At 48.4% G+C, this 72,089-nt stretch overlaps 1 protein-coding gene across 1 annotated transcript; it reads right to left on the bottom strand.

Annotated features, from left to right (window-relative positions):
- Positions 1-28,145: 28,145 nt before the first annotated feature.
- On the bottom strand, positions 28,146-48,318 carry LOC144827437 (transcription factor IIIA-like). Its single transcript, XM_078685748.1, has 2 exons — positions 47,855-48,318; positions 28,146-28,864 (listed from the first exon to the last, which is right to left on the bottom strand). Exons 1-2 carry the CDS (start codon positions 48,316-48,318, stop codon positions 28,261-28,263), a joined length of 1,068 nt encoding a protein of 355 aa, XP_078541874.1. The 3' UTR covers positions 28,146-28,260.
- Between the last annotated feature and the right edge of the window lie 23,771 nt (positions 48,319-72,089).

Below are 72,089 nucleotides of genomic sequence, written 5' to 3'. Positions count from 1 at the left end.
TGCTGGTCTGAACAGAAGCCAATCTTCCAATCCTGCGTGGATTGCATTTGCCAAGGTTTGTTGGGTCCAGTCCGGATACCGACACCGCCAACAGCTAGATCCGTCATGGGACAGCTTGACTCCAGCTCCTGGTCGTCGTCAACGCCTCCTGGACCTCGTGGCTGCAGAGACAAGCTTCACCTCTTCAAATGATTGCATCTCAACATCGCCTGGTTCCTTCCTGGTCACAGGCTAGTGACCCAGACTCTGTCCCCTCTGCTTTCAGGTTCTTCACTGCTCCGATCCACCCGTGGATCCATCCGGATACTTTCCTCCTAGTCGCTTGCAGCACTTTCTTGCAGCTCTCCATAGGATTCAGCGACGAAACCCGACACGAAAGAACACCTATGCACTTGGCTTCCCTGGGTCAGGTAACTCGAGTACTCCGCTGCTCCCGTGGGTAATAACTATCCAAGTGTCCTAGTTTAACAGGGCTTTCCCGTAGTCCACCCGGAAGTGTCCGAAATCTACTACTTTGTAACTTTGACATTCGCATTGAAACTCTATGGTAACTCGCATGTGTGTTTAGACACTGCACACACATCCTGTGGGACTCCTACTTCCTAACCTTTGGTTGTTCCGTGTAGCCCCAGCGATTTCCTAGGCCCTAGGCCTATTCACCTTTCCTGAAGTGGTTTTTATACCACTTACTTAGTATATGGTTCGTGAGGCCCCTAGGGCAGAATTGTATTTGTGCAACTTATAGTATGCTTATTGAGTGACTTGTGCTGTATCTCGAACTCTGACCTCATAAAGAGTGCAGAGGGGTTGTGTTAGTAATAAATACATATATATTTGATATATACCTTGTGTGGTGTCCTTTCATTTGATATTCAAGGGACTATTATTGGTAAAACAGCTGGCTTCACATGCGCTCTGAAGTTTTAGCCTAAGACTGCTTTGTCCATGCTACCACTAGGATAGCTGGTCTATAAGGTTGACTTTACAACCATCACCATAAGGGTTGTTTGGGGGCGTGGGTAAGCACGCAATGGAGACGGACGCACTAGGGTAGGGCTGCGGCCCGAGCTCCCCTTCTTCAGGCCATTACTCCGCTAAATGTATCCGTCAACAGCTATAACTTTAGGCGAGGCGGTAACAAGCTGTCGACTACCGCTCTGTTGTTTTTGGGGCCGAACAGGAGCTTCTGACCGCACCGAGGGCTTCCAGTGCGACACAGCCGCACATGCAACTACCTGCCCGGCGAGCCCATCTACGTGAGGTGTGTACGTGAGGCTGGTGTCTGTACGCTGGGCCCGAGGCGCGGCCTGGTGAACGGAGGGATCGAGCCTGCCTGGAGGTGCCGAATCCAGCGGGGGCGATTGCCACTGCGACCCGGAGGTGCACTGGAGTTGGGCCGCGCACCCGGCTGTCGCCTGCCCTGGGGGCCCCGTGATCTTGAACTGTTGTGCCCCGGGACGAGGTGCCCGCCCGGAGCAGCCGGCAATAATCGCCGCGCCGGTGTGACCATCTGCGCGAGGCCGAGGCTTGTGACTGCACGCTAGGCCCCGAGGCCTGGTGCGTGGAGTGTCCGCGCCTGACTGAAGGCGCTAAGTCCGGCGAGGGCGATTGCAGCGGCGGCCCGGAGGTGCACTGGAGTTGGGCCACGCACCCAGCTATCGCCTATCCTGGAGGCCTCGCGATCCTGAAGAGTTGTGCCCCAGAACGAGGTGCCCGCCCGAAGCGACAAGTGATAATCACCGCGGGGCAGGGCCACCAGTTAGTGCAGATTCCGACGAGAAGCAGCGGGGGCGCTGTCCGTGTGGGGCCTGTGCAGCGATGCCACCGGCTGCACACCCCACGGCTGCCCCGGGGAACTGACTCTGACTTGTTGAGGATGCCCGTGGTGCTGCAGTTGATGATCACTGTCTGGAACTGAGTGGTACACCGACCGGCCCTGGGAAAAGGCACGGAAATCCTCCCTTCCTGATTCCCCATTGGCCGGATGCGAGCTGCTGAGGAGAAACGCGACTGCCATTCCAGGTGAAGCACATCCCCTGCAACCCCCCCACACCCGTGCACCTGTCTTCCCGCACTACCTGTGTTGCCAGCTGCGGACCTTCTGACCGCTTGACGTCGCTGTAATAGGTGCTAGCTCTCCACCCACCGCGCTGCTCATGTCTGGGGGTACTAGGGCACGGACGCACAGGTGGCGCGCAATCAAAGGGGAAAATGGACAAATTCGCAAAAACTGCAGATGGCGACCAAACGGCGGCTAAACTTGATACAATGCTACCAGCTATGGAAAGATTGGAGGAATCAGTCCAACTCACCCGCACCTCTCTGGAGACCAAAATAGACAGCGTCGCAATTGATCTCACACACCTGCGTGCCGACCATAAGAAATTGGCGGAATATACCACTACTTTGGAGGGCGGCGTGGCGGATCTTGCGCCCCGGGTCACTCTAGCTGATAAACAGGTACAAGACCTGCTCAACAGGGTCGAATTCTTAGAAGACCGTGCTGAGGATGGGGAAGAGCGGGCACGGAGAAATAACGTGAGAATCGTAGGTGTGCCGAAACAATAGGAGGGGAAGGAGCCTGCGACACACGTGGAGACCTGGCTGAAGACTCTGCTACCAGATGGCGCGTTATCACCTCACTTTGTCGTGGAGCGAGCACACCGCGTGCCGAATAGGCCGCTCCCTACGGGATCTAATCCTAGACCATTGCTCCTTCGGATATTGAACTATCGCGATCACGACTCCATCTTGGGTGAAACCAGGCAGCTTCAAGACGTCCGCATCGACAATGCCAAGATAATGTTCTTCCCTGATTATACGATCCAAGTTCAGTGCCAGAGACACTCCTTCCTTACCGTAAAGCAGCGCCTACGCCAACTGGACCTCAAGTACTCCCTCCTCTTCCCTACTAGATTGAGAGTGGTAGCACAGGATAAAACACATTTCTTTGCCAGCCCTGAGGAGGTTGAGGCATGGTTGGACAGTGGAATAGCCGCGACGCCCCAGCAGACATCGGGGCCTTCAACATTACAGCGCTTTCGTGGAACACGACGACGACGCAGGAACAAATCGTCGCCGGCCCGCCGGGCACGAGCAGCGACGGATATCAGCCCACCTGCGGAACTTATTCATAATGAGCAACAAGATGCCCTCCGAATGGTAGCGGAACTTAGCAGCTCCCCAACCACAGACACCGCTCCAGATGCCAGCCCACGAGACCTGCCAAGCAACGATGAGGCTATCTATGGGGTGACTGATTCCCAGATGTTCACGGAACAACCGGATGTAACCCCGCAAACGGCGGATCTGCTTCATTGACTGGATAATACGCTGCTTGAAACTGAACACCTGATTTGCGGTGCCTTTGTCGCATCGCCTTTCCGGGTTCCGGTTGGGCCACAGCCTTGACAACACCCAGAGCACGGATACCTTCGGGACACTTGACCATTGGCGCGAGGCGCAGTGAGTACTGAATTTATGGTGATTGGCCTTTGGGGAGAAACTGTATTGGCGGAGACTTTCTGGTGAACCTATCTGCCATGGCTCGGCTGATGTCATCCTTTCTGGGTAGGGAACGACAGGGCCTGCTTGGCCTTCCAGATGGAACCTCAGTCCAAGCGAGGTGTGCCCGGCGAGCCGTGCAATTTCTAGCTGGAACGATTTATATCAGCTGTGACTGGTTCAAGCTGCCTGGGGAAGGAGAAGCTTCCTCTGCATATCCAGCCGCTATACCAACATAGCCGTGTCCAGTGCACAGCAACCCCCCTGGATTTAAAAGTTAACTATCTCATTAGAGAGTTTGGAGCATGTTCAGCAGTCGACCTTTTGGCATTATTCGCCTGTTATGTTTGTCATGGCTTTTTGCACTGTTTGGGTTGCATTTTTTTTATTATGTTGCGCAACTCTTGCAAGTACTTATTGATGTGTCTTTGGCAATTCTCTGGGAGGGCGATGGGAGTGTAAGATTGGCAGCCTACTGTGGGGTTGTGGCAGGGTGCGGGCAGGGGGATTACCTAAGGTAACAATGTCAGCGATACAAATATGTACGTGGAATGTGCGACGCATGCATACACCGACACGCAGGTACCAAATTTACTCCTACCTTAAGCAACATCATGTTCATATCGCACTCCTACAGGAGACGCACCTAAATGGTGCGGAAGTACAAATGCTACGCCGTAGGTGGCGAGGGCCGCTCTATGCTACGGGATACTCGTCCTACGCCCGTGGGACGCTGTTATGGGTAAGGCCCGGGACCCCTTTTACAGTCTCACACTCCCGCATAGACCCGGAGGGTAGATTTGTGATTGCTCACGGTAAGCTGGATGGACAGCCTGTGGTCTTGGCTTCATTGTATGCCCCTAACACGGATCAGGGGGGTTTCTTTGCGCAGCTATCTGTGGACTTGGCGCCTTGGCATGGGGTCCCCTGGGTGTTGGGAGGCGACTATAATTGTATTCTTGACATTGCATTGGACCGTTCTTTTCCGCCCCTGTCTGGCACTCCTGTGCAAGGGGCCATGAAAGCCTTCATAAGCTGGGCCTTACAATGGGATTTGCATGATGCTTGGCGGAGTCGCAACCCTAACACTAAGATATATTCCTATTATTCAGGCGCGCACACATTGCATGTCAGGTTAGACAGGTATATGTTGTCAAGTGAATTACTCCCCCATGCTACTGACACCTATTATATGGGCCGCACACCACTCTGATCACAACCCACATGTACTGGAGTTGGCGTGGGAACAACCACACCCGCCTATACGCACCTGGAGGCTTCAACCAGATCTGCTACTTGACGCTCCTTTTCGTAACTCACTATACGCACAAACTGCTCACTATTTTGAAGAGAATATTGGCACTGCATCCACCCCCCAAATTGAGTGGGATGCTTTTAAAGTCGTAATTAGGGGCCATTGTCTAGGCACACAGGTTAATATGCAGAAACAATTGGACGGGGAACTGACACACATTGAGGCCGACCTGCTTCGAAGGGAGCAGGAGGCGGTGGAGGGCGATGAAGAGTCTCTGCTAGAGGCACGAGCAGAACATGCACGTTTGCTGGAGAGGCTATGTCATCTTAATTATGCGGCCCACTCGGCACGCACGCATCATCTTGGAGACAAGCCCGGAAAACTGTTGGCCTGGCTGATCAAACAGGAGGACCGGGTGACACCTATGGCAGCGATACGCACTAGCCGAGGGGATGTGGTATACACACAAAGCAACATACACGCGGCTTTCGTAGACCATTACCGAACACTATATTGCTCTCGGCTACGGGTCCCCCTCGCTGATATAACTGCATACCTCTCTGATATAACGCTGCCAGGGCTGGACGACACACAGCGGGATGAATTGGAGGCCCCACTCACACCTGATGAGCTGCGTACGGTCATTTTTGCCCTATCTAACGGAAAGTCCCCAGGCCCGGACGGGCTACCTGCTGAGTTTTTTAAAGCCTACTCAGATATCTTGATCCCTGAACTACTAAAGATGTACGCGGCGGCTGTTTTGGACTCCTCCCTCCCCCCCACGCTGAATGAAGCCAACCGCATTTCCCTCCCGAAGCCTGGCAGGGACTGCACGTAATTGGGCTCGTACAGACCGCTGACCCTCCTGAACACCGACTACAAGATACTTGCCTCCACACTGGCTCAGCGATTGGCCCCCTTGGTGCCCGCCCTCGTGCATAGCGACCAAAATGATTTTGTGCCCACTCGCAGCACTTCCCATAATATCAGACGATTGTTCAGGGTGCAAAGTTATGCTACGCTACAGTGGCCCCGATAAGGGTGTCTAGATCTTGAAAAGGCTTTTGACTATGTGGAGTGGCCTTACCTTATGGCAGTATTGAGGAAATATGACCTTGGAGACGACTATGTTGATATGGTAGGCTTACTGTACCAGAAACCTACGGTGCGAGTACGCACCAGTAAATTGCTGTCAGACACCATCCGAGTCAAAAGAGGCACTAGGCAGGGATGTCCTCTGTCCCCGCTGCTTTTCTCGCTGGCGATGGAACCCCTTGCAGCACTACTGAGAGCACAGGGCGTAGAGTGGGGAATCCCCCTAGTGCAGTGGTTCCCAAACTTTTTTGACCTGTGGCTCCCTTGACCTAATTGGCAGTTGGCCGCGGCTCCCCACCATTTTTTTACCGGTCGTCCGGAGGGGGGGGGGGGGGGTTTGATGTAATCACGACCTCGGAAGTACTTACTGTTGGCTTCCTAAAGTAATTGGGATGCAATGAAGGTATTATAATCATATTTGTAACAAAATAAAAAGATAACGGTTGTTTAATAAGAATTCGTTAAGTGAGAAACGATACAACAAGATTTTACATCAATATCCGTGAAGGGTGGTACTGCTGCAGAATTAAGATTTTTTTTCACCCAGATGGTGAGGGCAAAAATGGAGAGCCCGAAAGAAACCCGTCTCAGCACCTGCTTTTCAGAACTGCCAGTGTGCACTGGCAGGACACGACCCACTTAAAGCCCTGCATTTGGCATTTTTTTCCCAGAGTTTTATTAAGCGCGAACTGGACCCGAAGGTATCAGAGCGCTTTACATTGATTAGCACTAGTTGCGATGGACACATTCCTTTTTGTTGAGCACTGGGGAGATTAAGTGATTTTCCCCTAGATTAGAATCACAGGATGTTGAGCATTCCAGCTGAGACTCAAACCTGGTTTGAGGTCTACCGGTTTAGCTGTAAGAGGCCACATCCTCTCCCCAGTTGAGAAATCACCGATGCTTAACCCACATGTGCCTGGATGAAGAACTTGATTATTCGGAGTTCACATCCACAGGTTGCTGGGGAAGTAACCAGGTTTGTAAATCTTTGCTCACATTTGCAGAAAGTGTTTACTTTACTAATTGTCCCACTTCTGCAAAAGCAGGTATTTGATTAATAATTTTACTGTGAAAAAGGCAGGCTCCATGGAGAGAGTAAAGCACAAATTGTAATTTTGAAGAAGAGGGACAATTAGTGAAGTAAACACTTTCCGTAATGCCAGCATAGATTTATTAAACAAGGTTACTTCCCCAGCAACTTGTGGATGTGCACTAAGAATAATCCAGGTGAGTTCTTCATTCAGGCACACATGGGTTTGGACTGGGTTGGGGAGTTGAACTTGTGGCCACAGTGAACTACATTTAAAAGACACATCACACAGGATCCGCAACAACTGAAGTAGTGAACAACTGCCCAGTGCAGCCCTCTCTACTCCCCCCCCTTCCAAATCCCCCTCGCGCCACCCTACTTCCAGCGCCTTCGCTCTAAAATCAAAGAGACACTTCAAACATGTTGTACTGCGCGTACATCTAGATGGCTTTTGGCACTGAGTAGAAAATAAAGTTTTTAAAAATATAAAAGTTTCTTGGTTCTTCATTTAAACGAACCGAAACGCTGCCTCAAAATTAGCATTTTCTCCTGTTGTATGTTTAGGAATAAAACTGAAATACAAAATTGTAGGGGGGTCTGTGTGGGTTAGTTTATTGACCATAGTACCTCACAACCCTAGACATATCAGTAAATACAAAAGGAGGCACATAGTCAGAGAAGGTGTGTGCTGTCATGAAATAAAGTTATGTGGAAGTGTAATTACACTAGGCTGAAAAATTCCCATCAGCCCACCATTGTGGCGGAAAAATCGTCATGTGGGATACGGATGGTCTATTCCAAATCTCACCCAACACATCTATTGATGGTGTAGAGACAGGAAAATCATAATAGCCTTCTAGCCACAGTGTATTTCAGAGTGGTGCTGATGAATGTGCAGTGCTCAGTGAAAAAATATGTGAAAAAAAGTATTAAAAATAACTACCAGAACAGAAAATATGTTTATTAGGCACTGTTCTAGTGTCATGATTAAAACAAGCGCTGTACAGTTTGAAAATATAACTATAATATGGCGCAGTTCAGTGTGGTCAACATGTTTCAGCTGTCAAGGATATTACCCAGCTTTCGTCAGGACCGTGGTGTCAAAAAAGAGGCAACTGCAAGAATATAAGATGGCAATTCAAATAATAAACAGTACTCCTACCAGGAACTTGGAGCCCCAATATTAGCTGGAGGAAACTTTAGATGAATCGTCCTTTTCCCAGCATTATGTGCGAAGTAACCTCACCTCACCCGGCACCCGCTCGGGAAAATGATGTCCCGCTCTGTCCCTCGGTACCTCTGGCCAGCGGCTTTGTCGACACTACCGCCGGAACCCGAAGACTTAGCTACGCAGAATCTGGACTTCCAGACTTCTCTGACTCCGACTCACATCCACGGCAAAGCTGAGACCCGTGGCGGACATGAGAGACGTGGGACCGGACATCCTGGACTACCTGCTTTTTGCTACCTGTGCAGCTTCTGAGGCATCCTCGAAGTTGTGCATTGGGGTTTGAGAAGCCCCAGACTTGAGCAGCATTTGCACTGAAGCACAGCCCTCCACACTCCACGAGTGCCGCGTGGGGCCTGTGCCTGAATTTCAGCTCTACGTGTCTTCGCGGTTGCTAGCCCGTTGGCTAGTGGCCCCTCTGAAGACTTCTTTTTGAAACACCCCTGCTTTCCTGGTTGCTGCGGGCTTGCTCCTGCTTCCCTGCAAAGGAGAAGCTCCCCAGACCTTGCTGGTCTGAACAGAAGCCAATCTTCCAATCCTGCGTGGATTGCATTTGCCAAGGTTTGTTGGGTCCAATCCGGATACCGACACCGCCAACAGCTAGATCCGTCGTGGGACAGCTCCACTACAGCTCCTGGTCATTGTCGACGCCTCCTGGACCTCGTGGCTGCGGAGACAAGCTTCACCTCTTCACCTGATTGCATCTCGACATCGCCTGGTTCCTTCCTGGTTCCTTCCTGGTCACTGGCTAGTGACCCAGACTCTGTCCCCTCTTCTTTCAGGTTCTTCACGGCTCCGATCCACCTTTGGATCCATCCGGGCACTTTCCTCCTGGTCGCTTGCAGCACTTTCTTGCAGCTCTCCATAGGATTCAGCGACGAAACCCGACGGGAAACATCCTTTACAACGAAACTTTTACCACGCAGTGCTGTTACAACGCAAGTATTACAACGAAAACCTTTACAACGCATTACACTTGGGGGTGCTCTAGGATAGGGAATAGTTTTAATTTACTATCCAACACCTTCCCTAGTGTCCACGGGGACTGGAGTTGCAATAGTAAATTAAACTATTCACTATCCAGCACCCCCAAGTGTAATGTGTTGTAAAGGTTTGCGTTGTAATACTTGCGTTGTAACAGCATGCGTGGTAAAAGCATGCGTTGTAACGTCATACATCCAAACCCGACACGAAAGAACACCTATGCACCCGGCTTCCCTGGGTGAGGTAACTCGAGTACTCCGGTACTCCCGTGGGTAATAACTATCCAAGTGTCCTAGTTGAACAGGGTTTTCCAGTAGTCCACCCGGAAGTGTCTTTTTTACGTTCCCATTGAAAATCTATGGTAACTTGTGTGTGTTTAGACACTGCACACTCATCCTGTGGGACTCCTACTTCCTAACCTTTGGTTGTTCAGTGTAGCCCCAGCGATTTCCTAGGCCTACTCACCTTTCCTGAAGTGGTTCTTATACCACTTACTTAGTATATGGGTCGTGAGGCCCCTAGGGCAGAATTGTATTTGTGCAACTTATAGTAGGCTTATTGAGTAACTTGTGCTGTATCTCGAACTCTGACCTCATAAAGAGTGCAGAGGGGTTGTGTTAGTAATAAATACATATATATTTGATATATACCTTGTGTGGTGTCCTTTCATTTGATATTCAAGGGACTATTATTGGTAAAACAGCTGGCTTCACATGCTCTCTGAAGTTTTAGCCTAAGACTGCTTTGTCCATGCTACCACTAGGATAGCTGGTCGATAAGGTTGACTTTACAACCATCACCAAAAGGGTTGTTTGGACTGGTGCAAGGTGCCCACTAGAATAGTGGACATCATATACCAGGCCAACTTCTCACACATGGCATGAAATCTGAAGGGTGAGCAGTGTTGCACTTGAAGCTCCAGAGACAGGCATTCATATGTACAGAAGGAGCTGTTAGGAAAAGCCGTAAGTTGAAGGGAGTTTCTGAAGATGATTGTAACACCTCCCCCAACTTTGTCTGTTCTGTCATTTCTAAAGATAAAATAGTCGGTGGGTAACAGAAGATCAGAGATAGTATGAGAAGTGTCGTTGAACCAGGTCTCAGTGAGAAAGAGAATGTCAAGATTGTGGAGAATAATGGTGTCAGAAATGTCATGATTGCGTTTAATTGCAGATCTGCAGTTGTGGAGCAAACAGCGCCAATCTGACAAGACTGTTTTGGTGACAGGAGCGTTTGGGCTTATAGGAGTGATAGAGATAATGTTCTTGTAAGAGTGTGCCAGAGAAGAATGAGGCTGATGATTAGTTCTGATAGAAGAGATGGTCGGAATAGTGCTCAGAGTAGACTTACTTGGAGAGGAAAGTGAAAGGCGGATGGCGTTAGAAGTCTTGTAACTAACCAGTAAGTTAGCGATGTCTGCAGAAGGCAGATTGTGATTAGCTTTTTTGGGGCGCGGGAGCAAGTTACTCCTCTGAAGTTTAGGAAGTGAGTATTTGCCAAGGGAATGGGGTTGTTTGGAAAGGTGGATATCTTAGTGCTTAAGATTGAGATGGTAACTTCAAGTTGAGAGATAGAGGAGATGAGAAATCCTAATTTGTTTTCAAGAGAGAGTAGGGCTGAGCACGAAATGTTAGGTGGCTCGATGGATATACGAGGGAGTGCAATTGGCGAGGGAGGGCAGGGAGAGGTGGGAGTGCAGGGGGATATTGGGGTGCAAGAGTAAAAGGTGGACACAGTTGGTGGTTGAGAGAGGTTGTTGGTGCATCTGAGGAGGAAAGAGAGTTATCTTTGCTGATGTTGAACAGAGGAGAAGAATTGGGATCAAATTTAGGAGGCGACAGGTGAGGAACGAGGAGGGAGGGTGGAATGCGGGAAGGGGAAAGAGGGGAGTCATGAAATGACAGGAGGTTTGGAGAGAAGAGAGAAGGGGATGGAGAGGTCCTGTATGTTAGGAGAGGTGAATGTATGGGGACAGGCACCAGGCAGAGTGGGGGCGATTGGGCTAGAGGGTAGTTAAAGAAAGAATATGGTTTTGCTGGGTCCGGTGGAGAAAAAAAGGAAGGGATTACCAAGGGGGGATAAAGGGTTGAGCAGCATATTTGGAGGAATGGGAGGATGAAGAGAGATGGAAGGCGTATGAGAAGAATTCAGGGTACACAGAGAGGGGGAGAGCGGGTAGGGAAGAAGAAAAGGGGGGAAAGTATGGAAAGTTAACTGGGAGATTAGGTTGTAGGAAAGTTGTGACCAGAAAGCGCAAAACATCCCACTTTTTAGTACTTTTTTGGCATTTCACTGACCAGTTGCAGCTTTATATGTTATTTAATTCAACCACTGGATACACATGTTTATCTACGGTTTAATATTAGTTATTGACATTACAATACATTCACAAAGTGGGATATGTTTCCAATCACAGAATGTTCCAAATACGCTTAAAAGTGGAATCACAAACCATTTGTCTCAGAACCATACCATTTCTATCATCAGCACTTCTCCTCCCTTTTCCCGCAAGATCAGGTTCAAACATGAAAGGCAAAATACTCTAGATTGCAAATGTTTTCCACATAATTATGGCTCTGCCATATTTGCAACATATTACATAATCTGCTGCATAATCTGACAATTTGAACAAAAACATTGTTTGTAGCTCAAACGGATCAAACGTTACAAAAAAATGTGACTTGTGTTGCTGCAAAGTGGAGGGTCCTTTGCAAAGGTTGACTGGTTATCTTTCTTACCGCTACATTTGTGTTAATCTGATACTAATGAGGCCAAATCTTTGCAGAGACTATTAGTATGTGTACACATTTATTTCAAAATAAAAAAACTTATCAGAAAATGTAAAACAATACACTGCAGCTTTTTTTGCTGCATAATTTAGTCAACACTGTGACATGTTTTCCTTCCTTTCATTGCTGCATAATTCCAGTGCCCCCAAAGCAGGCAGCACATGTTAAAATTGCTTGTGCATGAAGCAGAGAGACCATGAAGTGTGCAAACTTAGTTTGGAGTTCATGCAAATCCTGCATTGCCGATCCCTGGTGAGTTGCCCTACTACTGCTGAAACAAGGCCAATGGAGGTACCAGTTGGTGAGGTGGACTGGCCTCAAGGGTCATGTGACCTCAGTGACAGAGTCACTGACGCTCTAGGTTGTTTTACCTTGTAGGCCTGCCTACAAGGGTGGAAGTGAGCTTCAGTATGGATTATGGTGTACAGGTCTTCACTTGCCACCACTGGGGTCCACCTGCTGGTGCTAAGACATCAGGACTCTTAAGGTCTAGCAGGGCCTTCTAAAGTATAGCATGGGAATGTGCTTCCCCAGGAGAGTGGTCTGGTCAAGAAGGCTGAACCTGCTTCCCCAGTTCCAAATTTGGCAGCCCTGGCTATATGGGGCAGTGCTTAATTTGAGCCTGTGGTTCCCGGTGCTCAGCACAGGCACTTCCTCATCAACACCGGCTCTTTTTAGGAGCACCAGTTAAGGGCACATTCGTTTATGGTAGGCATGGTGAGATTACCACCCCTGCTGCCAGGCCATCCCGAAGCACACCCAAGGGCCTTTCACCTGCTGGAACTGCAGATACACCAGCATCCAGCCCGTCAAACCACCAACCAGAGAACCCAACCACCTCAGATGCATCCTCCTCAACACCCGCTCCGCTCGCAAGCACGCCATCGAACTTTGGGACCTCCTAGACTCTACCGCCCCCGACGTCGCATTTCTGACGGAGACCTGGCTGATCGCCATCTCAGCACCTGACATCGCCATAGGCATGGTGGCTGGTTGAGTGCGTTACCGGGTGTGTAAACGCATCCTTGTGACTGGGCACACCATTTGATTCGTCATAAACACAACAGACTCCTTTAAGTTTCAAAATTGACTTGCTTTTATTTTAGATTCAAATTTTTCATCATTGTTCACGTATTTTGGTTTTATGAACTCATTTTATCCATATTAATGCATATGATTGAGTTGATTCGAGACTGTTGTATTTCACACAGAACAAATGCTCCAATGCATTTCGGGCTGGAAAAGCCCTTTTTCAAGGAGCGCTGAAAACATAATGGTAAACGCCTTTAAAATGTAGAACTAACTCAAAAGCATGTATATTCAAACATTACATTTTGTTTTCCGTTGGTGTAAAACCCGCTAGTAAACATGCTGACCTGGTCACCTGATGGCGTGTAAAAAAAATATACCTTATAGACCATGGGGGCTGTTTTGAGTGTGACGGTTTTTAAGGACAGAGATAGTGGACTAAGTGAGAAATAAATCATGCGAGGGCATGTTAAAACACTTACGCCAGAGTTGCTGGTCTGTTTAGTGAAAACCTGGGCGGAAGAAAACAAATGGGAAGTATCATGAATGTTCGTTTCAAACCAGACGGTGAAACAGCATTCTAATACCCGTCGGGGCCCCGACTTACTTGTGGGATTATTGAAAGCGTACGGAACGCTTCAGGTTATGCTTCGTCAGCTGCTGTGGTGACAGGAATCTGATGCGGAGTTGCCGCGGAGTGAAAAATAAAGTTTCGACTGGCAGAGTGAAACAGAGCCATGTGACGAGTCATGTGGCTCGGTGTTAAACATAGTAGAAGGGCTAAGAGTGAAATAACATCCAGGTGGCCATATTGGAGTGGGGAGGTAAAAACCGATATTTATGTGATTATAGGATTATAGGAAATGACACCCAGGTGGGGTGGGGAGTGTTGGAAGTTATGAATGTGGTGGAAACCGATATTTGTAGGATACATGGCTGTGAAATGCCTAAGGTTAGCAAGAAGTGCATGAAACATACGTGGGAATTTATCCAAAAACAGTAATGACACTCAAGCTGATGCTGCCAAGGGGCAATGTGTGGAAAAGGTACCACGCAGGGTACTACAGAAAGGCACTTAGTTCAATTCGGTCATTCAGACCGTGAAGCTTCATCGCCTGAAGCCTGTAGATCCAGGCCGTTTCGCGTTGGAGGAGAACTTTGTTATTGTCTTTACCTTCTTTTTTGCAAATAGTCTCAAGTACCATGTATTTTAGTTGGGCCACGTTGTGGTTGAAGTCATTGAAATGAATTGCGACAATGGATTTCTGGTTCTTTGTTCGGATATTTGATTTGTGTTCGTTAAGACGAACTTAGATTTTTCTGGTAGTTTGTCCCACGTAGATCATGCCACATGGGCATTTGAGAAGGTAGATAAGATTGGAGGAGTCGCACGTGGCATCAACATTAAGTTTAATTTTGAAACCTCTCATCGGGTGATTAATGCTATTTCCAAGAATGACGTTGTTGCAGCTGTTGCAATTATGGCACGGGCGTGTGCCAGTGTGTGATACCTGTTCACTCGGTGGTTTGGATAATAGTTCTTTGAGATTTTCCGTCCTCGTGTAAGCAAAGATTGGAGGTTCTTTGAAAAGGTTCCCAAAGTCAGGCTCGGACGACAGAATGCGCCAATGTTTCAAGATGATACTTTTGAAGGTTTTGCTGGCAGTGGAGTATCTTGATACTAATACCGTTCTTTTGTTGTTTTTTTTAGTGGTGGATCCTCTGAGGGCTTCCTCTCGTGTGATGTTAGATACTTTGGTGATTGCCTCATTGAGGGTTTCTTGTGGATACCCTCTGCTTTGAAACCTTTTGGCCATTTGTGTCATTTGGCTGATGCACGCATCTGGATTTGATACGATTCGTTTTACTCTTAACATTTGACTGAATGGTAAATGTCTTTTCAGAGAATCCTGGTGGAAACTGGTGTGATGAAGGGTATTATTGCGGTCAGTTGCTTTCCGGAAAAGATCTGTTTCTAATCCTGTTTCTGTAAGTTTTACCATAACGTCAAGGAATGTGATTTCTTTGTCGTTGATGTTCCACGTTAGTATGATGCGGTTATCTTTGGTATTTAGTGCTTTTAAAGCCTTCTCTAGGGTATGTTGGGTGTTCTTCCAGATGAAGAAAAGATTGTCTATGTAACAAACATATAGTAGGAGGTTGTCGGTCCAGTTGGTATCGGTGTATATGTATTTTGACTCAAATTCGCCCATGTATAGATTCGCATAGGTCGGTGCTGCGCAATTGCCCATTGACATGCCGGACATTTGTAGGTACCACTGTTGATCATGTACAAAGTAGCTGTGATAGAGTGTATATATCATCAATTCCATGAGGAAGGTTTGAAGAGATTCCGTGATGTCACTGTTCAATAGGACGTTTTCAATTGCCTCAATGCCACCGCCATGGGGAATGGAGGTGTAGAGGCTTTTAACATCTGCGGTGCAGAGGATCAGTTGTTCATCGTTGGTGGTGATGATTTCAGAAAGTTTTTTTAGAAATTCTGTGGTGTCTTTAATGTAACTTTTGAGCTTGATTACGGATGGTTGTAGATATCGATCGAGGAATTTACCAATCGGCTCATGAAGGGACCCTCTTGTGGATACGATGGGTCGGAATGGGGGGTTCGTCAAGTTTTTGTGAATCTTCGGCAACATAGTAATCGTTGGGCTTCTCGGATGTTCAACTACCAAGTATTTTTTGGTGCGGTCATCGATGATGCCATCTTCATGTGCTTTGGTGACTAATTCTGTGAGTTCCGTTTTGTATTGAAGGGTGGGATTGCCTCCGAGGGGCATATATGTTTCAAGATCAGAGATATGTTCCTTGATTTTTTCCTCATACATGCTGGTATTAAGGATGACAAGGGCACCCCCTTTGTCAGCTTTAAGGCATTTTATGGTGCTGTTGCCTGCGATTTTCTTTAAGGTATCTTTGTCTTTCATAGTGATGTTTTGTCGTTTTTTTTTGTTGAGGTTCATTTTTGAGATGTCTTGTCTTACAAGGGTTTCAAAAGTGTCTATACTTTTGTGGCTGCATGGAGGCATGTAGGTGCTAGGCGGACGTAAGCCCCGCAATTGATCCGTTTTGGTGTCAGTGGCGGGTGGTATGATGTTTTCGAAAAAGTGTCTCAAACGTAATTTTCGAGTCAGCTTAAAAGTGCTGACTTCCAACTCCAGTAAGTTTGTGTTGCTTGTAGGAATGAATGATGTACCTCTTTGGAGGAGTTTAATTTCGTGGGTGGTGAGATGTGTGTCTGAAATGTTTATAACTAACGATTCCTCTTCCCCTTGACTTTCTTTTTGTTTGATGGTTGGGTGTCTTCTTGATCCTTTTCCTGCTCTTTTTCCCCTCCGGGGTCGTCTGTCTCGTCTGGTCCTGCCTCTAAAAAAGGCCCAGATGTCGTAGGAGTGTCATCTGTAGTGGTAGGTGTAGGTTTTTGCCTTGAGTCTCGTGATTCTCCTGGTCTGGTGGATTCTGTGGTCGTTTTTCTTGGAGGGCGGTTGGTGCTTTCACTGCCTGAGGATGATGTGTCGGTATTCTGATTAAAGGGTTTGTTCCGGCGACGCTGGGCGTACACGTCCGCCCAGGTGTAGACCTCCCCTAGCTTATAGTCTAGGGTGTCGCGGCGAAATTTGCGGATTTTTCGTTCGTTAATCTCCTTAGTGTGTTTGTCTAACTGTAGAGTTGTGTCTTCTAGAATTTTGGATAAATCCTCTGGAGTGATAGAGTCCTTAAGTTCCTGTTCTATGTCAGTGATTTTTTTTGTCAGTTCCAACAGAATGGTGGATAGCTCCTCCACGATCAAGAGAATTAAGTCGAGGCTGCATTTGTTTAAGATAGCGTTCCATTTTTCTTGGAACACCTGTGAATTCTTGCATAACGATGGTTTTAATGCAATCCGTAGTCCTCTGGGTATGCGCAGGGCCCTATGGTATTTAATGAGGGTAATTGCGTTGAGTTTTTGGTTAATCCTACGTTTTGAGAGGTAAAGAAGTTGTTTAACACATTGTTCCTTGGTGAGGCTTGAGGTTGTTTGAGTCAGGTCTTCATTAATGAGAGCGTAGATCCGTTCAGTCTCTTCTGATCCGAAGGCTAGTGTGCTTGCTCTAGCTTCGGTTGTTTTAGAGATTTCATCGTACTGCATGCTGCTAGGTTAGGTGAGGCAAGCTGCCTGCCAGGGGGGCGGAGTAGGTAATGTAGAAACTGTAAATAAGGGCAAGGCGCACTGCGCAAGTTGTATGAAGGTGTAGGTTTTCCTCAAATAATTAATATGTCGTTGTTTGAAAGTTTGATCATTTTTAGGGTGCTCCAACAAGTGGTGTGACCGTCCCAATACGCCGTAGATTGGTAGCTGGTTGAGTGCGTTACCGGGTGTGTAAACGCATCCTTGTGACTGGGCACACCATTTGGTTCGTCATAAACACGACAGACTCCTTTAAGTTTCAAAATTGACTTGCTTTTATTTTAGATTCAAATTTTTCATCATTGTTCACGTATTTTGGTTTTATGAACTCATTGTATCCATATTAATGCATATGATTGAGTTGATTCGAGACTGTTGTATTTCACACAGAACAAATGCTCCAATGCATTTCGGGCTGGAAAAGCCCTTTTTCAAGGAGCGCTGAAAACATAATGGTAAACGCCTTTAAAATGTAGAACTAACTCAAAAGCATGTATATTCAAACATTACATTTTGTTTTCCGTTGGTGTAAAACCCACTAGTAAACATGCTGACCTGGTCACCTGATGGCGTGTAAAAAAAATATACCTTATAGACCATGGGGGCTGTTTTGAGTGTGACGGTTTTTAAGGACAGAGATAGTGGACTAAGTGAGAGTTAAATCATGCGAGGGCATGTTAAAACACTTACGCCAGAGTTGCTGGTCTGTGTAGTGAAAACCTGGGCGGAAGAAAACAAATGGGAAGTATCATGAATGTTCGTTTCAAACCAGACGGTGAAACAGCATTCTAATACCCGTCGGGGCCCCGACTTACTTGTGGGATTATTGAAAGCGTACGGAACGCTTCAGGTTATGCTCCGTCAGCTGCTGTGGTGACAGGAATCTGATGCGGAGTTCCCGCGGAGTGAAAAATAAAGTTTCGACTGGCAGAGTGAAACAGAGCCATGTGATGAGTCATGTGGCTCGGTGTTAAACATAGTAGAAGGGCTAAGACTGAAATAACATCCAGGTGGCCATATTGGAGTGGGGAGGTAAAAACCGATATTTATGTGATTATAGGATTATAGGAAATGACACCCAGGTGGGGTGGGGAGTGTTGGAAGTTATGAATGTGGTGGAACTAAGTGCCTTTCTGTAGTACCCTGCGTGGTACCTTTTCCACACATTGCCCCTTGGCAGCATCAGCTTGAGTGTCATTACTGTTTTTGGATAAATTCCCACGTATGTTTCATGCACTTCTTGCTAACCTTAGGCATTTCACAGCCATGTATCCTACAAATATCGGTTTCCACCTCATTCATAACTTCCAACACTCCCCACCCCACCTGGGTGTCATTTCCTATAATCATATAATCACATAAATATCGGTTTTTACCTCCCCACTCCAATATGGCCACCTGGATGTTATTTCACTCTTAGCCCTTCTACTATGTTTAACACCGAGCCACATGACTCGTCACATGGCTCTGTTTCACTCTGCCAGTCGAAACTTTATTTTTCACTCCGCGGCAACTCCGCATCAGATTCCTGTCACCACAGCAGCTGACGGAGCATAACCTGAAGCGTTCCGTACGCTTTCAATAATCCCACAAGTAAGTCGGGGCCCCGACGGGTATTAGAATGCTGTTTCACCGTCTGGTTTGAAACGAACATTCATGATACTTCCCATTTGTTTTCTTCCGCCCAGGTTTTCACTAAACAGACCAGCAACTCTGGCGTAAGTGTTTTAACATGCCCTCGCATGATTTAACTCTCACTTAGTCCACTATCTCTGTCCTTAAAAACCGTCACACTCAAAACAGCCCCCATGGTCTATAAGGTATATTTATTTTACACGCCATCAGGTGACCAGGTCAGCATGTTTACTAGTGGGTTTTACACCAACGGAAAACAAAATGTAATGTTTGAATATGCATGCTTTTGAGTTAGTTCTACATTTTAAAGGCGTTTACCATTATGTTTTCAGCGCTCCTTGAAAAAGGGCTTTTCCAGCCCGAAATGCATTGGAGCATTTGTTCTGTGTGAAATACAACAGTCTCGAATCAACTCAATCATATGCATTAATATGGATAAAATGAGTTCATAAAACCAAAATACGTGAACAATGATGAAAAATTTGAATCTAAAATAAAAGCAAGTCAATTTTGAAACTTAAAGGAGTCTGTCGTGTTTATGACGAACCAAATGGTGTGCCCAGTCACAAGGATGCGTTTACACACCCGGTAACGCACTCAACCAGCCACCAATCTACGGCGTATTGGGACGGTCACGCCACTTGTTGGAGCACCCTAAAAATGATCAAACTTTCAAACAACTACATATTAATTATTTGAGCAAAACCTACACCTTCATACAACTTGCGCAGTGCGCCTTGCCCTTATTTACAGTTTCTACATCGCCATAGGCATACCACAGGGCTACAAGATCTCCCGCAGAGACCGCGCCAACGGAGTTGGAGGGGGAATCGCCATCGTCCACAAAGACACCCTCAAAGTCTCGACCAACACCGACGAAACCCTCACCACTGCCGAGCACATGCACTTCCAGATCCACAGCGACACCAACATGACCCTCAGAGGAACACTCGTCTACAGACCACCCGGACCACGGCCACAGTTCAGCGACACCATCGCCGACCTCGTCAGCACTCACGCCCTCGCCTCCACGGACTACATCCTCCTCGGGGACCTGAACTTCCACCTCGAGAACAACAACGACGCCAACTCCACTGCCCTGATCGACAATCTCGTCAACCTCGGACTCAAACAGCTCGTGACAACACCCACCCATGCCGCTGGACACACGCTGGACCCCATCTTCTCTGCAAGCCCCCACGTCTCCTTCAACCACACAACCGTACCCCACTGGACCGACCACAGATGCGTCCACTTCACCTTCAGGAAACCCACCACACACCACCGCACCCAACAGTTGCCACGCCGCTGCTGGGGCAAGGTCACCAAGGACCAACTGACCACCACCCTCGCCCTGAGACCACCCGCCGACCCCATCGACCCCGACACCACCGCTACCAACCTCAAACAGTGGATCAACGACTGCGCCAACACCCTCGCCCCTCTCAAGATCTCCTCAACCAACCACACCAACAAGAAAGCCGCCTGGTTCACCGAAGACCTCCGGACCTCCAAGCAGACCTGTCGGAAGCTGGCCGCCCTCACACCCCCCAGCCGCTCCTCCTTACCTGCTGCCAGACGCCGAAGCCGAGCCTACGCCCCAGCCGCCGCAGGGCCGCCCCAGCGCCCCAGCCGCCGAAGGGCCGCCAGCCGAGCCCCCAGCTTTTCCCGCCACAGTTTTTCCCGCCGTAGCAGCCCCGAACACGCCCCCCGCCTGCCGATTGGTCCCCGCGCTACCCGCCCCCCAGCGGACCCTCCCTCACCGCTCCGTTCTTATGACGCCCCCAGAGCGACCGCGCAGCGGACGCGCGCAGCGGGAGCACCGATTGAGCGCCGAAGGTGCGCCAAAGGTGCGCCCGTCCGCGCCTGGCCCGCGCCCAGCGCCAGGACCCCTGGCCCCCGCAGACCCCAGCCCACCCGCCGGACGTACGACGCCGCCACCCTCAACGCACTCAACGCCGGCCGAACCCCTGGATGCTACCGAGCCACCCCGAGACGCACCCACGGACCCTTCATCTGCCAGTCCTGCAAGTTCTCCTACATCCGGACCTGCACTGCACCAGCGTCCACCGAGCAGAACACCAGCAGCACCCACCTGAAGTGCATCCTGCTCAACACCCGCTCCGTCCACAGACACGCCGTCGAGCTCTGGAACCTGCTCGACACCACAGACCCAGACGTCGCCTTCCTCACGGAAACCTGGATGAACGCCTCCTCAGCGCCCGACATCGCCATCGCCATCCCGGACGGCTACAAGATCATCCGGAGAGACCGCGTCAACCAGACAGGAGGAGGCATCGCCATCATTCACAGGAACACCATCCGCATCACGACCAACACCGACGACACCATCGCACCCGCCGAACACCTGCACTTCCAGATCCACGTCAACTCCAAGACCTCCCTCAGAGGCACCCTCATCTACAGACCCCCGGGACCACGCACACAATTCAGCGAGGACATCGCCGACTTCATCAGCCCGCTCGCCCTCCCCTCAGCCGACTACATCCTCCTCGGGGACCTCAACTTCCACCTGGAGAACAACGACGACCGCAACCCCACCACCCTGCTGGAAAACCTCGCAAACCTGGGACTCAAGCAGCTGGTGACCACCCCCACCCACCTCGCCGGACACACACTCGACGCCGTCTTCTCATCCAGCAAAGACATCGCCTTCAGCCACGCCACAGGACTTCACTGAACGGACCACAGCTGCGTCCACATCACCTTCAGAAGAACGACGATCCACCACCACCAGCAACAGGTTGCCCGAAGAAGCTGGAACAAGATCACAGCCGACCAGCTCGCCGCTTCCCTGAGTCAGCACCCTCCCGCCAGCTCAGCGAACCCCAGCCAGGCCGCCGACAACCTCACGAAGTGGATCAGCAACTGCGCGGACGAACTCGCCCCTCTGAGGACCCTGCCCAGCAGACCCGGCAGCAAGAAAGCCCCATGGTTCACCGACAAACTCAAGAGCTCCAAGAAGAACTGCCGAGCCCTCGAGAAAGTCTGGAGAAGGGAACCAACACCGGACAACTGGACCACCCTCAAGCTTGCCACCCGGAAGCACCACCAACTGATCCGCGCCACCAAGAAAACTGCATTCAAGGACCGGCTGGACAACAACGCACACAACTGCAAGGAACTCTTCAACATCGTGAAAGAGCTCTCCAACCCCAATGCCGGAAACAACGACATCACCCCATCGCAAGACCTCTGCAACTCCCTCGCCTCCTACTTCCACAACAAGATCGCGGACATACACAACAGCTTCAGCATTCAACCATCGCACACAACGACCGCAGCAACGCCGCCCACCACCACCCTCCGCGCCTGGACTCCGATCAGCACCGATGACACCATCCGCATGATGAACTCCATCCACTCCGGATCTCCAACCGACCCCTGCCCTCACCACGTCTTCAACAAGGCCGACACCGTCATCGCACCCCACCTGCGGGACATCATCAACACCTCCTTCGACACCGCCACCTTCCCGGAGAGCTGGAAGCACGCCGAACTCAGCGCTCTACTAAAGAAACCAACAGCGGACCCCACCGAACTCAAGAATTACCGCCCCATCTCGCTCCTCCCGTTTCCAGCCAAAGTCATCGAGAAGACCGTCAACAAGCAGCTGGCCGCCTTCCTCGAGACGAATGGATCCCTCGACCCCTCACAGTCTGGCTTCCGAGCCAACCACAGCACCGAGACCGCCCTCATCGCTGCCACCGATGACATCCGAGCCATGATGGACAACGGAGAAACAGCGGCCCTCATCCTCCTAGACCTCTCCGCGGCATTCGACACTGTCTGCCACCGCACCCTAGTGCAGCGCCTCAGCAACGTCGGAATTAAGGGGAAGGCACTGGAAGGGATCGTCTCCTTCCTCGACGGAAGAACACAGAGAGTCCGTCTACCACCGTACAAGTCAGAGGCCACCGAAGTCATCTGCGGCGTCCCTCAAGGATCCTCGCTGAGCCCCACCCTCTTCACCGTCTACATGAGCCCCCTCGCGCCCATCGCACGCCAACACAACCTGAACATCATCTCCTACGCCGATGACACCCAGCTGATCCTCTCCCTGACCAACGACCCCGCCGCTGCCAGAGCCAACCTTCACGAAGGGATGAAAGATGTAGCCGAGTGGATGACGACCAGCCGACTGAAACTGAACTCGGACAAGACGGAAGTCCTCATCCTGGGCTCCTCGCCCTCCGCCTGGGACGACTCCTGGTGGCCCCCCGCCCTGGGCACCGCACCCACACCGACAGACCACGCACGCAACCTGGGCTTCATCCTGGACTCCTCCCTCTCCATGACCAGACAAGTCAACGCCGTCTCCTCGTCATGCTTCAACATCCTGCGCATGCTACGGAAGATCTTCCGGTGGATCCCCATCGAGACCAGGAAGACGGTCACCCAGGCCCTCGTCACCAGCCGACTGGACTACGGCAACGCCCTCTATGCCGGAACCACCGCCAAGCTCCAGAAGAGACTCCAGCGGATCCAGAACGCCTCAGCCAGACTCATCCTCGACATCCCCCGACGCAGCCACATCTCCGGACATCTGAGAGACCTGCACTGGCTCCCCGTCAACAAAAGGATCACCTTCCGTCTCCTCACCCACGCACACAAAGCCCTACACGATCAAGGCCCGAGCTACCTCAACAACCGCATCAACTTCTACGCTCCCAAACGCCACCTCCGATCAGCCAGTCACGCCCTCGCCGCCGTCCCCCGCATCCGAAGAACGACAACAGGAGGAAGGTCCTTCTCCCACCTGGCCGCCAAGACCTGGAACTCCCTCCCGACCGACCTGCGCCTGACCCAAGACCACCTCTCCTTCAGGAAGAAGCTCAAGACCTGGCTGTTCGAGCAGTAGCAGCACCCCCCCCCCCCCAAGCGCCTTGAGACCCTCCGGGTAGGTAGTGTGCTCTATAAATGTCCTTGATTGATTGATTGATTGAGAAGAAATGGCTCTGTGACCGATCACCAGACAGCCTCACAGCCCACAAGAACGCCACCCGCAGACACCACCAACTCATCAGGACCGCCAAAAGGACCTCCTTCAAGGACCGCCTAGACAACAATGTACACAACACCAAAGAGCTCTTCAGCATCGGGAAAGAACTCTTCAACTCCAGCTCCAACACCAACGACATTCCACCATCACAAGACCTGTGCGACTCCCTGGCCACCTTCTTTCACCGCAAGATCACCGACATCCACGACAGCTTCAACTGCGACACCCCCGCACCCAGTCAGCTGCCTTCTACACGGTCTGCCACCGCACCATATCAGTGCGCCTCCATGACGCCGGAATTCAAGAGAAGGCCCTGGCCTGGACGACATCCTTCCTCTCTGGCAGAACCCAGAGCGTCCGCCTCCCACCTTTCCGCTCAAAAACCACGGAGATCATCTGCGGCGTCCCACAGGAATCCTCCCTTAGCCCGACGCTGTTCAACATCTACATGGCACCTCTCCCCAACGTCGCACGACAGCACAACCTCAAAATCATCTCCTATGCCGACGACACCCAGCTGATCATATCCCTCACCGAAGACCCCCACACCGCCAAAGCCAACCTCCACAGAGGAATGAAGGCCATAGCCAACTGGATGAAGGACTGCAGACTGAAGCTGAATTCAGACAAGACGGACGTCCTCATCCTCGGACCCACCCCATCAGCCTGGGACGACTCCTGGTGGCCCGCATCGCTAGGCACAGCCCCGTAACCCACCGACCACGCACGCAACCTGGGGTTCATCCTCGACTCCACCCTCCCCATGACCAAGCAAGTCAACGCCGTCTCCGCGTCCTGCTTCAACACCCTCCGAATGCTCCGCAGGATCTTCAAATGGATCCCTCCCGACACGAGAAAAACCGTCACCCAGGCCCTCATCACCAGCAGACTCGACTATGGGAACACCCTCTACTCAGGAACAACAGCCAAGCTCCTGAGACGACTACAACGAATCTAGAACGCCTCGGCACAACTGATCTTTGATGTCCCCTGACACAGCCACATCACACCCCACCTGAGAGGACTACACTGGCTCCCCGTCAACAAGAGAATCACCTTCAAACTCCTCACGCACGCACACAAGGCGCTGCACAACACCGGCCCAACATACCTCAACAACCGACTCAGCTTCCACACCCCCACCCGCAACCTCCGCTCTGCTACCCTCGCCCTCGCCACAGTTCCTCGTATCCGGACAACCACTGCCGGCGGCAGATCCTTCTCCTACCTCGCCGCCAAGACCTGGAACGCTCTACCTACCAGCCTACGACAGACCCAGGACCTGCTGGCCTTCAGAAGACTTCTCAAGACCTGGCGCTTCGATCAGTAGCAGCCCCCCCCCCCCAGCGCCTTGAGACCCTCACGGGTATGTAGCGCGCATTACAAATGCATTGATTGATTGATTGATTGATTGATTGATTAAGTGATTTGTCCAGAATCACAGGATATTGAGCTGATGCCGAGACTGGAACGTGGTTCCCTAGCTCCTAAGTCAGCAGCTCTGGCTATTACGCCACATCCTCTCCCCAACATTCATGGTTCTGTTTTTGGAGGGCTAACAGGACAAATGGGCTGGTGCAAGCTGCCTCCTGACGAGAGCCCCAGCACCTATGTTTTTACAAATGAACCACTGCATAGTGCCACATCCTCTTCCCCCACTAAAGACCACACTGACCCACTGAGAGAAACTCGCACTGCCTTGAGCTATAACCCTATTGTGCCCCCCTATAAACACCTGGATGCAACTCAGTTCAAATTATGCACTAGACAAGAATATTATGCTGCCTGAAAGTAGTACATCCTGCTTAAAGCAAATACTCCTAGGGAATGCAAGATTAAGTAAAGCATGTGAAATGTAAGCAGGAACAACATGGTTACCATAACTCTTTTACACTCATTATTCAGAAATCAATGAGTGTTATTTCTTGAAAAGTTAAGGACATGACTATAGGGCATGGAAGGGATCTGTTTCAATGTCCTTTGCTTATATCCTTACAAAATGTAAGTTGTATGGTTTAAATAGACCGCATCCCTGAACACCATTAAACGTTTTCCACTCCACACATCAAACAGGTATTGCAGTACCTCCAGGAATGGTGTACTTCCTCACCCGGGGAAAACAAAGTTGTTCAAAGAAAGACGAGAAAACAAAAGTAGCGCTTCACTGGCAAACTCTGTTAAGTGGCGCAAATGTGTTTGGGTGTGAATAAAATCAATCTGGTCACTTTGCGCATACTCTTCCTTGTTTTATTTAGATATTTTTAAAAATTTGAACTTTTTTTCTCTCTGTCCCGAGGCTGCACTTTGGAATAGAAAAGTGTCAGAGAAAGACATTTCCAGCAAAAGTGTTTCTTTCTTTTTTGGATCCATTTCAAGAGTAACAGATAAAGAAGAGGAGAGGAAAGTCAGGGTAAGAGCCATTTCTTGAAGTCAAGGTTTTCATTCAGCGAATGAGGAGGAGCAAGACAGAGACAGAACGAGAGGGAAGAAAGAGAGAGAGGGGAGCAGCTGACAATGGCAGAGCAGGAGGTGTGGACACTGTCCTTGACTTCTCTGGGCAAGAAAGAAACAAGAGAGTCCTTTCCCTTCTCTGCCCAACCCACCATCTCCGAACGGCCACGAACAGCCTAGCCATATTATCTATAGGCTTGAGCATTACTGCCGTCTTGGGATGCAATTTTAAAATAAAAAAGTAGGGGGATGGATTCTATTAAATTAAAATAGTAGGGGCAAGCCCTGCCCTGCCAATCCCATCCACTTCGACCACTGATTGAGACAGTTAAAATGATTTACCTGAAGTGTAAGGCAGGGAGTTTTCCCGATCTGTGAAACAGGGTGAGGCGCAGACAGCTAAACTAGCCTTGTTGCCTGGGTGCATGCTGCCTAAAAGAAACATATATGTGCTAAACTGGTAAATCTGCAATGTAAAGGACACTTGGAAGCCTGTATTAGCTTTAACTGGTGGAATCATTTGACCTTCCTGATGACACTCATTTATTATTTTGTGAGGTGTTGTAAGGGAGCTACCAGCTAAGCTGTGATGTGTCTGCTTTTAAAATACAATTATACAAAAATTGCACTATGTACAGTCTGGGTATTACTAAAATCTATATTTTAGAAGCACTTTTTTTATCTTAAACATTTTTGCGCATTTTATAGCAGTTTATCTTATAGTGTGTGCAATGCAAGTTTAAAATAATGACTTACATGTTCACAGTGCTTTCTGTCACAGGCTGGGACTTTGTAGCACTAAACATACACAAGTCACTAATCACCACTGCACCAACCAGAATTCATTTCTGTGACTATCTGGTTCAGTGCATTATTAGAGGTTTCAAAATGTACGATAGTACATTTCCCACTGAACATAACTTGTATTTAATTTTCACTTAAGCTGTGCATAATTTCATATGTAGTTACCTAATGGCAAAAGACCGAAAAAAGTTACAGAAAACGTTGTTTTTTTAGCCATGTCTTTAACTACACCCCCACACTCACTCACGCCACCTCCATTGCATGGAGCATCACAGTCCCATACATTTTTGAATGCACTTCAACCACTGCTTGGGATACAGAAGCAGTCCCAAATAGGAGGCCACGCACATAGTCCTGCAGGGATTGTCTTGCAAGTTACTTCTAACTTCTCAGCACGCACAAGTCTCCTTTTTTCTTGAGTCTCCTACTTTGCTCCTTACTGGTGATGGATGATCGTGCCCTTTTGTTGGTGGCACAACCTAGTGATGACAGTATTGCGGAGTTTGTAACAAACAAGGAAACCCAAATGTATATAAGGGACCATGGGCACATATAAATGTATTATTAATTCCTTTCCACGCTTGTATGTATGTAAATTTTTCCTGTCATGGATATGTCACCACAATTAACTCTCCATTCTAATTTCAAACCAGGGCCTGTTTACTACTTGTTTGTGCCCATGCACTCCCTCACATGTATATAAGCATATGTCTGTTTTACACTTTACTTTTTATTCTTTGAGTCTCGTTTGTTATCTCTGTTATTATATTATATCGGTTTCCTCCAATCCATTATCGACACCACTTTTCAATATGGCCAATCGATCTTCCTTTATTCTTGGCGCTCAGCGCTGGTCCTTTCCTTTTCTGTTTTTATCCCTGCACGTCCCACGCATGCATCCTTATCAAAGACGCTGCACGCAGTACGTGTGTGTACCTTCTCAAGTGGCCACGGCCGAGCATCAACACGCTACACAGTAAGTTATGCCTTTACCGCCTGGGTATGCTCATAACCGAGTATTTATCTGGATACATGCCTTCACATTGCCTCTATACTTTTTTTTAATTTTAGATTGGCACATTGCTATTCCACCTAATACCAGCTTTTATTTGATTTTTGATCTTCTGTGACATTTAATGAAGAAACAAATGAGTAAAAGTGGTTTTCGTTGAAAACAAAAAAAATATAAGTAGACACTCCCCTAAGGAATTTAGAAAATTGGATCCAAATAAATAGGACCAGCATTAACTTAGCGTCAATGTTTCAACAGACAATGGTGCCTGGTTTTCCTCAATGAGTTTCTCAACTAGTTTGCCTGATGTGGAGTCCCTTTCAGTGTTGGATATAGGAGGAAAATATCCACTGAGACATGATGCAAAAATTCGCTGTGGACGAGGAAGTATCACCTTTAATTTCCTCTTCTCAGGATCATGCATGACAGCCTGCCTATCAAGGCTCGCCTTCATTACAAAGGTTTTTCCACATCCAGAGTGTTCACAAACAAAGGGTCGTGCCTCTTCATGGAATGAGAGAATATGGCTTTGGAGATTGACTACAGTTGTGTATTTCCTTCCACAGTCTTCTATTAGACATTTATATACTTCCCTTTTACTCAAATGAGTCTTCTGATGTTGTTTCAGAAAATCTTTACGTTTGAGTTTCTTCTCACAGACCTCACAAATGTGATCTTCAACATGGCTTTCGCGTATATGTTTTTGATAGTTCGTCCAGGTTTTAGCTTCAAATTGGCAATCCTCTTTCTTGCAAGCATAACCTTGATGGACCTTTTCATGACGCTTCAATTTGCTTGGCTTCAGAAAGCTTTTCTCACAGCCTTGGTTACAGCATGTGAGAGTTTCGCCGACCAGACCCAACCCAAGATGGCCGCCGGACGGGTCTACGCCGGAAGCAAGGTTGGCGTACCAGGAATGCAAGAGACAACAGCCACCACTACATCCGGCCCGGGGATTCAAATGGACGGCTACGCGGGGAAGGAGCGGCGTCTGCAGGAACCGGAATCCTGCGACGAAGACCCGGAAGCCAAGAACGAGGACAGAGAGGAGGACGTGACACAGACCGCGAATCGCCCGGAGGAGGAGGACAGCGCCCAAAAGAACCCCAACAACGCGAGCGAGACCGGCCCCCTGAGGGAACCAGAGGAGGCAGTATCTCACCGAGCCACGGCCACCAGGGACTGTGGCAACAGGCAAGTGACGGGGGAGACTGGGTTTTCTATCAAGAGGTGGTGGGCAAGCCGCCTGAGTTCTTCACAGAGTTAATAGCACTTAACCCCCCCTCACTTAGGCACCTCACTGTTAGGGACCGGTGTGGGAAGGGCACGTCTACCCTACACTTTATACTCGTGTACAGAAGCCCTGACACTTGTTTGTGTTTTCCTTTTTCGTTCTGCCCTGCTGGAGGCCGGTTAAAGACTACGCCGACGTGAAGTAACGTGGGACTAGAAGACTCCAGGAGGAAGCAAGCTGTTACCACCCTTAATACTACTACTTACCTGAATTATTCCCTACAGAAGCATAATTCTCTGATCCCCCTGTAAGGGTGGATTATTATTTCAAGCCGTTATCCTTCAAACCTAAGACTCAAATCATCTGGTCTGTAACTGGGATGTTGCCCAGTACATGGATAAAACCGAGCATTAAACCCCGAAGAGAGTAAATAAAGCTTACAAACCATACCCTACGACTCGCTCTTACCTTCATACCACCAGGGACCGGGGCGGAGATCCCCACAGTGGTGGCAGAAGTGGGATTTCGACCGCTGTTTTGCAGTCAGGCCCGGACTGGCCGTTGCAGGCACCGGGCAATCCCCCGATCGGCTGAGAGGGTGGGGGCCGGTTTTGGGCCCCCCTGGGGGAAGGGGGGGGGGCGGCCGAGCACTTTGCCAGGGCCGGTTTCGGTTCCCAGTCCGGCCCTGTTTGCAGTCGGGCCCCACCAACATGGAAAACATTGTCACACAATTAGCGGAGGGACAACGCCATTTGCAACCGATGGTAGAGGAGCAAGGGAAGCAAGCCAAGAAGGATGGAGAGGAGCTACACACAGCTCTCAGGGATCAGGCTGCTCTTCTGGTCAATAACCAACAGGTGCAAGACACGGCCATTTTGAGACTGTCTGACGTCGTAGCCAACACCAGGTTTCATCCCAACGTGCCCAGTGCAGTATTACAGAAATACCAAACAGGCGATGACCCTGATTTTTTTTTTATGAACTTTGAGAGAGCAGCCACCACTGCCGCATGGCCTCCGGAGCGTTGGGGTCAATATGTCGCCCCCTTATTATCGGGAGAGCTACAGGCAGCCTACCAGGCCGCTAATCCTGACGGAAATACCCCCTATACGGACATAAAGAGAACGATCCTGGAGAGACTAGGATATGACACTGATTATTATAGAACACGTTTCTGAAAAGAAAGATGGTCGACAGGCGACAACCCTAGGACTCTATACTATCGGTTTTGGGACCTAGGGTGTCGTTGGCTCCAACCCACCACCACGTCAGTAGACGAGTTGACCGAGAAAGTGGTCCTAGAACAATATCTAGAAGCACTGCCAGGAAACACCCGGAGCTGGATACGCCAACACCCTAATGTGTCAGCCACTTTAGCGGTTGATCTAGCCTGTGCCTTCCATCGCGCCCCGGATTTTCGGCCATTAGCACCACACCGCCCCAACACAACCCCTGTCCGTCTTCCTCTACGACCACCACCCCCTCCACTTGATCCCCGAAATATCCCTTCCTCAGTCAAAACACCCCAGAGGTTTCAGCCGGCCGTAACACCACATCAGGGTTCCCAGTGTTTTCACTGTGCAGAGTGGGGCCATATTGCCCGTAATTGTCCAACCAGATCAAAGGGGAGAATCTATAGCACAGGAAACACAACCAGCCATTATAACCTGAAAATTCATATAAACGTGAAACCAGTAGAGGCAGTGCTTGACACAGGCTGCCAACAAACCGTAGTGGCTGCTGACCTAGTACCAAAGGCCCTTTTAATTCCAGTCTCACAGGTTCAGGTGACTTGTGTTCATGGAGAACACAAACTTTATCCACTGGCAGAAGTAACACTAGAAATATTAAAGGAAATACAACTAAGGAAGGTAGGGGTTATACCAGGACTACCCGAGCGGGTCCTGCTCGGGACTGATCTCTCACGTTTTCCCGATTACTTGCAGTCGTTAACCGGGTCTACGACATCCTCCGAGGGGTTGACTGATGCCCCCTTTGCAAAAATCCCCATAGAGCAACCACCAGAACGCAAAATAAAAAGTAGAAAGGAAAAGAGACTGGAAAGGGTACTCTTCTCCACACAGAATAATTCCCCCTCGGTGACTGTTCTTTCCTCCACAGAGCCATCGTCGGGTGCCAGTCGTAGCTTCAGGGCAGACCAACGGGAAGACAGCTCCCTACAGAACGCATGGACACAAGCCGAGGAAGAACAAGAAGGGAAGGTAAGTCCCTATTTCGTGGTAAAAAGGGGTTTGTTGTATCGCCTTACTCAGACCGCTAGAGGAAAAAGGGAACAGCTACTAGTACCCAGCCCATTCCGTCACCAGGTCCTACTCCTGGCCCATAGCCAAGCTGGAGGCGGCCATTGCGGAAAAGAAAAGACCCTAGACTACTTATTAGGATGGTTCTATTGGCCAGGGGTATTTCACGAGGTTTCCAGGTTTTGCGCTGCTTGTGTCCGTTGTCAGCTTATCCATAACCCTGCCCTACCTAGGGCTCCCCTTCAACCCTTGCCCATTATAGACATTCCCTTTAGTCGAGTGAGGATGTACATAGTGGGACCTCTAATCCCCTCTGCCCGGGGTCACCGCTTTATTTAGTTATCGTGGATTATGCCACTCGATATCCCGAGGCTTTTCCCCTAACTACAGCGAACTCCAAAGCAGTTGCTCAAGCCATGGTAACCCTATTTTCAAGAGTGGGTTTCCCCAAGGAAATCCTTAGCGACCAAGGGACTCCCTTCGTGTCGCGACTTATGGAGCAAGTTTGTGACATTCTCCAGATTAAGCAGATAAGGACATCGGTGTACCATCCCCAGACCGATGGTCTGGTGGAACGGTACAATAAGACCATAAAAACCCTGTTGAGGAAACACATCAATAGTACCGGCAGGGATTGGGATCGCCAGCTACCCCTGGTCCTTTACGCAATTCGCACCCATGAACAGAGGTCTACGGGGTTTTCGCCATTCGAACTTGTGTTTGGACGGAGACCCCGTACTTTGCTAGACATGGCAGCGGAACAGTGGGTGGAAACTGAAGAGGAAGGAAAGCCCCTACTTCAGTATAGCGAAAACCTTAGAGACACCTTGGCATCGGTTTGGGAAGAAGCACACACGCAGTTAGAAAATGCCCAAACGCAACAAAAACTTCTCTATGATCGACAAACCCAGTTAAGAGAGTTAGCTGTAGGGGACAAGGTCCTTATCCTTTTGCCTTCCTCTGAAAAGAAGCTGTTAGCAACCTGGCAGGGTCCCTTTTCTGTATTAACCAAAGTTACCCCTGCCACTTATCGGATGGCCGTGTCCCACCACAATAAAGCATCACAGATATACCATATAAACCTCCTGAAAACCTGGGAAGAACCTATAACCGTACCCTCTTGCTCCAAACCCAACAGCCTGTTGGTTGTTACCACCAAACCCCTAGAGGTGGCCCATTACACCCAAGAGGACACAGAAAACCCAACCTGGGGCTCCCATACCACTGAAGAACAACAGAAACAATTAAAAACCCTTTGTGGGCGTGGCCAGGCACCAGCGAAGATGGCCGCCTGAGACCCGAGCTCCGCCAGGACCGAGGCTGCCCCCGTTCAAATCCACACAAAATCCTGGCCAGGGCGCCTCTGCACTAGCGCCCTGACTCCCTGCTGGTTAGCGCCATCGAGCGGTGCGGGAACCGGAGTCCTGCGGCCGAGTCGCGGCCATTTTTCGGGCCGAGGCGGACCCGGGGCTGTTGCTTGGAGCCTCGGGCTGGGCGAGGCTGAACTCGAGGCCCCAGCTTGGGGCCTACCCAGAATACGAGGGCCGGAAGAGGGCTGCCGGCCTGTAGGAAGGCCTGAGGACGCGGCGCACGGGCCGTGCCATCTCGCCAACACCCGGTGAGGACTGGCAGCTGCAGTGCCTGTGGGTCAAGGGCCGGGCGGAGCAACACTCGAGGCACCGGCTTGGGGCCTACTCATGCCACGTGGGCTGGAGGAGGGCCACCGGCTTGTGAGGGCGGCGCCCGGGCCGCGCCGTACTGCTAATACCCGGTGAGGCCTAAGAACTGCGACACAACAGGGGGGACACGGAGGCCCCCCGGAGGCATCGAACACACCCTGCTGGAGCCACTGTGTGGCCACAGAGTGAGAAGGGCCCGGGGGCAAGGAGAGAGGGGAGTGCCCGGTGAGCGGTGCAGGGCCCCTGCAGGCACCCCCAGGGACGAGGTGCGGATTCCGGACCCAGAGGCAGGGCAGCTGACAATCCGAGGCTGTGGAGGTGTCGGACCGGCATAGCTGGGTACCGTCGGACAGGTCAGACGGGAGAGCCCTGGGGGGACGTGTCCTCCTGCAGCACTGGGCAAAGGGTGGATGAGCCCTACTTGAGGATTTGGCACCAGCAGAAGTAATGAGGACTGGAGGCAGTGGGATGGCCAGTGATAGAGCCGTTCGAGGGTAGGTACAGTGGTGTGGAGCTGATCCCCTGGCTGCACGATCTCCAAAGTGGTGGCGCACTGGACCCGTGGGCGGCTTGATTGGACCTGTGGGGACCATGAGAGGACGCCTTAGCCAGGGTCAGCGAGCGGGGGCCGGAGGTTGCGCACCTTCCGTCGCCGGATGATTTGAGGAGTCGAGTTGGGGCTCCCCCAGTTACGGGATGACAATCACCACACGAACTCAGGGGCGAAGACGTCGGGCTCCCCGCGGCCGCCCATCGCTCGCACGGCCTGGACAGCTGGGCCACTGGGGCACCACCTGCTCGCCATGAGGCCAAAGGGAGGTACGTCCACTCAGACGAATAAACTGGATAAGTACGCGGTGCCGCTGGGCCAGGGACCAGCGGTAGTGGCTGAGGGGGACCAGACGGGCCAAGCGGAACCATCCCTGATGTCAATAATGGCCGCGATCCAATCACTAGGCACCAACCTAGAAACCAAAATGGACAAAATCTCCATCGAGGTAAATCTGCTTCGCACAGACCTGAGTAAGACCACGGACAGATCGAAAGCGAATGAGACAGACATCAAAGCGTTGCAAATCTCTGGAAAACGGCTTGAAGGCCGGATCAATGACCTAGTGCACTAACATCGCCAAATGGCCCTCCACCTCGAGGACCAGGAAGGGCGGGCCCGAAGAAGTAACATTTGCGTGGTGGGTGTGCCGGAGGGAATGGAAGGGCCAAATGTAGAACTGTTCCTTCGAAGACCTGATCCTCCAACATTTGAAGCCCAAACGCTTGTCAAAAATTTTCACGATTGAACGGGCCCACTGCGCACCGGTCCCCAAACCCAAGCCGGGGGCACCGCCCAGAACGATAATTGCCAAGATATTGAACTACAGAGACCGGGACGCCATCCTTCAGGCGGCAAGGCAGCAGGGCGACCTGCAATACGAGGGGGCCATCATCCGTTTCTTCCCTGACTTTACCCTGCAGGTCCAGCAGGAGTGGCGCTCATTCTTTGGGGTAAAGGCGGCGCTACGGGGCCGGGGCATTCAAATACATGATGTTTGTTAGACCTGTCAGCCCTAGGGTGGTCTTTCCCTGTGTTTTCGCCCTTGCCTCATTTTTCCCACCTTCTTATTGTTGGCCCTTAGGTCTTCGGGCACCTTTTCATGGCTAATCTATGTTAGGGTGCAGGTGCTCTCTACTCCAAACATGGCTGCCACTGGCCCCTGCTACTGCAGCGTGGTCTTTTAGTGTAGCACCCTAGCTGCCAGGAGCTGGCTGGATCCCCATACAATGTTGAAATGCCAGCCTCCCATCCCATGTCTATAGGTAGAGTGGGGAAGCTCCTGGAACCCTCCAGAAGAAAGGCGGAGTTGATTTTTGCCGCCTTAGAGAGTGGTCACCTGACCTGGGCATACTTAAGCAAGGGAGGGAACTTTTTCTAGTCAGTTGGGGCATCATTGACCTGGGGAACCCACGCAAGAGTTTTAGGCGGGAGGGCCTAGTTAGGAACTTATGCCACTGGGAGTGACAGGATTTAGGTGCTGCCTCTTAAGCTGAGTGAGGTGTCCTAGACTAGCCACCTGATCTGGCCCAGCGGTAGGGAACCCCAGGGTCCATCTGCAGTGACTGAGGAAAAATCATCCAGCCTCCAACTCAACCCCTCCCCCTCTTCAAGAAACCATCACCTAAGGGCGCAGAACCATCCAAGCGCCAAGAAGATTATTTGCTTTAACCAGAGACTGCTGGGGGATCGACCAGGTACTGGACTGTGCTGCCCTGCGCACCCCCTGCCTTCAGTGGGCCCACCTTGCCCTACCTGTCTCCCCCTGACTGAACTGCTCCATTCTGCCTACAGTCCTTGCTAAACTGTGTGGAAAGCGCTATATCCTGCTCCCCCTGTCCAGCGCTGTATGTGAGACTGCCTGTCCTGTCAGGGATTATTGAGATTGCCTTCCCTCCTGTCGGCATTATCTGAATTGCCGAGCGCTGTGCTCTGTTCCCCTGCCCAGCGCTGTGTCAGAGATTACCGAAATTGCCTCCCTGGCCCTGCCTGTGACCAGCGCTGTGAAGCCCCCCCCAAGCGCTCCTCTGCATCGGCGCCATGCGCTGTACCTTGCCTCCCTGAGGCGCCTGAGGAGACCTCAACACCATCGTGGCAGCGGCGCCGCCCACGCGACACCTCTGAGGCGCTTCCGGCCTGTCCTGTGGCCGCCTGCCTCCGCGCTGTGTCCAGCGCCGTTCTTGACCCCCCTCGGCGGCCCCCGGTGCCAGGAGAGGGCCGCCGCATCAAGTCTGTCTGGCTGCACCAGGCCTGAAGCCTGCCTGGGCCCCTGTCACGTGAGCGTGAGCGCCGCTGCGTCATCGGTCACGCCCCCGCCCAAGCCGCGCAGCCATTGGCTGTCACCGCCGAGCAGTGTGGAGAAGGCCCGGCACCCGGAGCAGGCCGCGACTCATCGCGGAGGGGGACAGGAGCCGAAGAACGCCCCTCCGCTTTGCCCGCAGTGTGTTTCCTCACCCCCGGTGCCGGTGCGCTGTGACAGCGCCTTGCACCGCGCAGCGGGAAGCCCCTAGACCGGCGGAAGCTCATCCCGCCTACACAAGCCAACACAAGGGCCCTGGAGGGCCGAAGAAAGCAGGTAACCCCCGGGGAGGAGGGCGGAAGGCCGGGTAAGGCCCCGAGGTCGCCTCTCCCCTGGGGAGAACTGAGACTGGGCCCCGTTGGCCCCCTAATGTGCCTCTAGAGAATGGGAGGCCTTAATTGAGTGTCTAGGTGTGTCGGGCCAAATAACTGTGCATGCCTGGAGAGCAGGCTATTCTGGATTAACTGTTTCCGGCCCACTGGGTGATAAGATCGTTCAGGTCATTGACTGGTGGTGCATGGTGGCCGTCTTATGCTGCCTGTACTGCTCATGCCTGCTTAAATGTTTTCAAGCCTGCTGATGAAGTGGTGATCTTTTTCCCTGTACTGAATTTCTTGCAGGGGCGGGCGCCTACGGTTCCTGATGGAGTTAAATTCTGATCCCTAGTGATTTATTACAGTACTATTTTGATGATCTGACTTTGGTTACTGAACTGTTGATATTTACAAGAGGAAATGTTTATATCTGCTTCTTAAATGCTAGTCCATGGTTTATGAAAGTACCTTCTTAGCCTGCTGAAGAGTATATGCGACAGGCTGTGTTATGTGATGTTTTCTACTTTACTGGAAATACTTAATGAAATGCTTTACTGAAGTACTTTAATGAGATGCTAATGAAATGCTAACGCTTGAATTGCCTTGATTTAAAGCCTATATAAAAGATATTGATTTTTAAACATAAATACTGGTGTGGTCTCCATTATTGCGCCCACTTCTTGTCTCAGTGGATGAGTGTGTTAAGTCAAGTCAAGTCAAGTCAAGAGATTTATATAGCGCGCTACATACCCAGAGGGTTTCAAGGCGCTTGAGGAAGGGTGGGGAATTAATTGTCGAATATCCAGGTTTTAAGTTGTTTTCTGAATGTAAGGTGGTTCTGAGTGAGGCGAAGGTGAGTGGGAAGTGAGTTCCAGGTTTTAGCTGCCAGGTAGGAGAAGGATCTGCCTCCCATGGTGGTTTTGTTGATGCGGGGTACAGTTGCGAGGGCTTGGTTGGAGGATCGTAGGTGACGGGAGGGGGTGTAGAAGGAAAGTCGTGAGTTGAGGCATTCGGGTCCAAGTTCGTAGAGTGATTTGTGTGCGTGGGTTAGGAGGCGGAAAGTAATCCTCTTGTTAACGGGGAGCCAGTGGAGGTTTTTCAGGTGTCCAGAGATGTGGTCTTTGCGCGGGATGTCTAGTATGAGTCTGGCTGATGCGTTCTGGATGCGTTGGAGTTTTTTCTGGAGTTTTGCGGTGGTACCGGCGTATAGGGTGTTGCCGTAGTCCAGGCGGCTCGTGACCAGTGCGTGGGTGACCGTTTTTCTAGTTTCGGTGGGGATCCAGCGAAATTTTTTTTGAGCATGCGAAGAATATTGAAGCAAGAAGATGAGACGGCGTTGACTTGTCTGTTCATAGAGAGTGAGGAGTCCAGGATGACCCCTAAGTTCCGTGCGTGGTCCGTCGGGATGGGTGCTTTTCCAAGGGACTCTGGCCACCACGAGTCATCCCAGGCGGAGGGGGAGGTGCCTAGGATAAGGACTTCAGTTTTGTCTGAGTTCAGTTTCAGACGGCTGTGCTTCATCCACTCGGCTACTTCTTTCATTCCTTGATGTAGGTTGGTTTTGGCGGTGTTAGGGTCTCTGGTGAGTGATAGGATCAGTTGAGTGTCATCAGCGTAGGAGATGATGTTGAGGTTGTGTTGGCGAGCTATGGCTGCAAGGGGGCTCATGTATACGTTGAAGAGGGTGGGGCTGAGTGAAGAACCCTGTGGCACGCCGCATATGACTTCGGTGGCTTCTGATTTGAATGGGGGAAGGCGGACTCTCTGAGTTCTTCCGGCAAGGAACGAGGTGATCCATTCCAGTGCTTTTCCTTGGATTCCGATGTTACTGAGGCGTTGTATTAAGGTGCTATGACAAACTGTGTCAAAGGCTGCGGAGAGGTCGAGGAGGATGAGGGCGACTGTGTCTCCGTTGTCTAGCAGATTACGGATGTCGTCTGTTGCTGCGATGAGTGCGGTCTCAGTGCTGTGTTTGGCTCGGAAGCCGGACTGAGAGGAGTCGAGGGATTTGTTGGTCTCGAGGAAGGCGGCAAGTTGGTTGTTGACAGCTTTCTCAATGACTTTGGCCGGGAATGGGAGGAGCGAGATGGGGCGGTAGTTTTTGAGTTCGGTGGGGTCAGCTGTGGGTTTCTTCAGAAGGGCGCTGAGTTCGGCATGTTTCCAACTTTCCGGAAAGATGGCGGAGTTGAGGGAGCAGTTGATGACGTCTCGGAGATGTGGTGCTATGATGGAATCTGCTTTGTTGAAGATGTGGTGAGGGCAAGGGTCTGTGGGGGATCCAGAGTGGATGGAGTTCATCAGGCGGATGGTGTCCTCAGTGGAGATTGGGTTCCAGTAATTGAGGATGTTCAAGGGGGGTGGGGGTACTGCAGAGGGTAGGGTGGGTTGGAGTTCGGGTCGGTTGTCGAAGCTGTTGTGGATGTCTGCAATCTTGTTGTGGAAGAATGAGGCTAGGGAGTCGCAGAGGGCTTGAGAGGGGCTGATGTCGTTGGAGTTGGCTGAGGGGTTGGTAAATTCCTTGACGATGTTGAATAGTTCCTTGCTGTTGTGGGCGTTGCTATCTAGTCGGTCCTTGAAAGCGGCTATCTTGGCAGACCGGATTAGTTGGTGGTGTATACGGGTGGCATTTTTGAAGGCGTCCTTGGTGCTGGTGTTTGGGTCTTTTTTCCAGGCCTTCTCAAGGGAGCGGCAGAGTTTCTTGGATTTCTTAAGATCATCGTTGAACCAGGAGGCCTTCTTGCTGCCTAGTTTGATTTGATGTTTTTTCAATGGTGCTAGGGTGTCGGCGCTGTTGGAGAGCCATTGGGTGAGGTTAATGGCTGCTTGGTCAGGGTTTGAGGAGTGGGCGGGGGGATTTTGAAGAAGTGATGAGGAGATCTGGTCGATGGTGATTTTGTTCCAGTTTCTTCGCAGAGTGGGTTGAGGATGGTTGTTGGAAGTGGTCTTGTTGTAGGTAAAGTGAACGCAGCTGTGATCCGTCCAGAGGAGAGCTGTGGTGTGGCTGAAGGAGATATGTTTGCTGGAAGTGAAGATAGGGTCAAGTGTGTGACCTGCGATATGGGTGGGGGTAGTGACAAGTTGTTTGAGTCCGAGGTTGGCGAGGTTGTCCAGAAGGGTGGTGGTGTTGCGGTCATTATTTTTTTCAAGGTGTAAGTTGAGGTCTCCCAGAAGAATGTAATCCTCGGAGGTGAGGGCGTGTGGGGTGATGAAGTCCGTGATGTCCTCACTGAATTGTGCCCGGGGACCTGGTGGCCTGTAGAGGAGGGTGCCTCTGAGTGTGGTCTTGGGGTCGATGTGGATCAGGAAATGAAGGTGCTCAGAGTTGGCGAGATTGACGTCAGAGCTGGTTGAGATGCGGATGGAATTCTTATGGACGATAGCGATGCCTCCTCCTGTTTGGTCGGTACGGTCCTTACGGATGATCTTATAGCCTTCCGGGATGGCAGTGGTGATATCTGGGGCTGATGTGGCGTTCATCCATGTTTCAGTTAGGAAGGCGACGTCTGGGGAGATGGTGTCAAGCAGATTCCAGAGGTCGATGGCGTGTCTGTGGATTGAGCGGGTGTTGAGCAGGATGCATTGTAGGTGTTTGGTGTCAGACAACTGTTTTGTGTTCGTGGGTGAGGGGTTGTTCTTTGTGCCGTCGAACTTGCAGGAGAGGCAAGAGAAGGGTCCATGGATGTGTCCGGGAGCGGCTTGGACGCAGTTGGGGGGGCGGCCGGGGTTTAGGGCTAGGAGGGTGGAGGCGGTGTATGTGATGCGGGTGGGGTGGGGGGTACGAGGGCCAGGGGGTCTGGCGCTGGGCGCGGTCCAGGCGCGGACGGGCGTAGACGGGCTTACCTTTGGCGCACCTTCGGCGCGGATTGGGCGCGGTCGCTGCGCGTAAACGCTGCGCGCGGGTGCATCTGACATAAATGGGTGGGGGTGGAGGGGGAGGGGCGAGGGGGGCTCAGCTGGGAGGCGGGGCGGGCTCTAGAGGACGGGCTTGCAGGGAAAAACAACAACCAACAAATGGCGGCGTGTGGTAAAGCACGAGCAGCAAAGCTCCAAGCACTACCAGTAAAGCGCCACAGAAGAGAGCAACGAAGGCACACTCAAATAAAATGCGCAACAATTACAATTGATCTATGCAGACAAAATGAGGCACATTTAAAGCTAATCGTTACAGTGCAAAATAACGCGCTAAAAGTAAGAAGCCAGATCCCAAGCGCAGCTCTGTGCAATTATCGCGTTCTAAGTATCAGAGCAGGAATTTCAAGCGCAGTATAACGATACCAGAAACCAGTTCTCTAGCAGGGAGCCAGGGGAGCGACTGCTCACAGCAGCGATGAGACAGTCAGCTGCTTTACACGTAAGCCCTGGCTGCCTTCCTGCTCGAGCCAAGCTACCCCCCGGAGAACTGGTGGTCCCAGTTCTTACAATGTTATTCCCAGCCAAGCTAAAGATCATCGTGGGAGGCAAATCACTCTTTTTCACCACCCCAGAGGCGGTCCAGGAATGGCTCGACACGGCTGCGCCGGCGGCCCAGGAGCGACAGGATCGGGGCACGTGGAGAGAGGTTCGGGGCTCATCCCCCGGGTCGGCTGTGGACAAATCCAAATCGGAAGGGGACACACGAAGCCAACACTTGTGGCGCTCCAGATCTGCTAGCCCCCAGGGGGACTCGGGCCGAGATTCGGCTGCACGCCGAGGACCTTGATTGCGAACCCTACCCTGCTGAACTGTAACGTATACCGTAATTGTGATGTTATTGACATTTGAGTTAAGGTGGGGAAGGTCATTATCTTGCTGAGTGGCTCCGGGAATCCGCTAGTGGCTGGTGGTCCTCCATTCCTTAAGGGACACTATAGTCTGGGGGCAGCGGAGGCACGGTAGCCGGAGTCGGGGCTAGCACACGTTCTCCCTAACAGAGTTTCCTCGGGAGGGGAGTTTCCTCACTCCTGGGTTGGGTTGGGTGAAAGGCGCTCTGCTAATTGGGGCAGTGGGTAGTTTTGAACCTACACAGCAGGGAGCAGGGAGGGGGGGGTTGTTTTGAAGGGGATCCATGAGTTCAGTTGGGCAAGGAAGGGACGGGGGTGTGAGGATGAGTGGGGGTCGGGGAGGGAGGGGGGTAGAGATGGAGGGGGGACCAGGGGGGGAGGGCGGGGGTGGGAAGTGGTGGGGAGTTAGAGTAGGGGGGGTATGTTTGTTTGGTCACAAATGAGAGGTCATCAGCAGATCTGGTGTACAGGGGTTCGAAGATCCACGCCGGGTGTGAGCGATGGCTATGGCTAAGAAATGGAACAAAAGCCTCAAGATACTAAGTTGGAATGTGAATGGGCTCGGGGATAAACTAAAGCGCACCATGGTACTTCAGTTCTTAAAGCGCAACCAGCCTGACGCTGTGCTATTACAAGAGACTCACTTGCTGGGTAATGCTTGTCACGCCTTAAACAGATATGGCTATGCTTTGGTGACCCACTCCGGCTTCACCACGGGTCTCGGGGAGTGGGCATCCTTCTTCGGCGCAACTTTCCCTTCCTCCCCGACCACACTGAAACAGATTCGCAGGGCCGCTTCGCCACAATCTCGGGTAAATGGGAGGGGTGCAGGCTGACTTTGATATCCACATATGTCCCTCCAGGACTCCAGTCGCAAGCATATACTGACCTTGGTAAACTCCTCTTATCCCTCCCAGACGGGCAGTTGTTCATCGGGGGCGACTTCAACGCAGTGGTTTCCGGCACGCTGGACAGACACCCACCCAGGGAAATACCTAGGGGACAGAGATGGTTAGGAGATTTCCTAGATACTTTTGGCCTCACTGATATATGGCGTCTGGCACATCCCGCCGACACTCAATACACTTACTTTTCGGGGCCGCACCACTCCTTCTCCCGACTAGATTACATCCTAACTCCTCTACACCAATATACGACAGCCACGCATCTAGTGAGAGGTATCTCTGACCACTCGCCTGTTATGGCCCACTTAACTATAGGCACCAGACGAGAAGGGTGCGTGGCACCTTTTAATGCCTGGTACATCCGTAATGAAGACCTACGTAAGGCATTGACCCTGTCAATAACAAACTACTTTGATAGTAACGACGGTTCAGTGGAGTCGGCGGTTACACTGTCGGAGGCCTTTAAAACGGTTCTCAGAGGGGAGGCCCTGTTGGCTATAGCGGGCGGCCGGCGGAAGGAACGTGAGGCGCAACTCCTCGTGGCAATCGAGGCAGACCTGGAGGCGCTGGAGACGGTAACGAGTACTCATGATACACCCGGGGCACGGCATCAGCTGTCCCTCAAAAAAGCAGAATACCAGGCTTTGGTGTCAGCGAAGAAGATGGCTACCACCAGGGAGGGCAAGATATATGACCAGGGAGACAAGGCGGGCAAGCTCCTAGCATGGCTCGATAAAAAACAACAGGCGAACAAGGTAGTGGCTGAAATCCATACAATGGATGTCTCTGTGGTAACAGAACCACATGACATAGTCGCAGAATTTGCTCGTCGTTTTCGGACTGTCTATAGCAGGGGGTCTGACCGTCCAGAAGAAGACTCGGACGCACTGCTGGCAGATCTTAGGATGCCGGCCCTCTCTGACGTGGAGCGCGAGCTCCTGGAGGCGCCGCTCACTGCGGCAGAGGTGGAACGCGCCATCGGGGATCTCCGTCCTGGAAAGGCGCCTGGGCCTAACGGCCTCCTGATGGAGCTTTACAAGCTCAAGCCGGATGGCATTAGCTCCTATCTCAAGCGTATGTTTGACGAAAGCAAGTCCAAGGGGTTATTACTCCGCGACCAAAGGCTAGCAACCATCGTGGCGATTCCTAAAGAAGGGAAGCCAAGGGAGCTGTGCGCCTCGTACAGGCCCATCTCCCTGCTAAATGCGGAACCAAAAATACTGGCAAAAGTTCTTGCTAATAGGCTCCAGCCGGTTCTCAGTACCCTGGTACATCCGGATCAATCCGGATTCATGCCCCATCGCAACACAGCGCTTAATCTCTGTCGGCTGAATGGGGTGCTGAGGAGAAGCCATACGATAGGGGAAGATCAGTGGTGGTATCGCTTGATGCTACAATGGCCTTCGATTCCCTCGAATGGCCTTACATGATGGCCGTCCTTCGCAAGCTGGGTTTTGGACCCAGTTTCATCTCTTGGGTGCTGCTCCTTTATTCAAAACCGCTGGCCCAGGTGGTTGTGAACAACAAGGCCTTCGCCCTGGAGAGGGGGACCCGCCAGGGGTGCCCACTCTCGCCCCTCCTGTTTGCCCTTTCCCTTGAGCCGCTGGCCACCTGGATCAGGCAAGATGTCTCCCTTAGAGGTCTGTGTTGGGCTGACGGCTGGGAGGACAGAATCTCCCTGTACGCGGACGACATACTCCTCTACCTCTCCAGGCCCCGAAAATCTTTGATTGTGGCTCTCGACATTTTTACAAACTTTGGGAAGAACTCTGGTTACAGCATCAACTGGAGTAAATCCCTGTTGTACGTCCTTCGGGGAGCCACCCCTGTACTCCCTTGTGACTGTCCCATAAAGGTGGTCACAGACGGGTTCATGTACTTGGGCATTTTCGCATCGACGGACAAGACCGCCATGTATGATAAAAATCTGCTCCCTCCCCTTAATAGGCTTAAGCGCGACTCTGCTGGCTGGCAGAAGCTCCCGGTCTCCCTGTTGGGCCGGGCAGCACTTTTTAAAATGATGGCGCTACCACGCTTTCTATACGCCTTGCAGAACTACCCAGACTTGATCCCCTCCTCCTATTTCACAGCCGTTGAGGCGGCACAGAGACACCTCCTGTGGTTCGGCGCACCCAGAATAGCTCTGCAGAAGCTAACGCTGGGGTGGTAGGATGGAGGGATCGCCCTGCCTGACATTCGTAGGTACTACTGGGCCGCACACTTATCGGCCATTAATCAGGGCACCTATTGTGATGGAAACGACCCCGGATATGGCATGGACAGGTGGCTTTTGCCGGGGGGGAATTATGAAGCAGCGCTGTACTCACGTCCAGGCAAACATGCGCTTACTGGGCCGACTCTCCATACAGTGCAATTGTGGCACATTGTTCAACGAAATATGGGCTGGCACAACAGGCTCACCCTGGCCACTCCCCTCTGGGTTTCGGAACGACTTGGCCTCTTGGGCCGTACAAAGGGGTTCCGGAACTGGGACCTCATCGGTATCTCCCGGATAAGGGATTTATGGGACTCTAACAGGGTCAAATCCTTTCCTTCCCTACAGACGAGCTAGCGGACACTGAGTACTTTTGATACCTCCAAGTCCGTCACTCCCTGCAGAAAAACATTCCACTGGGCACGGTGCCCCCGCAAGCATCCCCCCTTGAAGATAGGCTGTTAGATGGGCACATCCAGGAACACGCAATCTCACTCGTCTATAAGAAGTTGATAAATAATCTTCCCGATCTGCTCCATGACCTTAATGGACGGTGGGAGGCTGACGGGCTGGAAATTGATGAGGAAGAGTGGAAATCTGCACTAGCCTCCCCGAAGGAGGTGGCTATCTCGTCTAGGCTGCGGCTCATCCAGCTTAAGATTCTGCACAGAGTGTATATATCGAACACGCGACTAAAAAGGATGGGCAGATGTGAAGGGGATGAGTGCAGGAGAGGGTGCGGAATGACTGGCTCTTTCTTTCATATGCTATGGGAGTGCCCGCTACTACAGGCCTATTGGGTGAAAGTAGTGTGTTGTATGCAGGTTGTTTGGGGGAAGGAGTTGCGCCCGGAGGCGAAGCGATGTATTCTAAACACATGGGAGCCAACGGACTTACCAGCTAGAGGCAGGCTCTGGGCAACGCTCGGCCAAATGGTGGCTAAGCGTAATATTGCAAGACTCTGGGATGCTGCTGCGTCTCCACGTCTCTCTGAGTGGAAACGGGACTTGGACTGGTGCATGCTGCAAGAGAAGACGGTGTATGTAGCCCGAGGGTGCCCCCATAAATGGGAGGAAATATGGAACAATTGGAACGAACACAGAGGTAACATCTGCGAACTCCCCAGGTACTTGAGGTTGAGGATTAATGTAATGACTGTCTGTAAACTTTTGGCATGACGAAGGTGGAGCACTTGACCCTCTGTAAGATCTGCTGTATACATGTAGAACCCTTAAATGTGACCTTGTTGGCCGCTGTTTGGTCTTAATGTCAATAAAAAGATTATAAAATTAAAAAAAAATTAAAAAACCCTTTGTGCTTCATTTCCCACAGTTGTATCAGGTAAACCCGGAAAAACAACCCTAGTGGAACACACTATCACCACTGATCATTCACAGCCCATTAAACAAGCACCCTACCGTATCCCAGCAGCCAGGCGAACAGCAATAGAAGGAGAAATTGAAATGATGTTAGAGGCCGGGATTATTGAACCCTCAAAAAGTCCCTGGTCCTCTCCCATCGTGTTAGTGCCGAAGCCGGACGGAAGCATTCACTTCTGCATCAACTTCTGAAAACTGAACGCAGTGTCACACTTTGACGCCTTTCCTATGCCTAGGGTAGACGAACTAATAGAAACCCTAGGGCAAGCAAAATTCATGTCCAGTATAGATCTAACTAAAGGATACTGGCAGATCCCGCTACAACAGGAGAGCAGAGACAAGACAGCTTTTACGACACACATGGGTCTCTTCCAGTTTAAGGTGATGCCCTTCGGTCTCCATGGAGCCCCAGCAACGTTTCAGCGTCTCATGGATGTAGTCCTGGGGCCCCATAGAGAATACGCAAGGGCATATCTGGATGACATAGTGTTGTTTAGCCCGGATTGCGAAACCCACTTATTGCAATTACAACAAATCTTCAGAAGCCTACAGGATGCGGGTTTAACCATCAATCCCCGGAAGACCACCTTGGGAGCCGACCACATAGACTACCTGGGCTATGCTATCCGGGATGGACAAATCAGTCCCCAAGGAAACAAACTAAAGGCCATCTCCCACATTCCACGCCCCACTACCAGAAAGGAGGTACGATCCTTTTTGGGTTTGGTGGGATACTATCGGCGGTTTGTTCCACACTTTTCTTCCTTGGCCAGCCCTCTAACAGACCTACTCACCAAACCATTAAAAAGAGACACTATGCCATGGACCTCTTCCCAGGAACAAAGTTTTAATACCCTGAAAACAGCCCTTTGCACCAACCCTGTCCTAAACTGTCCCGATTTCCAGAAGACCTTTGTTCTACAGACCGATGCCTCGGACAGGGGCTTAGGAGCCATACTATCACAACCAGATGAACAAGGGGTACTCCACCCAGTATTATACATAAGCCGAAAACTCTTCCCTAGAGAGACAGCCTAAGCAACTATAGAAAAGGAATGCTTGGCCATTAAGTGGGCAGTGGAGGCGTTGCAGTATTACCTTTTGGGCAGACATTTTATTCTCTTAACTGATCATGCACCTTTGACGTGGTTGGCCCTCCATAAAGACACTAACCCTAAAGTTCTTCGGTGGTTTCTTGCCCTACAGCCCTTTTCCTACAGCACGTTCCACTTACCCGGGACCATGCAGACCAATGTGGATTACCTGTCGAGGTGTCCTTCTTCCGAATGGCCCGACCGTCCATTCTCGGAGAAAAGGCAGTGTGAGAGTTTAGCCGACCCGACCCAAGATGGCCGCCGGACTGGTCTACGCCGGAAGCGAGGTTGGCGTACCAGGAGTGCAAGAGACAACAGCCACGACTACATCCGGCCCGGGGATTCAAATGGCCGGCTACGTGGGGAAGGAGCGGCGTCAGCAGGAACCGGAATCCCGTGACGAAGACCCGGAAGCCAAGAACGAGGACAGAGAGGATGACCTGACACAGACCGCGAATCGCCCGGAGGAGGAGGACAGCACCCAAAAGAACCCTGACAACGCGAGCGAGACCGGCCCCCTGAGGGAACCGGAGGAGGAGGGATCTCACCGAGCCACGGTCACCAGGGACCATGGCAACAGGCAAGTGACAGGGGAGACTGGGTTTTCTATCAAGAGGTGGTGGGCAAGCCGCCTGAGCACTTCACAGAGTTAATAGCACTTAACCCCCCCCCCTCACTTAGGCACCTCACTGTTAGGGTCCGGTGTGGGAAGGGCACGTCTACCCTACACTCTTATACTCGTGTACAGAAGCCCTGACACTTGTTTGTGTTTTCCTTTTTCCTTCTGCCCTGCTGGAGGCCAGTTAAAGACTACGCCGACGTGAAGTAACGTGGGACTAGAAGACTCCAGGAGGAAGCAAGCTGTAACCACCCTTAATACTACTACTTACCTGAACTATTCCCTACAGAAGCATAATTCTCTGATCCCCCTGTAAGGGTGGATTATTATTTCAAGCCGTTATCCTTACAAACCTAAGACTCAAATCATCTGGTCTGTAACTGGGATGTTGCCCAGTACATGGATAAAACCGAGCATTTAACCCCGAAGAGAGTAAATAAAGCTTTCAAACCATACCCTACGACTCGCTCTTACCTTCATACCACCAGGGACCGGGGCGGAGATCCCCACACTGCATTTGTATGGCATCTCGTTAGTGTGATGGCACTCGTGTGCTGTCAGCTGTTGATGTTTCTTGAAAGACTTGCCACACCCTTCAAAATAACACATGTATGGCTTTTCTTTATTTTGATGCTTTCGATCTAGATGTTTTCTCAAGTTAGCATTTGTAGTGAAGGCTTCATGACAGTCACCAGCAGAACACACAAATGGCTTCTCTCCAGTATGTGTTAACATGTGTCTACCAAGATGGAACTTTCTTGTGAAGCCTTTTCCGCAACCTCCATACTCACAAGCATAGGGTCTCTCACCAATGTGCGCATTCAGCTTCCACGCCTTATTGAAAGACGCACTGCAGTCCGGATCGGAGCAGATGTAGCACTTCTTGAACTCGTCCACTCCGGTCTCACCCATGCTTCTAACTAAGCAGTCCTGCAGCACCCTGCTCTCGATGTCTGGAGACCAGCTTTCGACAGCCGCCATGTTTGTAAAGCACCTAATAACAGCTTGTTTACACACCGAATCCTTACTTGAGACTTTGTACGTTTTGCGTCCGTTTCTCATTTCCAGTGATTGTTGCTGTTCCTCATTATGCCATATGGTAAGCCAAGACTTGTCCCAGTGTGGTATACTTGCATCCACTTTCTTAGCTGTTATCTTGATGTCCTTCACATTGTCCTAATTTGCTTCATTGTATATTGACATTATCATTTCTTTACACTTTTCAGCCTGATCATCATCCAAATTGAGTCAGCTAGATATTCACCTTCTCTCCAGGTGCAACCCTCTTTTTTATACATTGCTCTCCCTTAATATCAGAGAATTACATTAACATTTATTTTTAATTTTAGACTTCACTGTGCCACGTCATCACAGATAGGAATCCTGCCCTTTCTTTGAACTGGACAACCCAATCTGGTACTCCCCCATAGATATGTCACTTTTCCCGTCCTGGATTGTCTAAATTTACCTCTTAATTAGGGATCACATCATCCTCTCAAGCTTGTTTTATTTCACAGCTATTGTGAGTAAGTTCCATAAGGTGTTTCACATTTGCTTGACACCTGGTCCCGTATGTGCACGGCTTGACTGATTGTACTTTTTCTTAAGGCTTTACATAATCATTCACAACTGTCAAATTATTTTTAAACCTCCTTTTCTTGGTCTGTCGACCCTGTTTCTTCTCCTTTCTCACTCCATTCTTTTTCATCTCTCCTACAGGCATTTTCGTCCAAGGTATAATCCATTATATCCTTATGAAGGGCCCCATATCTTATCGAGGGATCGAAACGTCGTCGACAAATAGTACCATGAGCACTTAAATTGCTATGTAAATAAGTTATGTGAGTATTGGTACTTTAGGTGATATGCGACATAATTTGCTTGCTATTTGTACAGTCACTTAAAAGTGTCTGAGCCTTGAAATTCTTTTCTTTTTTTGCTGCTCCCTACTTCATTTTATGCGTTATATGTTTGAATAATAAATATACTTATAAATCCATTGAGACTTTTGACATAGATTGCATTATAATTCTATGTGCTATGTTTTGTGCTATCCTACAGTAAGGGACCATTTGTTCCTTTGTAATGACAGTTTTGAAGGAGTAATAGCCACACTTGGGTCACCCATGAGATTGATGTGGCGCTTTTCACTCTGTTTTAAATCTTAAGTGTTACTGATGAACTGGGAGCTGTTCTACTCCCTTAAGGAGTTTTTTGCTCCACAACCGGCTTGGTCCAAATGTGAGTTCAATATCAAATAACATTTCATAATTAAATGTGAAGCACATTAGGCTTCACAATAAAGACTGACAATTATTGCAGTGAAAACTGTGAAGGATTATTGAAAAATTCAAGGCATTACTGTAGTGTAGTTCCTATATTCCCAATAGGCTCTGCACATTGGAATAATATATCCTACACTGTAACGAGGAGGGTAGGAGGGAGGACACGTGGACCCCAAAGGAAGATTGGTGGGTCGTTGAACATCCTTCCACTCCTTCCCCTCAGGGTGACTGGTCGTCATCGCCACTCACGGACGACTCGGACACGAACGAGGAAGGCGCCTTTAACTGGGCGTATGTGAACGACGAGGACACGTCCACTCGTGACGTCGGCTTCACCCGGTTGGAGAAAAGCCCGGAAGAGAAGGAGACAGTGTGTGATGACACCCCGGAGAACGGAGAAGGAGAGCGGCGGATCGAGCGGAGAGTCGAGAGCGGAGAGCGGAGCCTGAACGGGAAGCAGGAAGGCGAGCCAGGAGGCCAACGTCCCCACGAAGCCCCGTGCCACACTCCAGAGGGAGGAGTGTGGCTGAAGCAGGTACGGCAGCGCATTACAGGCTGGGTTGGGAAGACGGGTCAACTCTCCTCCTTAAGACAGCAGGGGCTATTAACGCCCATAGCACATCTGTAAATATTGTATATAACTCCCACCCGCTTCTATCCTCGTCCAACCCCTACCTACCCTATCACTCTATCCTCACCACATCACACCAGCGCCGAAAGTGTACATATCACGAGCAGCGGTGTCCTTCACTCCTGGTTTCCCCTGGGGACCCCTATATGCGACCCAGAGTCCTGACGGCCTCCTCTCTTTTTCTTTTCCCTTTTGCCACTCCCCTGAGAGGAATCATCGGAGAACAGGCACAGTGGAGTCCGAAGACGAGAAAGAGATACCCACCTCAGTGAAACCGGCGGAGTTAACCAAGAAAAGACTGTCTTCTGGCACAAGAAAGACCTGGTCAAAAATAAAACCTTATCCGAAACTAACGAGTGTCCGGCCTATCAATCAACCCACGTTACATACACATTAGACGTAGGACTGAGGTCGACTAGGTCTCTATCGAATATGTTATATTAAACTTAATAGTGAGTGACAGCTAGCTCAGAGGTCACTAGAAACTTTCTCGAATTCACAAAAAGGGATTAGTTTCTGACAACCGCATAAACATTACAACTTTGTTTCCCAAGAGTAAGAAATATATCTCTAGAGTCACGGAAACAACAGATAAGTATTTCACTCAGTCAATCGTGCATGCTTCGTTTCTACAGAGTTGCAGAGAAATAGTGAGACGGGCGTTTTTAATTAAAAGGGTTTATTGAACATTCTTCTTCCTTATACAAGAGAAGTGAACGGCTACAGACTGCCAAGTATAATGCGTACAGCGAGAATAGTATTATGAAATAATACTGTAATAGCATTGTATGGTTTCTAAGCCATATAAAAATACATACATAAATACACAGGCTAAAATACTCAACTGGTGCTTCTAAATACGCTTACCCCAATGTACCTAACCTAAGTCTAGTACGCGGGAAGTATTGTGTTGCATAGGTTTTAGTTTTCTTTGCCAAGAATCTATCTCTAGGTTCTAATCAGCTCCATACCTTAGTTTAAAATGAAGGAGGTCTTGTATCTCAGTCTCGGGACTCGATTTCCCAACACCCCGCAAGGGGAGCTTGGAAACACAAGGAGCTGGATTCTCGGTAGGAAAAAGGCAGCCTCTCGATCAGTGCGTCAGCTGGAGGGTCGGCTACCTTCGGCACTTGCTGTAGCGAGCTGCGTCGGGCAAGTAGATAGTCGAACTGCTCCGAACCACTGTGTCTTGCTAGAGCTAGTGAAGGTATATTTATACCTTGAAGGTGTCTAGGAATGCCATAGTTTGACGTAAAATCTGGCATAATAACGTCAGAAAAGAACCCCTAAGGAATATTCGTTCTTTGCAAAGTACATGAGTTCTTGGACAAATCAATAATCAAGCAAGGGGAAGGCCCCTGACTGCTTAAGCCGATTTTCCAAGAAATCGTTTTGATGTTTGGTACGAGTGGAAGTAGCCATGCCTGTATTTGGTCTGCATGGGTTATGTCTGAATAAGGGCTTTTATAGCTATGCCTATATTAGGGCAATATGAATTGTACATATATAAGGGCATGAATCGGGAAAATTCACTCTGAGCCTAAAACGGTACACAACATCACAAAAAGCAACATAAATGGCAGTCAGTCAGTTATTCATTTGTCATGTAAAGTTATGAAGCTCAGCAGTCCCACAGATTCATATAATGTTGTTTCCAGTCCCAGTGTTCCTGTGATACCTTATAGGTAATACAAGTGTTACAGTCAAGGTTTAAGTTCTCATGAGAATCACACTGAGGTCCCAATAGGCAAAACCTTTAAAAAGCATTCATTTTCTAACACAGGATGAAGATGTGGGTGCAGAAAACTTTGTAATTTGGACACCCCAGACCTTTACCCAACCGGAACACCCTCAATTTTTAATGAAAGGAGACAGTGTTAAACCTAAATTTCATGAGGCAATGTGTCAAGCTTTCAGCCATGGACCTAAAACGGGTGTTAAACCAATACCTCTGAAAGGTACTGATTACCTCATCCCTTCTCAGATGTGTATAGCCATCGAAGTGTTGCACCGTAGCGGGCAGTAGTGAATCCAGCAACGCTGGCCTCTCATCATTTGAAACCCAGCTGTCGCTCTTATACCTGCTTCATCCTGCTCTGACCCACCTCTCCTTTTCACTACCAAGTGCCTCACATTGAATATTTCTGAGCTCATTCAGGGTGTGCATTGTGGTCAACAACATATTTGTCACAACGTCACTGTCAGTTTTACTCAATTCATCTTGTTTGCATGAGCTGGACTTGAGCGCAATATTTGGTCACCTGGTCGGTATACTGATTTTCGGATGTGACTAAGGAACCAATTTATAGCTTGGCGGAGAGGCTACTCCATTGCAGTGGCAACAAAGTACACTCTCCTCCAAACGGAAGGTCCTCCCACCTCGTTTAAAGTCAGATGGACCTTCAGTATGTCGATAGCAGAGACTACTCCATACTCATCTGACAGCCTGACAGAGTAAGGGGCCTCGGAGGTTTGGAAATGTGTCTGCCCACCTTATTTAGAGTGGAAAAATAAATTGCCAGTTTTTACTATCCGTCACCACCCAGTAAACCCTCGCAGTAAGGGAAAGTGAAAACAGTAAAATGCCCCCACACCATGAGAGAAACCCCCCATGGCGAGATAAGTCAATGTTTGTTTTATTTTCAAAAATAAAATCCTACTTTGGAATTTTATTTTTGAAAATAAAAAACACTTTAAAAGCTTGCCACACGGCTCCATCATTTTAACGGAGCCGTCCATCAAAGTTTCAGCGCATTTACAGGAACCACTGTGATGGCGGTTCCTGTAAATGCAAAAGATGTACGTTAGGCTGATTGACATCTCAGGGTGACAGTGTACTGTACTCGGTTGCCTTGACAGAGTAAATACCTCTCTAAATCGGCCCTTATGACTTTACCGCTGTGGTGCGCAGCACATTTCACAACAGCAACTTCTTCAGGTAACTGCAATGTTCAACTTCTTTAGTTAACTACAGTGCTTCAAGGAGACTGAAAATGTGAATCCTGTTTTGACAGGGGAACCAGAGGATGTCATAAAACTCCTTTGTGACCTCAAATGCCTAACATCAAGGACCACCCAAAACCCATACTGGCTGTCCGTGTAAATAGTAACTCAATTGATCGGCCACAGAGCATGCTCTTGTTAGCAAGAGTAGTCTAGCCACTTTTGCTGAGGTTGCATTGCTTATTTAGGATGCTTCAGCAAGACCAAACGTGGTGCAGACTGCATAGCTACGTTCAACAAGGGTCTCTCAATTAAGAGCCAACTACAAAGAAAGTAATTACAGCTTACTCAAGTGGATAGCCAGGATGTTGAGTCTTGGATTCATACACAATCACAATTCTTTGACATGGCGGAGCTAGCCGAGGAACGAAATGGCCGCATACTGAGCGAGCTCCTCCGGATGCCTGCCAATATCATCCTCATCCTGCACTCTATAAGTGGATCTCATCCCCACAATCAGTAGGACTGCGCAGCCTAACCTGTCGCCTACACTCGGCGAGCACCTAGAAATGTTTTAATCGCCGAGACTGCGACATTTGGCCCCGTAATCTGTCGTGGCCTGCACAGCGGCATCACAAGCGGTTCACCGGCCTGGAGTGTGAGGTCGGACCGAGACGCAAAGCACGCAACCCGGATCACGGCAACCCCGCCCCCCCGCGTGGACACGGAGGCGCATTGAGGGGAACTTGCGGGAGGGCTGCGACGAAGCAGCGGAGCCCGCGCACCTTCCAGCACACATAAGGAGAGACTAACCTGGCGTCTATGCAGGAGTACTACCAAACTTTGCCCTGGGCTATAATGCGAGCCCGCGACGGGTCGAGGCGCGAGTGAGGTGAGGCCTTGTGTGGCTTGTGGAGCCTAAGAGCGGGGGCGGGAGGTTGCAGGAGCCATATCGTGGTTGAAATAAACACCAGGATAGACCACCCGGGGCACAGCGATACACAGCAGAATACTGTGCTCGTGACAGCGGCAGTGCACACTTGGTAACTGTGAAGCCTGGAACGTCCCAAGGTAACGGGCCTGGGTGCAACACACGATATAGCGGGGCGCAAAACCCGGTAAGGCAATAGAGCACCAACATTGCGGCTTGCCTGCACCCAGAGAACTATTGCCGGGCCGCTGAACCTGCTGCACCTGGCCGAAGGCCACGACCAATGGGAGCACAGAGTGACACAGGGGTGTCCATGACCGTGTCCAGAGACGGATATTAGGAGAGCGCTGGGGTGCAGCTGCATGGCTGGACACGGCGAGCAGAACTGGCGTTGAGAAGAACGGGGGGGCACACAGAACACTAGGGCCATGACAGTTAGCGGGGGGCCTGCCCGGCTACAAATTTGGCGGGACTCAACTAGAAGCGCACGTTGAGGTGCCGGGTTTTTAAGAACCCGGTGGTGCCAGGGAATAACACCCGAAGACCTCTGAGTTCTCCCTTGTTCCGGACCACAGAAACACGGAGTCTTCTAGTCGCAGTCAGAGATCAAGTTTTATTGGCAGCTACCAAGTAACATGTGTCCTAGAAGCACGACTACGCGGATCGTGTGTTCTCAGGAGACTGTTCGTTTTTACAGAACAAGCCTTCTCCTTATATACAGAAATAATAGCTGCAAGCAAGAATTCTTGAGTTTATGATATGGCTGTACACATATTTCTACAATAATACAAAGAGCGAAGTCATGTAGGCAAGCCCATATTTTGGACGTCCCGTTCGTGATAGATTACCCAGCCAGTCCCGGAACTCCCATCAGATATCGATGAAACCCCAATAAAGAAGGGCACCTCCTAGTCATAAAACTGGCCATAAACAAGGAGCGCGGACAGGTGTGTGTGTGTAGAAAACATGATCTGTACGCGGTGAATGGTTTGTGGTATGTTATGCATTGATGCTATCGTATTCGGCCACTGGGCGAGGAGCTGCCCAAACAGGTTTGGCTGGAGGCAAGGGAGTCAGTTGGGACAGGTCAGGGGGGAGTCAGGGAGAGGTGGACGTGTCCTTTTAGATCAAGCTCGACCTTACTCAATTGACTTATCATGAGGGCAAGACACAAGATGGATGCCGTTTACAAAATGGAGTCTGAGGGGTCGGAACGGAAACTACGATTTAGGGGTGTTGGCATTCCTCGATCATGACGCAAATATACAGGGATGATGTCATAATCATTACCGGTCCGTTGACACCAAATTCGTCATGGGATGTTGATATTTTGTGGCACGGGCATTGGATCTCGATACTAGGATGACAGTAGGGTCCAGAATTTCAGAACCACAGACCCTCCTTTTGCCCTCATATAAGGCAATAACTCATGTTAATCTGAGTCCAAATCTGTATTAATGAATTCGTGGAGATGTTGCTGTAGCATCATTCTGTTGCTCAGTTCGTCCCTTGACACAGGCTTCCTTACACATGGGGTAGCACAGAGGCCACATAGTGCAGGAGCGCACTGTACCCACAGGCAGAACATAAACAGAAGCGCTAAGATCATCCCAACGAAGATCAGTGTTTTCCATCCCCAGGCAGTGATCAGGCCCCAGAACCACCCTAGAAGGGACCAATCTCCTTTTTCCACGTGAAGGGAACCAGATATCTCGTGTAGTTTGGAGATGGCCTGGTACACTGTCGGTGCATTATCAGGCATGAAAATACAGCAACTAGATTGGATCACTCTGCATACACCACCATGATCGGCGAGTATGATATCTAGGGCAACTCGGTTCTGAAGGGTCATAAGTCGATCCGACTGAAGCTCGGATATCAAGTTGTCAAGGGCTCCGGCCGTTGTAATCACGGCGGATTCAACTATCCTCGATAACTGGCGAATATTCCTGCTGTTCACCATAGGCCCCCAAAATGGCAGAAACCCCTTTGCGAAGTCTGCAAATTCCTGACCCGCGGTGTCGTCTTTACTCACGACACCTCTAGCTGTCCTTGTCCGATGGTAATCTGCTCTGGCCGTGTAGGTGGGAGGCAGCAGAAATGAGATGAAACACGTGCCTGAGAAGTCAGGGGGCAACCATGTATAGGCTTGGTCGTGGCAGACGAAATACGTGCCTTTGGCTGCTAAGAATAGGGGGGAAGTTCGGGAAGCGAATACATATGTTTCCGTGCATATGCTCTTTCCTAATTGTGCTTTTCGATCCCTGCCGATACCTTGTAGACATAAGCGACCTTTGTGGGGCACTATCCAAACTGGGCGGGATTTCTTTGCTGTCTGTCCCTTACTCAGGGAAATCCCATTCTTAGTTATGTTCCAACGACTGTATGGAGTGAGTTCATCTTTGGGGATCGTTTGATATGTGTCGAACTCCCTACTCATATTTCTTATCCCTGCCACTAGTGCCTTGTTGTTGGAATCGCTTTCAATGGAACGGGTTGAGTATGGTTCTAGGGCGAACAGGAACATGGTCTGGAAAGCCCACAGAGAACCATAATAACTGAATGGCAGGATGAAGTATGGGATACCCTTATCCGTTGTGTGTGGCATGAGTCCACATATCCAACAGTTCGATGTGTTCATTATGGACTGGTGTTGGTGTAGGAGTTGAATAAATGAGTTGTTTACAAATTCGAGTCTTCTGGCAGACTCGTGTTCAGGTAGAGGGTGAAAGTAGTGTGGAGAGATAGTAGGAGGAGGTGGTGGCCGGGTGTCATTTGAAAAAGTAACTTGGAATACGAATAGAGTATAACCAGTCAAAAACATCGTTATGCTACACAACATTAAAATACATGTTATCAAAAACCTTCTTTTGACCAGTACAGTGCATAGTTGTCTTTCAATGTTCGTGAATCTGGTAGGTCTCTTTACCCTAGGAAACTCCATCCTCTAGTTGCTGCCCGCGGTGGTAGATTGATTCTGCCAGGGAGTGCACTCTGTTCAGTCCGGGGTAACTCCCTTGGACCAACCAGAACCGTTGACCTAAACGTCCCCAGCTGCACTCCCCAGACTTCAACCGCGACCCTAGCAGCAGAACCGGATGGCGGTTCGAAAATCAAAAATGAGCAAGTTCCCTGAGAGTGAGAGAGCTGAAAAATCAAAAATAGTTCTTGGGGGAAGGGAAATCACATTAATTTGCTTTTTATTAGTCTCTTTGTCTTGACCTTAGATTATATTGTTGTTTCCCAGGTACGGTGTGGTCTTCAAACAATGTCTTAGGTTCTGAAGTGTCCAACTGCATTGACGGTGGCACAAGTCCTTGTAAAATATGATCACTCTCCTTTTCGGTACCAGTTTCTTTTAAACGTGCATCGCTGAAAGGGATGAAGCGAGGTATGGATTCTGTCTCGGAGTCGGCAATTCCTTCGTTGACCCACCGGTCGTATGGAAGGGGCAGAGGGACCCGTTTGCAGTGGGTCCCGTGTATCCAACTTTTCTCTCCTTCCACCCGAACGGCTGATCTCGTGGAAAGAAGCACAAGGTACGGTCCGGTCCACCTGGGTTGTTCGTTGTTTGTGCGCCGAAAATTCCGCACCAGAACCCAAGTGCCGGGTTCGATGGAGTGACCTGGATCATCAGAGGCTGGCGGAGAGGAACTGTGAACCTGTTGGTGTAAAACACGCAATTTAGTTGTCAATTCGCACAAATAGTCAAGCAGTACGGGGTGTTCTATTTCGCTGAGTTTCTTTGGCCTTGGCACGCCCCAGACGTTGGCTGGGCGGCCAAACACTATTTCATGGGGGCTAAGTCCTAATCTAGAATGGACGGTCATTCTGGTCGACAGGAGTGCTAGAGGCAAGGCGTCAGGCCATTTAAGACCTGTGCTGGCTTGGACCTTGGCTAGTTTGAGTTTCAATGTGCCATTGTAGCACTCCACTAATCCAGCTGATTGGGGGTGGTTTGCAGCGTGGAACTTTTGGCGTATGCCTAGACACTCACACACTCTCCTCATCACACGTCCTACGAATTCACTTCCATTATCACTCCAGATCATTCTAGGCATGCCGAATCTAGGGAAGAATTCTTTGACAAGGGTTTTGGCAGTTGACAAGGCGGTATTGTCCTTAAGGGGGTATGCTTCCACCCACCTTGAAAAAGCGCAAACAACAACGAGCACATACTTCAGATTGTTGCACCTCTCCATGTGGATGAAATCGAGCTGCAAAACCTCGAACGGATACGTTGGAGGCGCAAAATGACCAGCTGGAGTTGGGGTTCCCTTACCGGGATTATGCTTCAAACACACCATACATTTTCTGACCACGTTCTCTGCATATTTTGGGATATTGCTATTCTGCCATACTGGGGCCAATAGCTTACATATTCCTTTCGAACTGATGTGCGCAAATCCATGAGCCATTGTTACTACTGCAAGTACATAGGCGTTAGGTAATAGCCATCGCTGGTGTTCTGACAATTCGACCCAACAACCATTCGCATCTAACCTACCCTTACTTTCTCTCCATTCATTCACCTCTTTCTCAGTTGCCTCGGCTTGTATAGATTTCACGCTTTCGATGGTGTCCTCACACATTCCCACATCAGTAATCCATCTAGCGAGACCTACAACATACATCCGACTCATTGTGTTCCTTGCAGTCTCTTTCGCAACCTCGTCTGCAAATGCATTCCCGCGGCCAACATCGTCTTGAATCTTTTTGTGTGCACTGCATTTCACAATGGCAACTTGTAGTGGCAAGGTCAGTGACTCGAGGAGCTCATTAACTAGCTGACCATGCTGTATCTTTGCACCATGTGACGTCAGGAATCCACGTTCACGCCACAATCTCCCAAAACTGTGAGCCACACCAAAGGCGTATTGGCTGTCAGTGTACACATTCACTCGCTTTCCTTTCGCCAACACACATGCTCTTGTAAGTGCAATTAGCTCTGCAGCTTGTGCAGAATTGTGGGAAATGCGCGCGGTCTCTATAATGGTGTGTAATGTTGTTACGGCATAGGCTGCAGTCGTATCACCATTTGGCAACTTGAAACATGAACCATCAACCCATAAAGTATCATTGCATTCAGGAAGGGGAGTGTCCTGTAAGTCTACCCTCCCTTTTGTCTCTTCTTCTGTCCTAAAGCAGCAGTCATGTTTATCAAACTCGTCTGTTTCTGTCGGGATGGGTAGTAGCGTAGCGGGGTTGAGTGTATCACACCTCTTTATGTGGATGTGACTTTCTAACAGTGTAAGTTCGTAACTGGATAGTCGAGCGCTAGTAAGATGTTGTGTCCTCGTCCTGTTTAGCAAAATGTCTACTGCATGCGGGACCATAACGATCAGAGTATTATTCATGACTAATCCAGCAGACTGTCGAATGCAGACAGCTGCTGCGGCGGTAGCCCTCAGACAACTTGGTAGGGCTTTAGCCACAGGGTCTAGAGTTGCCGAAAAATACGCGCATGGGCGCTGTTTGTCCCCAAAGTGTTGTGTTAGGACTGATAATGCACAACCTTCCTTCTCATGGACGTATAATGTAAAAGGCTTACTGTAGTTGGGGTTTCCCAACACAGGAGCCGAACACAATGCATCACGCAACTCGTGGAAACTCGTCTGACAATCTTCAGACCAGGGCATAGGATTGGGCGTGTCTTTACAGAGTAGTGCCAGCAAGGGTTTGGCTAGTAGTGAGAAATTTGGTATCCATTGTCTACAGTACGATGTAATGCCCAAGAAGGCTCGAACCTCTCTCTGTGTCCTTGGGGCACTCAGCTCTGCTATTGCCTGTATTCTTTCTGGTGTCAGTATCCTTCCCTCCTTCGACAAGATGTGACCTAGGTAGGTAACTTCTTGTCGACAAAATTGTAGTTTGGAGAGAGAGACTTTGTGCTTCATGTCACATAAGTGATGCAATAATGACAGCGTAGCTTGTTTGCAAATTTCTTCAGTGTCTGCAGCGATCAGCAGATCATCTACATACTGAATCAGAGTTGACCCATCTGGTAGAACAATTGTGTCCAGTTGTGTTTTCAGGGCCTGACTGAATATTGATGGGCTTTCGCAGTAGCCTTGAGGAGCGCACTTGAAGCGGAAGCTTCGTCCTCCTAAATTGAATCCAAAAATATCTCTACTCTCCTCAGCAATCGGGATGCTGAAGAAAGCGTTCTTCAGGTCGATCACCGAGAACCAATTTGCTGAAGCTGGAACCATCGTCAACAAGGCAGTAATGTCGGGGACAACTGGAAACTGTGGGATAACTACCTTGTTCACTTCTCTGAGGTCGATCACGAACCTGTACACAGGGGGCTGTGAAGGATCGGTACGCTTTAAGACCGGTAAAACTGGACTGTTACAAACATTTCCTGTTGTTTCTTCGATGACGTCTTTATCAATCAGGTCATAAACAATCGTCAATAACGCCTTTTCACATTCGCTGGATATTTTATATTGGGGAATACGTGGCAACCTAACGTTGGCTTTCAATGTTATGACATACGGTGCTATCTCCAAACGACCTACATCATTAGAACCATTAGCCCAGAGTACATCAGGAAGACACGACAATTCAGTTGCAATATTTTCTTTTGACACATACATTGGAGAAACGACTTTCTTACCTAAAGTAAGCTGTACTGCCAAGGGAGAACAGTACAAAGTCGCATACAACCTCTTTAGTAAATCCAAACCTAACAAATTTTCACCGCAACCTGTTGTCAAAATGAGGGGTGCTTCTAATTCGCATGGGCCAACAGAAAGGGACATGGGACTAGAGATCGGGTTTCTAACAGGGGCGCCAGAGAAACCTACTGAGACATTCATTTCGCCAGACAAAGGTGCGCCAGGAAGTTTTGAGTGCATAATAGAACTTTTTGTAGCACCAGTATCCAGCAGAAATGGCTCTGACACTCCTTAGGCAATCACCTCGACATAAGGTCCATTCTGATCTACTGGAACTGAAACGACTCCCTCTCTTTGTCCATGGCTGTCCTAGCAATCATTACCCTCATTTTCGTGTTCGGTGTAATAGTCGTCAGCATAGTACTGAGCTGACCTAGACGATGCATTATTCTGTTGGTCAAAGCTGTTCATGGAATTCTGAGGCGGAAAAGAAGCTGTGTTCTGGGAGAAATTTCCACGGCCCCTACCCTTATGAACATTTTGAACACCTCTACCCCTTATACCTGAAACACCGTTTAAACGTCGCGCAAGAGCCGGACAATTACCTTTAAAATGACCCTCTTCCTTGCAATACGCACATTGATTCGGGCCATACGGAAGACGCTGATGGGAAAACTCGTTTCCTTGCGCGTTTCTCGAATACTGCTGTTGTGGTTGATAATTGGGCTGACTAGCCGTGCGAGGCGGATAGGCCTGCTGGAGAAGAACCTTAGTTTTCAAATCTTTAGTCTTTTTGTCTACCTTATCTAGCTCGTCTTTGCGTCTATTTTCATAGTACTGGGCTGTAGCTAAAATCTGCGCTGACGTAGAGACAGCCCAAGCACTCTCTGAATCTTTTAGTTTAGTACACAGTTCAGGAAGCAAATTATGTACGAATTTGTCTACAAACAATCTTTGACCACCCTCGGTAGCCATATCTTGACCACTATGATCGGTGAAAGTCTCCTTAAATCTCGTGAAAAAGTCAGACACATTCTCATCCTTCTTCTGCTTGCACGCAGATAGCTTGTCCCAGTTTACCCGTAACTCAGGCATTAATGTTTTCATGTACGTGATAATTCTACCGGGAAGTTCGGCTATTAACGGCTTGTAGTGTAGTTCCTATCATCCCAATAGGCTCTGCGCATTGGAATAATACCTTAGGCCTAGACCAGACGTTAACTAGGTCTTCTACTGTTGATATTAGACTTAAAGTTTTGGGTTTGCCAGCTAGCTCAGAGTTCACTAGAAACTTTCTCGAATAGGCAAGGAGGAATTGAACCTCCCTGGATAGACAAGAAGGGATTTAGTTTCTGACAACCATAGAACATGACAACTTTGCTCTCCCCTAATCAAGAGTGTATCTCTAGAGTCGTGTGAAAACAAAAGACGACTTATTTTACTCAGTCAGTACGTGCATTCTTAGTCTCACCAGATTGTAGAGAAAAGGAAGAGACGGGCGTGTTCAATAAAAGATGTTATTTATTGATCAGTCTCTTTTCTCATACAAGAGAAATGGATCGATATTATTGCAATACTTATGGTTAAGTAAAGTGCATACAATAAAAGCAGAAGTATAAAATAATACTGTAAAAACATTGATATGGTTTCTAAGCCATATGAAGGTTTAAAATGGATAAAATAGATACATACACATATACATTTGACTAATCGTACTCAACTGGTGTTTCTAACTACGCCTACCCCAAATGTACCTGACCTAAGCCTAATACGTGGGCGGGAATAGAAAGTAGCAGTTTAAGTTAAGTTTGCTTTGCCAAGTGACTGACTCAAGAATTCTCTGCGAGGGGTTATTCAGTTCTGTACCTGGAATTTAGGATGAATGAGGGATGGTATCTCTCGTCTCTGGTCTCGATATTCCAGGCTGCCTGCGAGGGCTACCCGGAAGCGCCGGAGCTGGATTTCTCGGCAGCAGAAAGCAGCGTCTCGTTGTCAGCGTGTCAGGAAGGCGGGGCTGCGCCAGCGGGGTCTGCTCTGCTCTGGGCTTCGGCAAGTCTGGCTGCTCCGATCTCGTCACCACCGCGTGTGTTTGCATAGGGCAATATCGGTAATATTTATACCTTTAAGGTGCCGAGATTGACGTAAGGATGGACATAGATACGTCAATAAGGATGTCATACGACCTGGTCGTTAGCACATTCTTTTGCTGAAGTTCTCGGTGAAATCAAAACAATGGCTGCAGGGTTTTTCCCAGGTTGTCATAGGTTTGATTTGTTTTGAGAACTCCGTATGCCTTATCAGGGGCTGGAAATAGATTGAGGGATGTGAAATGCACTCCTGTTTACTCAGTTTTATGCTTTTACAACAATTCTTGTTATACTTATCCAAGGGTGTGCTGGGAGGGGAGGAGCGGCCAATCTCCACAATGAATGAATAAATGTACACTAGTGACTGTCGTCAATAGACCCTTTCCGCACTACCTTTAGCAGAAATCCATCTGCTTGTTGTAATCTGAATTAAGATCCATATACTTTTGAGTTTTCAACAAGTTTATTAGTATGACTATTTTCAAAAATACATGATGAATGTTTTTCTTGTTTCAAAAACAATATTGGTTGCTTCTTTAGTGTGCAACTTGCTCAATTCGCTGAGTTATGTAAACTGAACTCCATTACTTAAAAAGGAAAATTCTCCTGTCCCAATGCATTTCGGGATGAAATCCCTTCATCAGGGGCACTGTAAAACAATTTAATGAACATGTTTAGCCTAAGGCTCTCGGCACACTGAGTGATTCATTGATTAATTAACAAAATCAAATTTATATTTTACAATATTCATCAACTGATATCATTTGCTACGTGCAGAAACCTAGGGAGGAACCTCTTCACGGTGTGATGTTGTATACACATATAAACATTCCTATACTTATGAATACCTGAATTGCCTGTGTACCCAACTGTGAAAAAATATATTACCAAAAACTTTGGGGAAACATGAACTACCATATGATTCCTGATAGGACAAGATGGGGAGTTTATGAACTATCCCAAGTTAGACCATGTAAAACAACAGTGGTTGACACAAGAATAGTGACGAAGATACGACAAAAGATGAAACAGAAAGAGGAACAAACTCACCATTAACGCTCACTGTCATATGGTGCTTAGAGAGAGTTCAAGACCGGAGGATCGATGGATATTCCAAATAGCGCCTATGAAATTAGTAGTAACACTGTGATTATAAAACGGTCCTTAGAATGCATGAATGCAGAGTAGACTAAATGAACTGGTTGTCATACCGTGAGTTTAGGATCCAATCTAGTTAGGTCGTCTTCGATTTAAATGGATGGGATTGCTGTGAAATAAACAATCGCGAATGAAACAATTGCTAAAAAACTGATGGAAAAGGATGCTGTCACTGTTAACTGAAGTTCTGTGTTACCTGATTAGCTGCAGGCGTTTGGACAAAAGAATTTAGAGACGATCCCTCGTGGTTCGTAACGATTCTCCGTGTAACAGCCCTGTGTGTTCTGAGGAGTACATAAAAATATGTATAAGTCTACCGCTTATCCTCACTGCACTAAAGGAGAAAACAATTCTCTGTGTAATTTACCTGTTTATGGCTAGCGATGTCGTACTAACGGCTTTTCTAACGTAATAGTATTGAATACAGTGGTCTAGGGATACTAAAGAAACAAGATGGAAGGACAATGTAAAAATTTGGTCAGACAAATAATTTCCAGATAGAACCTTGGTGGTCTGTAGACAGAAATGAGCAATTACCTAGCGTGAAGAAGCTGAAAAACCGCGACCGCGGCGACTCAACATTCGGGTTGGAGCGTCTACTGAGAATGCACTGGTAATTTAGCTTGCAGGTCCTGGATAAAGAAGACAATTTGAGAAAATGTATGAGAATATGTATAATACTACGATTGCGGGAGGCTACGGGCTGTATTATGTCTATTGCATGACATAAATACCTGAAAAATGAAGCTGCTCGTTACACAGTCGACGTCCGAGGCTGAAAGTTACGCAGCGTTCCTCCAGGGTCTCTCCTTGCTCGATAGTGTAGCAATGGACAACGGACTACAGAGGTGGTCCGCTCTAATTTAAATGGCTACCAGAGTAGAAAACAGTGGGCGTTACTCCAGGATTTCTATGACTCGATGGTATAGCAATAAACAACAGACTGCGGAAGTGATCTGCTCTGATTTTAAGAGATAACCTGAGCAGGAAAAAAATAAAGTTTTTTAGATCAGGTACCGTTGGCAGGAAAACCGCCGGAAACAATAGAAAGCACAAGACCCGTCGTGGAAAAGGACACAGTCAGTCAGAACCTGAGAAGCAAAAAAGGAGTCTAGCAATTAACATTTCATCAAAAAAACTCAGTAAACAACAACTACAAGTACTAGAAAAAGGCACTGGATTTGTTCCTACATATCAAAGTAATAAACTAGAAACTGAAATCGCTTTTTTCAAATTCATGAGGGTATTGAGACTGAGACATTTTTTCGAAAACATAGTACCATCCATGCCTGAATTCATACAAACGAGGACAGACGCAGAATACAAAGAATTCAAAGAACCTAGTACATATATGGCACCAATTTCACACAAAGTTTTGGATATTTTTGAGATCTTAGTTAAACAGGATTTTCAACAAATCAATTGGCACCAGCATCAGAGAACCAATTTGAATAAACACGAAATGGCTATTCTCAAAAAATTAGCTGAAGAGCCGTCAATCACGTTGAAAAGAGCAGACAAAGGAGGAGCTTTAATTATTATGGACACTTCTTTTTACAACACTAAGGTTGAAACTCATATCCAAGATGAAACTACGTATTTAAAACTTCAACACAATCCCATCCAAGAAATCATTAAAACATTGGAAGTCATTTTAAATCGGGATCTGGAAATGGAATGGATCAAAATGGACTAAAAAATATCTGACAGTGAAACATCCGCGGTGTCCTGAACTATACATGCTCCCGAAAATTCACAAAAATGCCACAGATCCACCAATGAGACCCATAGTCAGCGGCTGTGGGTCATTGTTTGAACCGTTGGGAGTATACATTGATGAATTCCTCCAAAGTTTTGTACAAGGTTGGAAAACATACATAAAGGACACAGGTCACTTCCTTCAACTTCTCAATGAAACCACCTTGGTTGATAACGATACTATTCTTTGCACGATCGATGTAACATCTTTGTACACTTCTATTCCTCTAGCAGAGGGTTTGGACGCATGTGAATGGGCATTGTTGCAACTACCTAATCTAAAAGCAAACAAAGTGTTCATTCTTGAACTTCTTCAATTCTGCTTACAACACTCATATTTCAAGTGGAATCACGAATACTACCTACAGATCAGCGGAACCTCAATGGGTTTTTCTGGAGCTCCCTCTTTTGCTAATACATTTATGGCCAAGTTTGAGAATGATTTTATCATAACGAACGAGGTTTGGCAAATGCATACTATCTTCTACAAATGGTTCATAGATGATATTTTTCTACTATGGAAAGGCCCAGAAACTCTTCTGATTGAAAAGATCCAAGAACTCAATCAAAGAAATCCGAGAATCCAATTCACTTACACAATTAGCAAAAAAGAAATACCGTACCTAGACGTTCTGGTACAAAAGCAAAACAACACACTAGAAACGTCGGTTTATCACAAACCTACAGATAGAAACAATACTTTGGCTTATAACAGCTTTCATCCAAGGAATCTTCTGCGAAACTTACCATATTCGCAACTCATACGTTGCAAAAGAATAGCATCAACCTCACAAGCTCTAGAAACAGAAATCAGTAATCAAAGACAAAGATTCGCAGCTAAAGGATATCCTAATGATGTCATACAAGCAGCAGAAGATAAAATCACAGAAATTCCAAGAGAGCAACTGTTACAAACCAAAATCAAACCAAGAATGGATCGTCAAGTGTTTGTAACTAAATATTCTACTCAAACAAAAGTAATTAAAAATATCATCAATTCTAGATGGGAATTGTTACAAAAGGAGGAAGATTTCCATGGTATTTTCGACAAGAAACCCGTGTTTGCTCACACCAGACACTTCAACTTACATGAAATAGTCACACGTACTGAAAGGGACACAGAATCCACAAGCTCCTCCAAAGGGATGCAAAAATGTTACAACTGCACTCATTGCAATAATGTAATGGAAGGACAATACATACAGCACCCTCAAACTGGCAAAAGAATCAAACTAAGACAACAAACGAATTGCAATTCATCACATGTGATTTACAGCATCAAATGTCCTTGTGGAAAACTGTACATAGGCAAAACGGAGCGAAAGATAAAAGTGAGAATCACAGAACACAAAAGCCGAATACGAAATAAGACTCTAACCTCAAGCTTGGTATCTCATTGGACAGAAATGAAACATACAATCCCCCAATTAAGATTTCAAGTTTTGGAACAGATTCAACAGAAACCTGATCGAAACAACGAAAATCTGTTATCACGGAGAGAGATTTGGTGGATTGATTTCTTACAAACCCAAACCCCGAAAGGACTCAATGATAAAATTGACATGTTATGTTTTTTATAAAAGATTGGATTTGAACAAATCTCACATCTTTCTTCAATAGAGCCTTTTTTTCCACAGACTGCAGAATTGTATATGGAATAGTATAGGATTTAGGTTTATACTGCAGTCTCAGTTTATTTTCCAGAGACTAAATAATGGGTTCTCACGCAAGGATAAAATAATATTCTATGTGAGTTGAATTAGCTTTATGTGGTTGGGAGAACCTCCATGTACACATAGCATGATAATTGCCTATAGAATTAACTACACACACACATTGTTTTTTATCATCGTTTTCCCATTTGGAATCACATTATTTCATGCACCGCCTTTCACTTTTGTTCATTCTTTACCGGCTTGCGCGTTATCAGAAATCACTAGAACGCAACTCAAGATTTTTTCCATGTCTACAGTTCACCTCCTATTCAGCATCCAGTTTCTTACTAACGTTTAGCGCATTCCGCAACATTTTTTTGCACTTTAAGAATCATAAACAGAGGTTAGTCAGAATTATCGCAGTACTCTTTTTCTCATCGCGTGTTAGAATTCTTTATATATTTTTTTCCTGCTCAGGTTATCTCTTAAAATCAGAGCAGATCACTTCCGCAGTCTGTTGTTTATTGCTATACCATCGAGTCATAGAAATCCTGGAGTAACGCCCACTGTTTTCTACTCTGGTAGCCATTTAAATTAGAGCGGACCACCTCTGTAGTCCGTTGTCCATTGCTACACTATCGAGCAAGGAGAGACTCTGGAGGAACGCCGCGTAACTTTCAGCCTCGGACGTCGACTGTGTAACGAGCTGCTTCATTTTTCAGGTATTTATGTCATGCAATAGACATAATACAGCCCGTAGCCTCCCGCAATCGTAGTATTATACATATTCTCATACATTTTCTCAAATTGTCTTCTTTATCCAGGACCTGCAAGCTAAATTACCAGTGCATTCTCAGTAGACGCTCCAACCCGAATGTTGAGTCGCCGCGGTCGCGGTTTTTCAGCTTGTTCACGCTAGGTAATTGCTCATTTCTGTCTACAGACCACCAAGGTTCTATCTGGAAATTATTTGTCTGACCAAATTTTTACATTGTCCTTCCATCTTGTTTCTTTAGTATCCCTAGACCACTGTATTCAATACTATTACGTTAGAAAAGCCGTTAGTACGACATCGCTAGCCATAAACAGGTAAATTACACCGAGAATTGTTTTCTCCTTTAGTGCAGTGAGGATAAGCGGTAGACTTATACATATTTTTATGTACTCCTCAGAACACACAGGGCTGTTACACGGAGAATCGTTACGAACCACGAGGGATCGTCTCTAAATTCTTTTGTCCAAACGCCTGCAGCTAATCAGGTAACACAGAACTTCAGTTAACAGTGACAGCATCATTTTCCATCAGTTTTTTAGCAATTGTTTCATTCGCGATTGTTTATTTCACAGCAATCCCATCCATTTAAATCGAAGACGACCTAACTAGATTGGATCCTAAACTCACGGTATGACAACCAGTTCATTTAGTCTACTCTGCATTCATGCATTCTAAGGACCGTTTTATAATCACAGTGTTACTACTAATTTCATAGGCGCTATTTGGAATATCCATCGATCCTCCGGTCTTGAACTCTCTCTAAGCACCATATGACAGTGAGCGTTAATGGTGAGTTTGTTCCTCTTTCTGTTTCATCTTTTGTCGTATCTTCGTCACTATTCTTGTGTCAACCACTGTTGTTTTACATTGTCTAAGTTGGGATAGTTCATTAACTCCCCATCTTGTCCTATCAGGAATCATATGGTAGTTCATGTTTCCCCAAAGTTTTTGGTAATATATTTTTTCACAGTTGGGTATACAGGCAATTCAGGTATTCATAAGTATAGGAATGTTTATATGTGTATACAACATCACACCGTGAAGAGGTTCCTCCCTAGGTTTCTGCACGTAGCAAATGATATCAGTTGATGAATATTGTAAAATATAAATTTGATTTTGTTAATTAATCAATGAATCACTCAGTGTGCCGAGAGCCTTAGGCTAAACATGTTCATTAAATTGTTTTACAGTGCCCCTGATGAAGGGATTTCATCCCGAAATGCATTGGGACAGGAGAATTTTCCTTTTTAAGTAATGGAGTTCAGTTTACATAACTCAGCGAATTGAGCAAGTTGCACACTAAAGAAGCAACCAATATTGTTTTTGAAACAAGAAAAACATTCATCATGTATTTTTGAAAATAGTCATACTAATAAACTTGTTGAAAACTCAAAAGTATATGGATCTTAATTCAGATTACAACAAGCAGATGGATTTCTGCTAATGGTAGTGCGCAAAAGGGTCTATTGACGACAGTCACTAGTGTACATTTATCAGGGGCTGGAGGAATATCGCTTGTCTAATTAGATGGCAAGCGTTATGACCTAATCAGATAACACGTTCCTGTGCCGTAGTGTAGCTTAATCAGATAACGGTTCCTGCATCATGGGGGTTTTCTGCATCATGGGATGGCTGCTAGTTAACTTGTTAACCAGAATAGGGTCAGGAATAGGGGGATCGATACAGAACCTATAGGAATACATCACACCCACTCCACGCTAACTATGGACATATTTACGAATCTAGGCATAGTAAAACATACTGTAGAGTATTGTGTATACCTTACCACCCCAAAATACATAAAATGCATTTTGAAATTATCAAATATACGGAAAAAACAGTCACATGTAATATATGCACTCAAGCTGTAGAATAATGCTAAAGTAATCACGCATATCTATACATTATCACTAATTTGTATATGAGAATTTACACATGAAATGGCTCTTAATACAGAAAAAAGGTTCGAGACCATTCCATCACAGAATAAAATAATTATGAACATACCAGCGGGCAGCTAATGTCTATAAAGTATCTAAAAATAGAAATCTTAGTTCTCTAAGAATAGTTCTTACTTTAAGCAGAAGATAAGTGTCCCGAAAAATTCGTAAAAATATTTTTGGGGCTGCTGAAAAAAATTGCTGTCCGTGAACTGGAGGGAAAATTGTTCATGGTATTTTGCTTTTCTAGTTGAAGGCCAAATTCAGGGAACGCCGTGTGCGAGCTTGCTCAAAAGTCTCTATTTCTGCTCTGGTGAGAACATCATATCATTTAGACTGTCGAAAAAGCTGTCAACAGCTTCCTGGGAGAGTTCCACTAACTCGGAAAAAGGTGTAACCATGCATTCATGCGCATGATTGTCTCCATTGACGTTTTGATTAGTATTGCTGACAGAAGGTCGTACCTGATCAATGCTGCTTTCATCTTGAACTTCACTACCCCTTAATCGTAGTGGTGAAGCTTCCACGAATGCCGTCATCAGGATTGGTAGCCGTTGAGGGCAGCACAAAGCATGAGCCTTTATTGGATTCAACAATGTTTCTGCATCCATTGGCGCATCCGATTGTAGCGTCAGACAGGTGTCTAACACGCATTCTTCTCCGCATAGCAAGCACCTTAATACAGGTAAAACACATCGATGCCACATTGGTCGAAATGATAGAAACCAAGTCATGTTCAGGTCTCTAAGCCGGGATAGTCCCAGGATTTTTGATATCCGGTCCCGGTATCCAATGGCTCGGATTGTTTCTTCCCTTGTCGCAGGTGTTTTGTCTGTGACACGGTTTGCCATAACGAAATATAAGGACTAGGAATAGGATTCCTGCAATTAGTCCCAAAATCAGGGGAAATCCGCCAAAAATCGAATGGACGAAATCTGGAAAAATACCCAGTATGGCTTTGAATGGTGTTAATGCCATCGAAAATACTGTCTTAAATACTTTTGAGACTCCACTGGTATCAGAAATATTTAAGATTTCATTCAGGATTTCTGCGAAATGTATGGGGGAATTAGTTGATAACAATGAGTGAATCTCTGCAGTCGTCCTTGCGACTAGGAGATCATACGTTTCTTTTGATGACGTGAGCCTTGTCGGCGTCTGAAGAAGCACTGTTTTCATTCTGCTTAAAGTATCTATTCGAATAGAAGTAATTTTCAAGTTGGGCCATGCCCTTGCCTCCCTGTCTGGAAAGGAGCTGGGGAACAATGAGTGTCCACAGCACTTGACCTTCGCAGTCGTAGTTACGAGATAAGGAGTCCCGGGCATAAGACTACAACATCTGCGATCCACAATTAGAATGTAACTCCCATTGTAGAGTCTTTGAAAGAATGGTTCTATCTCTGTTGCAGGTGCGCCTAGCTGGTGACATGAAAGGTTATTTGAGTTCCCTTCACAGGCTCCATGCAAACTAATTCCATTACACAGAAGTGTACCGCTCAGTGACATTGCACAATTATTGCCACTAAGAAACACTTTCTGTCCTTTATTACTGACACATGCATGTGAATAGGGCAAATTCCATGTTGTTTTAATGTACCCTTTTCCCAATTTTTTGTACATGCCAGCCTGTATATATTTTTGGCAGTATTGAAACCTGAAGGTTGATATTGGAATATTAATTATCCCATGTATTATCCATTCACTGACAGGTCGTTCTGACATTGTCACTGGTAATCTCTCAAGTTTCTCAATGCTCAGGATTGTATAATCAGCACCCTTTTGTGCCATACTGATTTGTTTATCAGTAAGGTTAAAGATATTGAATAGTGACGTTGTGTTAATTAAACGCCAAGGCACATAGCCTGAACGCAGATTTTGTAACGTCCAGCCAAGCTGTACAATAGAACGCAATTGAGACTGACCGTGTTGTAGCAACAGTAAGTCTTGCGATAATATGTCGATTGCTGAA

This window comes from Lissotriton helveticus, chromosome 4_1, assembly GCF_964261635.1.
Source record: "Lissotriton helveticus chromosome 4_1, aLisHel1.1, whole genome shotgun sequence".
NCBI classification, from domain to species: Eukaryota; Metazoa; Chordata; class Amphibia; order Caudata; family Salamandridae; genus Lissotriton; species Lissotriton helveticus.
Note: the sequence above shows the minus strand (reverse complement) of the source record. Positions and strands in the feature narration are given on the sequence as shown.

Coding starts and splice junctions, on each gene's coding strand:
- LOC144827437 (XM_078685748.1), bottom strand. CDS start 48,318: ATGGCGGCTGTCGAAAGCTGGTCTCCAGACATCGAGAGCAGGGTGCTG. Junction 28,865..47,854: donor ACTAACGAGATGCCATACAA/ATGCAGTGTGGG, acceptor CGAAACTCTCAC/ATGCTGTAACCAAGGCTGTG.